The sequence below is a fragment of the Stenella coeruleoalba genome (assembly GCF_951394435.1).
Source record: "Stenella coeruleoalba genome assembly, chromosome: 18".
Classification (NCBI taxonomy): domain Eukaryota; kingdom Metazoa; phylum Chordata; class Mammalia; order Artiodactyla; family Delphinidae; genus Stenella; species Stenella coeruleoalba.
Genome location: NC_137164.1, coordinates 63,022,463 through 63,094,551, shown reverse-complemented (window position 1 = coordinate 63,094,551; position 72,089 = coordinate 63,022,463). Strand labels below are relative to the sequence as shown.

The 72,089-nt window shown below is 37.1% G+C and overlaps 2 protein-coding genes across 8 annotated transcripts; one reads left to right on the top strand and one right to left on the bottom strand.

The window, feature by feature from the left end:
* Positions 1-19,336: 19,336 nt before the first annotated feature.
* Positions 19,337-45,925, bottom strand: GPR180 (G protein-coupled receptor 180). 6 transcript variants are annotated; one of them, XM_079903034.1, is made up of 10 exons: positions 45,687-45,925; positions 43,099-43,257; positions 36,564-36,764; positions 29,664-29,844; positions 29,472-29,521; positions 26,279-26,436; positions 22,919-23,110; positions 20,915-20,992; positions 20,413-20,509; positions 19,751-19,886 (listed from the first exon to the last, which is right to left on the bottom strand). In XM_079903034.1, the coding sequence occupies exons 1-9, from the start codon at positions 45,829-45,831 to the stop codon at positions 20,420-20,422; spliced, it is 1,254 nt and encodes a 417-aa protein (XP_079759160.1). In that variant the 5' UTR covers positions 45,832-45,925; the 3' UTR covers positions 19,751-19,886; positions 20,413-20,419. The 6 variants fall into 6 exon arrangements, with proteins under 6 accessions (XP_079759158.1, XP_079759159.1, XP_079759162.1 ...); XM_079903032.1 differs by lacking the exon at positions 20,413-20,509 and having other exon boundaries at positions 19,337-19,886; XM_079903033.1 differs by lacking the exon at positions 20,413-20,509 and having other exon boundaries at positions 19,337-19,886; positions 36,564-36,761.
* A 3,532-nt stretch (positions 45,926-49,457) lies between these two features.
* TGDS (TDP-glucose 4,6-dehydratase) lies at positions 49,458-67,569 on the top strand. 2 transcript variants are annotated; one of them, XM_079903130.1, is made up of 12 exons: positions 49,458-49,605; positions 51,576-51,642; positions 52,695-52,763; positions 53,973-54,063; positions 57,135-57,277; positions 59,484-59,582; positions 60,544-60,603; positions 61,949-61,992; positions 62,596-62,761; positions 64,189-64,247; positions 65,001-65,098; positions 66,328-67,569. In XM_079903130.1, exons 1-12 carry the CDS (start codon positions 49,520-49,522, stop codon positions 66,396-66,398), a joined length of 1,053 nt encoding a protein of 350 aa, XP_079759256.1. In that variant the 5' UTR covers positions 49,458-49,519; the 3' UTR covers positions 66,399-67,569. The 2 variants fall into 2 exon arrangements, with proteins under 2 accessions (XP_079759256.1, XP_079759257.1); XM_079903131.1 differs by lacking the exon at positions 52,695-52,763.
* Positions 67,570-72,089: the final 4,520 nt, after the last annotated feature.

The following is a 72,089-nucleotide window of genomic DNA, read 5'->3' as shown; positions in this document are numbered from 1 at the left end:
CATGTTTCTATCACCACAGATTAGTTTTGCTTGCTCTAAAACTTCCTATGAATGTGAGCATACTCCTTCACGTATGGCTTTTTCTGTTTAACATAATGTTTTTGTGATTCACTTATGCTGTTGCGTATATCATAGTTCATTCCTTTTTATTGCTGAGTAATATTTTATTACATGAATATAGCACTATTTTTTAATTCATTCCCCTGTTTACAGATATTTGGGTTGTTCCCAGGATTTGGCCATTCTGAACATTCTTATTTAAGTCAAATGACTTGTGGACATATGTTTTTTCCTTCTGGATAAAGACCTAGGAGTGGAATTGCTGGGTCTAGGATCAATGTTCATTTAACCATATAGGAAACAGCCAATAGGGAATTCCCTGGTGGTCCAGTGGTTAGGATTCTGTGCTTTCACTGCCGAGGGCACAGGTTCAATCCCTGGTTGGGGAACTGAGATCCCACAAGCCGCGTTGTGTGGCCAAAATAAATAAATAAATAAGAAACTGCCAATAAATTTTCCAATGTGGGTGTATCAGTTTACACTCGCAACAGCAATGTATATGAGTTTGAGCTGCTCCACAGTCTTACTATTTGGAAACAGCCTTATTAATTTCAGCCATTCTACTGGGTGTGAAGTGGTATTCGGCTTTGATTTGTATTTCTCTGATGATAATGATGTTGAACATATGTCCATGTGCTTATTAATCATTCATATATCTTTTCTGTGTTCAAGATTTTTGCCCATTTTTACAAATTAGGTTGTGCTTTTCTTATTTGATTATAGGGTTTCTTTAGTCTGGATAAAGTCCTTTTTTTGATATATGCATTGTGAATATTTTCTACCAGTCTGTGTCTTACTATTCATTTTTTCATGATATCTTTTGAAAAGCAGAAGTTTTGATTTTGATGAAGACACTGTAAACTTTCTCTAAGCTTCACAAAAAGCTTACTGCTTTTTGTGTCTGAAGAAATTTTTCGCCAACCTGAAAGTCACAAAGTTTTCTTCTAGAAGTTTTGTAATTTTAGTTTTTATATCTTAGTCCTATTATTCCTCTCAAATTAATTTTTTGGGTGTGGTATGAGGTAGGTGGTTCAAGGTTCATTAGTTCATTATTATTTACATACATCTATCCAGTCATTTCAGTACCATCTGTTGCAAAGACTTTCCTTTCCTCATTTAATTGCCTTGATATGTTTGTTGTAAAGCATTTGATTAGGTAAGTGTGGGTCCGCTCTGGACTCTATATTCTGTTCCACTGATCTGTCTGTCTTTACACCAAAACCATATCATCTTGATTATTGTAACTTTATAGTAGGTCTTAAAATCAACTCATGTGAATCCAATTTTGTTCTCATTTTTCAAGAATATTTTGATTACCTCTTTAAAATTATACACTGTTTAATACTAATAAATATAATTTTTGAAAAAAAGTCAGTTTTTTTAAATAAAACATTTCAAAATGGATCTTTTGGCCAACAAAACAATAGCCAACACAGCCCCTCTTTGCTGCGAGGGTCTTGACAAGTCTGTTTAAATAGATTAGCAGTCTTATATCTTGTGTTGACATGTGTACATAAAATCATTCAAGGAGAGATTTCTGCACTCCCGTGTTCACAGCAGCATTATTTACAATAGCCAAGACCAGAAACAACCTGAGTGTTCATCAATAGATGAATGGAGATTTCATATATATACACTTAGAGTATTCAGCCATAAAAAAGAAGGAAATCCTGCTATTCGCAAAACCATGGATGGACCTTGAGGGCATTATGCTAAGTGAAATAAGTCAGACAGAGACAAATACTGTATGATTTCATTTATATGTGGAATCTAAAGCAACAACATGACAACAAAACCAAACTCATAGAAAAAGAGATCAGCTCTGTGGTTACCAGAGGCAGGAGGTGGGGAGAGGCGGGATTGGATATCAAGAGGTACAAACTTCCAGTTTTAAGATACGTAAGTACTGAGGATGTAATGTACAACATGATGACCATTGTTAGCACTGCTATGTGCTATATTTGAAAATTGTTAAGAGAGTACCTCCTATGAGTTCCCATCACAAGGAAAAAATATTTTTTTCTTTTCATTTTCTTTATTTCTTTTTTGTATCTATATGAGATGATGCATGTTAACTAAACTTACTACGGTAACAGTAATCATTTAACAATATATGTAAGTCAAATTATTATGCTGTATACCTTAAACTCATACAGTGCTATATGTCAATTATACCTCATAAACCTGGAAAAAAATCATGCAGGAATGTGTGTGAACAGAACAAACTTTAACTCAAATTTTAGAATTTCATTTAAAACTTTTTTTAAAGAAAATGTTGCGATGACAGAGCGACATGTAAGTGCTACATACTATTCCTGAAGAAAGCATTTTATAGCTCTTACCAATGACATGCCTATTTTTGAGGCCATGCTTAATACTTTTTTTATGGGATGTATTTGCAAAGGGATGAAAACATGCTTAAAAATTACAATTGTTAATAATGAGATGAGTAAATACACTACTTAAAACATAATAACAAAATAAAAGATCCTTATTTTCTTTAACACACCTCAAAAAAGCATAATATTTAATAAAAATGAGGAATAATCTGGTTGATGAGAAAGATGCTATGCTACTAATAAAAATCAGCCTATCTGGCTGATTGACCTAGGAGATTCGAATGCTTTTCTTTCCCCTCCCCACAAGTACAGCACAACAGCATCAGTGAAGGACTCCTCCCCACAAATGCCCTTCCTATTCTTCTCCTGGCTGGGGCTATGAATGTTTTGGCAAGTCTGTGAAAGTATCTTCTGCAAACGTGAGAGGCCCAGGATGTCCATCTTCTATGCAGTATAAAACACTTCACTTGAAGTTTGTTTTAATCAAAAGAAGGGAGTATCATGTGGCAGCTAATAAGCTTTAGAGCCTGACACACTCTCAGTTCTGTCACTTAACTGTGTAACATTGGGTAAATTACTTAATCTATTTGAATGCATTACCTCTTAAGGTTGTTGAGAGGATTACATTAGAGAAAGTACTTGGCCAATGCCTTGAACTCTGTAAGTGATAAGTCACCACTGCTGGTTTCTCTTTTAGATTTTCCCCAGAGTAGATGAAGCAAACACTTACAAAACAAATATGTCCAAATAAGCATATGATTTACAAATTCAGTGCATTTAAAATTACTTAGAAACCACAATCATCATATCCCTGAATACTGGGAATGTGTAACAGTGGAAAGTGCATATTAGACTGGGAACCTGGGCCTAGATTCCAGTCCTGAGTCTGCCTCTATGTGACCATGTGACCTTGAGCAAATTATTTACACCCCCTTGCCCCTGCCCAGAGCCTCTAGATTCCTTATCTGTAAAATGAGGGGATTGTTTTAAGAGAATCTCTAAGACTCCTTTTCAAATCTGTGATTGTAAGATTTGACTAATTAATATAATTGCCACTCTGTTCAGAGTCAAACTAGTCAAATATTTATGATAAAACGTTTCAAATCCCCTCACTCCCCTCTAGCACTTAGGGAAGATGTCAAAGCTATGGCAAAGAGGGAGCCCGAGTCATTTAACTAATTAGAAAGCTTTTGCAGAAGAACGCTTACTAGCAATAAGACTTTACACTTAATATGGCAGAAACAAATGTCTCCAGTGTCACTTCGATTGGTAGGAAGATGTGGCCTCTGATCCTTCTCAGGTTGACCTCCCACAATAATACCTTTATCACTTGGACTAGTACAGCTCTTAACAAATTATCATACAAATCCTTTCTTCACTAATCTCAGTTATAACTTCTACAAATTAGTTGTCCTCATGGTATAGAACATTTGAATATTAAAGTTTAAATCCTGGATGTATTGGAAAATAAAGTCTCCTCATCTTTCTGTATTCTCATTTGAAGAGAAAAATGCCTGTGTTTCGATTCTAAGATGCATCTATGTTTCAAATTTTAAGATCTTGAAATTGAATGCATCTAATAGTCGATGTGTTTGGAAAGCATTGTGTCATAATTTGGTTAGCAGTAATTTGTTTCTTAGTAAAATTAACGGTAAATCTTAAAAACAATGGAATCTTAGATTCAATTACATACAGTAAAATCTCGCCAACTGAATACAGGAACTTGTGTAAGGCGCCAATGTAATAAATGGTCTTCAAAAAGTCTCGTCAATTGTCAACATAAACAATAGGGACCTACTGTATAGCACAGGGAACTATATTCAATATCATGTGATAAACTGTAATGGAAAAGAATCTGAAAAACTGAATCACTTTGCTGTACACCTGAAGCTAACACAACATTGTAAATCAACTACACTTCAATTAAAAAAAATTTTTTTTAATTGTCAATAGGAGAATGGACTGAATGTTGTCTAAAGTTCTTAGTTCCTAATGTCTACAGAAGTCCTACATGAATGCAAGGTCTTAGTATTAAATTGAATCCCTTCTGCAGAATGAGGAAATGTGCCAACACAAGCTAAGATAAAACCATACTGGCCACTATGATTTCCTCATTGGCCAAAGAAATCAGATGCTGAACTCTACAGATTCTTTTTATCAGTCTTCCCCAAACTGTATTTTATTCTCAGAGATAAGTTGATGTTAAAAAGTAAACATTTTGGGGTTTCCCTGGTGGCTGAGTGGTTAAGAATCTGCCTGCCAATGCAGGGGACACAGGTTCGAGCCCTGGTCCGGGAAGATCCCACATGCTGCGGAGCAACTAAGCCCGTGCGCCACAGCTACTGAGCCCGCGTGCCACAACTACTCAGCCTGCATGCTGCAACTACTGAAGCCCACACGCCTAGAGCCCATGCTCCGCAACAAGAGAAGCCATCACAATGAGAAGCCCATGCACCACAATAAAGAGTAGTCCCTGCTCACCACAACTAGAGAAAGCCTGCACGCAGCAATGAAGACCCGATGCAACCAAAAATAAATTAAATAAATAAATTTTTAAAAAGCAAACATTTCATAAACTTAAAATCAGTTATAATTTAAATCATTGTCTATAAAATAAACATGTATTTGTTTATAAAAATATAAGCAGCAAACAGTAAAACTTATGTATGCAAGTGCAATGTCCTCATCTTACAAGCCACCTTCCCATGTCACAGACCTAATCTAATGAAAATTGTCACAGTTGAAACATTTCTCCTATTATACTATGTACTGTTTAAAAAATAATTAAGACTAGAAATTAATCTTTTAAAAAATCTTTTAAAAAATTAAATAAGACTAGAAATTAATCTTTTTAATTTTTCTTATTATAAAGGGTAATACATGCTCCTTGTAGAGAATTTGGAAAATGCAGAAAAGAATAAACTAAATAATTTGAATTCCACCACTCTGAGATAATCATCACTAAGATTTGAATGTATTTTTTCAGCCTTTGGTATAGTTCTATATACATTAGTGTAAAGTTGGATTCAGAGGGTATTGGTATATATGCCACACATGTGTAAAGTTTATGTCAATTTTTTTCACTTACGCTTATTTTATCATGACCATTTTCACATTAGTAAATATTCTTCAAAAACATCTTGGTAAGGTAGATTGGAACAATTTGGAAAAACAAAACATTGGATTCATACCTGACTCTTTAAACAGTGATTGTTGACTCTGTTTGCACACCGTCAATCACCTGCAGAAATTCTAAGAAAAATACAATGTCCAGACCCCACCCTCAGAAAGTCTAAATGAATTAATTAGTCTGGGATGGCATCTAGACACACAAATTTTTTTCTCATGTAATTCTAATGTGTAGCCCTGGATGAGAACTATTGTTTTACATCTAGATAAACTCCAAGTAAATTAAAAAATTGTGAAAAAAAAGAAACCATGTAATTAGTGAATAAAAATGTAACTGTATATATAATCTTAGGGTACTAAAGAACTCTGAAGGCAGAAACATCAAAGGAAAATATTCATATATTTAGCTGCGTGAAAACTTTACATTTCTGAATGCCAAAAAAATCACAAACAAAACGGAAAAGCAAACCACAAACTAGTAAAAATATTTCCAATATGCATTATAGGTAAAGCTCTTAGGAAGTATAAAGGAAAAGATGAAGAACTAAATAGAAAAGGTCAGGTATAGGTAAATCACCCAAGAAAAAAAAAGTCACTACATATATGGAGACAAAAAAGCATTTCCTCTTTAAATGAAAAAAAGCTGATCTTCACTTCAGACTATATTCCTCCTTTCCTGACTCCTCGCCTGCCACTCATAACTCAGGGGCCATACAGTAGCGTTTACATTTATACCCTGAAGCTTTACCTCATTAAAGGAAACCAAACTCTAAGCAAATATATTGAAACTAAAATACGAATACATAAAGAGGAGAGTCACACTGACACATAAAGGTCTCATAAAATCAGATGCAAAGGAACATAACACCGCTTTATTACTGAGTCCAGCTCTGCACAGGTTCAACTCTCAATCAAAGGAAGTCTTTTCAATCTGCTGCAGTGCCTTTACTCTTATTAGAATGCATACTCATTAGTTTCTGATTGCTCCTCTACATAGAACATGCCATTTTTGTACCTCGGTTTCCACACCTCTTGTACAGTATTCATATTTTATCTCTAAAGATTGTAATAAATCACTTCAAATACAATAACCCATTTAAGAATGGATTTTATAGGCTGAGAGGCACACCTTTGGTGATGTGATCGCAATCATCAGATGCTCTGATTCTCCTCAAGCCCGTATTACACGGTGTGTACATAAATGATGCAGCGAGGATAGGAGAGCTGATTATAGGCGAATGAGTCAACTCAACCCGAAGTGTACTTCCTGGTTTCAGGGTGTATCCATAGGAACCCTTTGAAATGTTTTGTTTTATTAATTTGGCTCCTTTCTATTTTTCACTTGTGCCAACACTTTCAAGATAATGCGGTTTAGACATGTCATAGCTGTTGAAAGTCATAGCGTGAGCTTGAGCTGACAGTGGTGTATCATCAAGAACTAGAAACAGCAAAATAACATTATGGTAAAGAGTATGAGAAAAAAGAAGACAAAGGGCAGGAAATATTGCCTTACCGACTTAAAGCAGAGCCCTGGGGGAAGACACCTGGTTCGGAGCACAGTGATTCTTTCAACACTGTGAAGGGGTCCTACTGGATAGAGTGAGAGAGATGGGTTCCCGGAAGCTGAAGAGCAGGCGGTGAAATGTTGCTCTCTGGAAAGGAATTTATATTTAAAAAGGTGAGAGATCTATGACCTTGAAATCTAGATATGGGCCATAATTTGTGATTTTTGATATTGTTCTTAAAGCCTGACTTTACTACATTTAGAATGCTTTCCATCTAGAATTCTCAAATTAAGCTTATGAACCACTCTATATGATTTTAGGAACAATCAAAGATAGAATTTACAGGGGCTTAAAAGGATTGTTAGTTTGGAAATAGTAAACTTTAATAACTATTGAATGCCATTTATTTCTACAGACCCTGATATCTTTACAAAAGGAAGAAAAGAATATTATAGTTTACTAATCTGATAAGGAACTTTGGTCATAGAAATTGGTGTATCTGAGAAGAAACCACTTTCTACTTTAACACCCCCCTCCCCCCCCCAAAATCTTTTACAAACACTCTAACTTCTGGATAAGTCTTAAAAGCTAATCTTCTGAAAGATCTATGAGGCTCACAGGCTAGGCAAGAGATTTTAAAGTTTATTTTGTGTGGGTGTATGTTGGAATGTAGTCACGTGTGAATTAGATAGAATCTTGAATATATTCCAGTCACACCTACTTTCTGTTCTAACCACATATGTACAATTATTTAAAACAAACACTTTCATCTCATGGACATTTAAATATTATCTCTATGAATGAATAGATCAGGAAGAACCTCAGGTTCGCTGAAAGTTTTGCACACAACCTTCAGGTCTATAAATAAAGAACATCGCACTGAGTAGGCACAAGCACCATACATAATCTTTACAACAATCCTATGAGTTAGTAATATTAGAACCCATCTCTCACTTTTGGACACTCCTTACTCTATTCAGTAAGACCCCTTCTCCATGCTAAAGGAATCACTGTTTGCTCCAAAACCAGATTACACATGAGAAAATGACTGAAAAATGGCAGAGCCAGGATTGAAATCAGTCTGCCTTGTTAAAAAGTCCCTGTTCCTTCTAGTAGGTAATACTACCTTCTAAATATGAAAGATTTTGGCACCTTTTACAACCAACCAGCTATACTCTAAAGCATCTAGTGGCAAAAACCCTGAAATATAAGTGATGCATAAAGCAAAAATTCAAAATAATACAACTGATTTTAAATGCACTTTTCAGAACACATGACTCTTGTCTTTCAAAGACATTTACAATAGCCGGGACATGGAAGCAACCTAAGTGTCCATCAACAGATGAATGGATAAAGAAGATGTGGCACATATATATGATGGAATATTACTCAGCCATAAAAAGAAACGAAATTGAGTTATTTGTAGTGAGGTGGATGGACCTAGAGTCTGTCATACAGAGTGAAGTAAGTCAGAAAGAGAACAAATACTGTACGCTAGCACATATATATGGAATCTAAAAAAAAAAAAAAGGTTCTGAAGAACCTAGGCGCAGGACAGGAATAAAGACGCAGACGTAGAGAATGGACTTGAGGACACGGGGAGGGGGAAGGGTAAGCTGGGACGAAGTGAGAGAGTGGCATGGACATATATACACTACCAAATGTAAAATAGATAGCTAGTGGGAAGCAGCCACATAGCACAGGGAGATCAGCTCAGTGCTTTGTGACCACCTGGAGGGGTGGGTTAGGGAGGATGGGAGGGAGACGCAAGAAGGAGGAGATATGGGGATATATGTATACATATAGCTGATTCACTTTGTTATACAGCAGAAACTAACACACTATTGTAAAGCAATTATACTCCAATAAAGATGTTAAAAAAAATAAGAAAAGACATTCTCAAAGAATGAGAGAACCTGAATGTTTTCATTCTCTAAACTGCTAAAGTTTATACCCTATTAACTATCCTAGTTTTTAAAAATCTCATTAGTTTGGGATGGTAAGACTTTCGAAAATATATGGTTCTTCATCAGGAAATCTGATACTACTACTCACTAGTTAATAGAACAATAGAGAAAAATCCTATCATCATATTCTTGGATGCTGAAAGGCATTAGACAACATCCAACATCCATTTTTAAAAACTTATTTTATTCTCTAAATTATGACACAAAATTGATTTTTTTAGTGTGCAGCTTTTTGACTTTCAACACACGCATAGATTGATGTAGCCACAACAACAGTCAAAATACAGAAAAGTTCCAACACCTCCAAAATCTCCTTGGTGTTACCCCTTCATAGTCTTACCCTTCTCCCACCTGTAATTCCTGGCAACCACTGATCTTTTCTCCATGACTATAGTTTTTGTTTATTTGAAAATGCCATCTAAATGGAATCATGTAGTATAAAATCTTTTAAGACTGACTTTTTTATTCAGCATAATGCCTTTGAGACTCATCCAAGTTGTGTGAATTAAGTTTGTTTCTTTTTATTACTGACACTATTCCTTTGCATGGATATATCATACTTTATAAATTCAGGACATGTGGGTTGTTTCCAGTTTTTTATGATTGTGAATAGAGCTGCTATAAACATTTGTGTACAGATTTTTGTGTGAACGTAAGTTTTCACTTCTCTAGGGTTATTACCCAGAGGTAGGATTGCTATGTCATATGGTAATTTATTTAACATTAGAAGCAACTGCAGAACAGTTTTTCTAGAGTGGCTGTGCCATTTTGCATTCCCACCAGCAACACAGGAGAGTTCCAGATGCTCCACACCCCTGGTAGGACTTGGTGTTTTCAGTATTTTTATTTTAGCGTTCTAATAGGGGGTATCTCACCATGATTTTAATTAACATTTCCCTAATGGCTAATTATGTTCAACATCTTTTCATGTGCTCATTTGTCATCTATATATGTTCTCTTGGTGAAGTGCCTGTTCAAGATTTTGGTCCTTTTTTTTTTTGGCTGCATGTGCAGCTTGTGCAATCTTAGTTCCCCAACCATCAGACCCAGGCCCTCTGCAGAGAAAGTGCTGAGTCCTAACCACTGGACCACCAGGGAATTCCCTGGTCCATTTTTTAATTGGGTTGTCTTCACACTGTAGGGTTTTAAGAGCTCTTTACACATTTTTTAATATAGAGCACTTTATTGCATAAGTGATTTAAAATATTTTCTCCCAGACTGTAACTTGTCTATTCATTCTCTTAACTGTGTCTTTTGCAGAACAAAAGTTTTCAATTCTAATGAAGTCAAATTTATCAATATTTTCTTTTGTAGATTGTGCTTTTGGTATGTCAGAACTCTTTGACTAACTTTAAGTCACAAAGATTTCATCCTATGTATTCTATAAAAGTTTTAGTTTTGTAGTCTTACATTTAAATCAATGATTCATTTTGAGTTCATTTTTGTATAAGGTGTGGGGTTTATGTTGAGGTTCATTTATTTTGCATGTGGATGTCCGATAGTTCCAACACTGTTTGTTGGAAGACATTCATTTCTCCACTGAATTGCCTTGGCATCTTTCTCTCTTTCCTCTTATATTTCTCTGGAAGGGACTGTGTAGAATTTGGTATTATTTCTTCTTTAAATGCATGGTAGAATTTACTAGTAAAACCATCTGGGCCTTGAGATTTCTATTTCAGAAGGCTTTTAAACCTTTTAAACAAGAATTCCTTAGTCATTATAGGACAATTTTGGATATTTAGTTCATCTTGAGTAGGTTTTGGTGGTTTGTGGTATTGGAAGAGGTAATCTATCATGAGCCCAGTGAATCCCCGCATATGCCTTTGCTGGATATGTCAAGAATGCAAGGCTCCAAACACTCTCTGTCTGGGTCTTTCTCAGGATTGTGTTTGCAGTGAGAAAGGTGAGGTAACTTCTCCCTCTCAACACAAAGCCAGTTACAAAAGAGAGAAATTCCCCAAGTTCAGAGTTCCTTGGGGGCTACACAAATCCACTGCATGTGTAACATCCATCTAGTCTTACCAGTATTGCCCCCATGGACTTAGAGGTATGTGTAACCAATGCAAAACAGTCTGAAGCTCATGATGCTGTGTTCTGAGTAATAAAGTCCTTTGTCTCTGACCTAGGAGTCTGATGTGTTCTGCAGTCTCCATGAAGCAGTAACAGGTTAACTAGTTAGGTAGTAAGTAGGGTAAAATCTCAGACCCTTCATAGTTCTTTACATATGGTTTTCAAGAAATGATTATTTAAACTAAATTGTCATAGTAATGTTACCAGAGGTTTTGTTTTTGGTTTTGTTTTGCAGTATTTCCTTGTTAGTCTGTAAATGTCTGCCGAGTCTGATATCTCCTCTTTTTTTCCTGATAACAGTAATTTGTGTCTCTTATTTTCTTTGTCAATTTTATTAGCAGTTTATCAATTTTACTGATTTTTTTCAAAGAAGCAGTTTTGGTTTTATTGATTTTCTTCATGGTTTTTTGGTGTTCAAGTTCATTGATATCTGTTCTTATATTATTTCCTTCCTTTTGATAGCTTTAGGGTTATTTTTCACTTCTTTATTTTCTTCAGTTGGAAGCTGAGATTATTAAGACTTCTTCTTTTCTATACAAGCATTATTTTTTAAGTTTTCTTTGTGTCTTTTCATGCTTGATAGCTCCTTTCTTTTTTTAATTTATTTAATTTTATTTATTTACTTTTATTATTTATTTTGGTTGCGCCGGGTCTTAGTTGCAGCAGGTGGGCTCCTTAGTCATGGCTCACAGGCTCCTTAGTTGTGGCTCACTGGCTCCTTAGTTGTGGCATATGTGCTCCTTAGATGTGGCATGTGAACTCTTAGTTGCAGCATGCATGTGGGATCTAGTTCCCTGACCAGGGATTGAACCCACGTCCCCTGCACTGGAAGGCGGATTCTTAACCGCTGCGCCACCAGGGAAGTCCCTATACAAGCATTTGGTGCTATAAACTTCCTTCTAAGAAATACTTTTGCTTCCTCCCACAAATTTTCATATGCTGTATTTTCATTTTCTGTCAATTCAAAATATATTTGGTAAGCCATGGTTCATTTAAAAAGTGTTTGGTTTTCAAGTGTTTGTAGATTTCCCAGTTATCTTTCTGCTCCTGATTATGATCAGAGAGCATATTTTGTATAAATTCAATTCTTTTAGACTTGTTATGGTTTATGACCCAGGACATAGTCTATCATTTTTTTTTCAGTCTATTTTAATGAATGGTCCATGTGCACCTGAAACGAATGTATATTTTTCTGCTGTTGCGTTGAGTGATCTGTAACTATCAACTAGATCTGGTTGATTGGTGGTGGTGTTCAATTCTATATTCTAGCTGATTTTTTTTTTTTTTTTTTTTGTGGTACGCGGGCCTCTCACTGTTGTGGCCTCTCCCGTTGCGGAGCACAGGCTCCGGACGCGCAGGCTCAGCGGCCATGGCTCACGGGCCCAGCCGCTCCGCGGCATGTGAGATCTTCCCGGACCAGGGCACGAACCCACGTCCCCTGCATCGGCAGGCGGACTCCCAACTACTGCGCCACCAGGGAAGCCCTCTAGCTGATTTTTTACTAGTTCTGTTGATCACTAAGAGAACCCAGGTCTCCAACTATAATTATGAGTTTGTCTATTTCTTCTTTCAGTTCTGTCAGTTTTTGATGTATGTATTTTGAAGATCTATTGTTTGATGTATACATTTAGGATCTCAATGTTGTCTTAGTGAATTGTCCCTTTTATCTTTTAATCCTTTCTTTATCCATGGTAATTTTCATTACTCTGAAGTCTATTTTGATCTTAATATAGTCATTCCAGCTTTTAGTTGATTATTGTCTGCATGTGTATATCTTTCCCATTATTTTATTTCAACTTACTTATATCATTATATTTGAAGTGAGCTTCTTACAGATAGCATATAGTTGGGACATTCAAAAAAATCTATTCTGACAATCTCTGTCTTTTAACTGGTGATTTAGAACACTTACAGTTAACGTAATTATCGATGTGTTTGGATATAGGTCTATCATTCTGTTGTTTTCTGCTTTTCTAGTTTTCTCTGTTTTTAATTCCTTTGTTTCCCCTTTCCTTTTTTTCTTTTCTTTTTTGAACCTTTTTTATTATTCCATTTTAATTTTCCTGTTGCATTTTCAAAAAAATATATATAGTTTGTTTTTTTCTTACTTCTTATTCTAGGGATTACAGTATAAATATTTAACTTTTCAAAGTCTACTTGGAACCACTTCATGTGGAATGTAGAACTCTTACCACCATGTTACCAAAACTAATTAACCTTGTTCTGGAAATACTAGCAATAAGGAGTAAAAATGAGAGGTATAAAAGGGAAGAAGAGAAGTTAAATGGTCATGATTTGCAGATGACATGACTGTTTATCTAGAAAGTACAAAAGAACCAACTAGAAAGTTATTACAACTGTTAGGAGATTTCTGTTGGGTGACTGAAAGCAAAATTAAAATACAGAAACCAACAGTCTTCACATGTAAAACAACAGCCATATACAACATATAATGAAAGAAAACATTAAAATATCTTAGGTATTATCAAGAAATGTATAAGTTCTATATAAAGAAGTCTTTAAAAAGTGATTGACAAACACACACTCATATTAAAAAAATAGAAAGGTATTTCATACCAGTTTCATGAATCACTATGGAAGCAACCACAGTTCAGACAGTTGATGACATGCTTGGCTAAGGAGCCAAAAGGACAAGCTACCATCTGTGAAATTAACATCCAACATGTTAAGGAAGTCAAATCCCTAAGTTGATATGGAAATTTAATACATCTCACTAAAAACAGTAAACAGGATTTGTTTTTCTTTTTAAAAAAACAGAAAAAAAAGGATTCTAAAGCTCATATGAAAAAATTGGCAAGAATAATTTTAAAAATTATGAAAAAGGAGAGTATTAACAGGAAATTATCCCTATCAGACAGTAAGGCATATTTTAAAGCTATAATAATTAAAAGTGTGGTATTAGACCATGAATCAACAGTTTATTGAAAAGGCTTAAAAGTCCCCAAATAGATTAGCTACAAATCAATAAATAAAAGGTGGATTATACAATATATGATGTTGCAATAAGGGGGCAACCATCTCAAAAAAATTAAGTTGTATCCCTAGTTCACATTTTACAGCAAAGCTAATTCCAGGTGGATCAAAACTTTAAACATATTTAAAAAAAAAAGACTGTTAGAAGAAAATATGAGGGGTTTAAACATAATCTCCAAGAGGTAAGGTTTTTCTACCTATGACACAGGTAAAACACAGTGGCCATTAAAAAAAAAAAACTTTTAATTCTACCTGTATTTTAAAAATCTGTAAGCTCAACTGAGCTTCAGTGTGCAGAGTCTTTGTTTCACTACATGGGCATGATAGAGTCTCTCACTGACCACAGGGTTGAACTTAATCCCCATCCCCTTTTCCCTCCCCAGAGGTCAGGCTGATATCACTGTGATTCAAAGCCCCAACCCTCTAATCATATGTTTGGTCTTTCTGGTGTGGTCAGCTTTCATACTGAGTCATCTCATTAGCATAAACTATCAGTTTCCACCATGAATAACAAAGACACTTCCAGCACTCTGAAAATTCCAATGATTTAGATCCTAGAAAGTGGGATTGAGGGTGGGGGCCGAGCAGGACAGTCTGGGAGTAGGGGAAGAGGGCCAGGCAAATTTTTTATTCCAAGAGTTAAGAGGCTACCTGTAATAGCAAAAGGCTGGAAACCAAGTCTAGTAACAGAGGACTGATTAAAAAAATTAAGATTCATTCATATAATGGAATTCTAAGCAATCGATGAAAAGATGGGGCAACTCAGTAGTTAGGGATACAAAATAAACTGCTGAATGTGCAAAACAACCTGTATGGGATGCTCCAATCTGTGTTTCACATATGTTTATATATACATGGGGCCATCTCTAGAAAAATATACAAGAAACTGGTAACAGAGGTTGAATCCAGGGGAGGGAAATAAGTGGCTGCAAGGACTTGCTTTTTTACCCTTTTTAACCTTCTAATTTTTGTACGATCAATGACATATATTACCAATTTAACAAGAATAAAACATTAACAATGTATTTGAACATTTCTCTGAGGGTACTGAACATAATTTATAATTTAATCTTTGAATACTAAGGGCTATTGTCATGAGCTATATTGCACAATAAAGCTCTAAGTGTCTGTCGAGGCACACAGGGCTGTTTTCACCCATACTAAATGACCCCAGGCTGCTGTGATTTGAGTGTTAGGGTCATTTTTAGTTTTTCTTTCTCCCAGCTGCTTCTGACTACTGTCAACGTTCCTTCCTCTAGCTAACTTAAGCGTCTTTTAAATTGGTGCTTTTAGTGCGGTAGGCTAAAATGCCAGTCACATGGTCCCAATACGGTCTATTTAAAACAAAGGGAAACTGGCTCTTTGACAACTTGAGGAATCCTCTTAAAATTGATGAGTTTTAGAGGTTAGACTTTATTTAACAACTACTTGACCACTCAAGATTTTTACACATTCTCAGTTCCATATAACTTAATAAAGAACAGCAAGGCATTACTGAAGTCACTATATAGGAGGTAATGCTAAATACATGTCTGAAACTTTTCCAGAATTGCTTTTATCCATTCATTCAAAAGTATTTTTGAGCATCTAGTGTGCACCAGAGAATGTGCTAGGTGCTAGGGATACAGCAATGAACAATACAGACCATGGCCAAACTCCCTCAGAATTTACATTCTAGTTGGGGAGAGAGGCAAGAGGCAAAGATAAAGCGGTACTATAAAGAGAAAAGAAAATACTGTAATAGAGTGATTAGGATGGGGTGCAGCATTAGACAGGATGGTGTATCTGTAGGGTCTGTTCAGAAAAGGAAAACCACTAGGCTCTCTCTCCCTCTCACACACACACACACACTCCATTTTTAATATATAAAATAAGGCATTTATTATAGGGATTCTAGGGGGCTATTCCTTTTGTGTCTGGCAAGTGAGAGGGAAGATGAATGTGAAGTGGGGAAAGCAAAGATGCACTGGGACCTGCCAGGATGAGCAAAACCCATGGGAATTGGGTGGAACTCATGAGAATGGACTGCAAGTCTCCAACCTCGATAGTCGGGTTGTCCTGCACAACCCAGCACCCTTTGTCATAGAGTAATACACACATCTGGCCCAGGAGTCAGAGAAGCTGAAGGAGGTGACCCAGTAGGAGCTGATGTTCTGTGGACCTGGCTGCTGGCCCACACACCAAGAAGATGAACCAGCAGATAAGCAATAACCTGGGTGAGCAGCAACAGTGCGTGCCTTGCTTGGACCTTTCAGTTTTAAAAACAATCTGGATCTGGCTACTTTACTTCAGCCCACCAAATCTTACTCCAAACATCTCTTTGACCCATGCTATTCTGGAATTATGCAGAGGTAATTCTGAGCAACATATCTCCAGCTTAGCTACATTGGCCTCATATAAATCCACCACCGATGGTCAGAGGTCTCCGAAAGATATCTGAGCTGACAACTTGAAGGATGAGGATTCAACCATACAACCACATCAAGATTTGGAAGAGAATATTCCGGGCAGAAGAAATAGCTAGTGCAAAGGCTCTGAGGCAGTGATATAAATGAGGTATTTTTGGATGATGAGACTGGGGCATAGTGAGAGGGACAGTGGTATGAAATGAGATCAGAGATAGAGGGAGGGACCACATCACGTGGGGCCTTGTAGAACATGGTAATGAGCATGAGTCATTCTTTTCTAAGTGCAACGAGAAGCAAGTGGAGAGTTTTTAATAAGACAGCAGTAGTTTGATCTGATTTACATTTCTAAACTATTTTAAAATAATTTCAAACATAAAAGGCACCAGGTTAGCACAAAGAACTCCATCATCCGGGTGATTACCCTTTGCTTTGTGGAGACTGGGCTGTAGCGGGCAGGACCACCCCTTCCACAACTCCAAGCTTCTTGCTCTTCTATGTAACTGTCACTCCTAGAGCACAATGTGCGTGATGCCCTTGGAGTTGTGCAGAGAAGGCACCCAAGTGTGGAAACAGCAATATTACAGAACTACTGCACAAGTTCAGTTTTCAGATCTCATTGGAAAACCAATCTCATTATTTTAGTCTCAATTCATAAATACATGTTGGAACAAAAATTGCTATTACCTCTTCAGATCTAGTCTCAAATTTATTGGCTATATCAATCACTTCTCAAAAACAAAGAACCTTAAAGATTTGACACCACTGAACCTATTTAAAGTGAACGTGTCACAAATAATTCCAGATTTCCAAAGAATTTCCAGAGAATATGCATAACTGCCTAAAGGAAACATGGTGAAGGGGCCAATGTTTATGCTGATGTATAGATTCTAGTCTCCTTATGTTAGAATTGGTCTTGGACTTGTATATCTCCCATTTTCATCAAACATGGCTTATTTTACTTGAGATCATGAAAATTTTTCCTAAAGCAAGCTCTTCTGCCTGGATTATCTCTCCCTGCTAGCAATACTATCTGGCTGAAAGCCAAGTGTTCAAATATTGAGGGTACAGATATTCAAGCTCACTTCTGATTTTCAGCACAATTGCAGGTTTAATGTTAAAAACCAACAGCTAAAATTAACTATGGATAGCCATTCATTCTCACTAAAATTCAACACAACATCTAATAGGTGCTAATTAAATCATGAGGGTAAAGTAGAAAAGTGAAGGAAAGTCAGGTGACTATGGGGAACCATTTATCCTCTCTCTTATACTCAGTTAAAGGGGAGTGTGGTTACAGCACTAGACCTAGAACCTTTATTCACAACTGCCTTATATATTTACTAACTGTTTTTCTTCATTTAACAGTGGCTCTTAAATAACAAAATAAATTATCAGCAAGTTCAACCATAACTTAAAAAATAGAGTAAAAAAACCCCTGTTCGCGCCTCATAAATGCAAGCACAGCAATATATTTCATATATGTTGATTACAGTTTCCATGTTCTTTGTGTAAATAACACAAAGATTATTCTCTTCCCACTGTTGCAAGTTCACAAAATTTATGAAAAGGCTTCACTCTTTTTCCCCAGCTCAGTTAACTGTACTTCAGTTGAACACAACAGACAATAACTGGGGTTATTAGTGAGATGTGGTAAAAGCAAAGGTCATGACCACTCAGAACAACACCTAAACCTAAGATATACCTCAGATTTTCTAGTCTCATCCTGTAGCTCTCATTTATTAAATAATTTACAAAGAACTGTTGAGGATTTAATGAGCAGGCTGAACTCTGTCATTCTGCCATTTTGCTAGTCATGAACACACGTATTTTCCCTTTAAAATGAAGCAGAATACTATTCATTTCCAATGAGACTAGATGTAAGGGAAAAACAGACAACATCAAAGAGATTTTTAAGTTGTGCTATGTTGCTTTAACTGTTTAATTTTAAAAAGGTTAATTACCAGATCAGTGTACCATCTCTTGCTTAAAAACATAATACCTTTGCAAGTAGATAAAAAAATATCTTTAAAATAAGCCAGAGGTAAAAATGTAAAGGCCTGAATGACTTGAGAAACAGAAACAGAATAATTTCTGATCAGTGACTATTAATGGGCATAGTCATTTTATACAGCAGGTAACAACAACAATTCAGCACTTTTTTAAACAGGCACTTGATAGAGTGTATACTCAATACTGGGGCATCATATGCAAAAATATGGCTTTATTACAAAGGATTCAAGATGGCAACTACTTAGAATCCAGTGCCAACACGGATTATAACAAATCCAGTGAGTATTTTGTTTTTCAATTATTCATAGAAAATTTAATCCTGATTAAGTATCCTTGGGCAGGAATTCATGGGTAGTTGATGACTGAAACCAGCATTTATGTGAAATGCTTCTGTTAATTTAATCTGTGTATACAGCTTAATTATGATTGGGGATTCAGTGTAAGAGAAATGAATTATATCAGGATTAAAACTTTAGTACCATATCACAGAGTACTTTCTCCTTCTTTCTTTTTCAACATGTAAACCAGCTTGTCCCTTCACCTAAGTGCTCAGATTTTAAAACCCTTTGTAAAACCAATGCAATGTATCTAAGTTTTTCATAAACTATCTGTCAAAAACGCTTTGCTAATCAAGCTAAAACCTAGCTAGAGCTAAAATAGAAGAAAATGGAGAATAACCCCACCCACAAATAAACAAAAGCTTATTCACTTAACTATGAATATATTTTATACTGATTTTCTGAAGTAACTTCATTTTCAATTTCTTTAACTCCAATACAAAATGCATTTTCCTTAAAGCATAAAAAGAAGCAGTTTTTAACCAGTGTATTACACTGATTTCATAACTGGACTTGGTTTAGACATGTATAAGCAAGTAATCATTTAACTTATTACTTTTTATAAGACTATCAAACCTGAGTTAATTATTGATATAAGATGAGGCATTATAAGTGGTGAATTTCTTACCAAAATATCATATAATTCTTTTCATCTTTATTTCCATATGGAAATTGCATAAATGACCTTATAACAACACTCTTTCTTGAAAGTTTATTAAGTATATCTCAAAACATTTATTACCTTTTTTTCAGTTTGGTACTGCTTAAATGCAGTCGTATAAATAACATGCTCTGCTTTCTTTGTTCAATTTTTCATACCAAAAGTATGAAAAGAAAAGTCACTGTATTTGAATCCTTATTGCACTCTGGTAAATAAATTTACTTTTCCTCTAAAGAAAATCAAGTATCAGAAGTGAGGGCGACTTTTGTGTCCAGATGATATGGTCAGTGGCAGTGTTACTGAGGAAAGTGAAGAAACTTCCCAGTAAAGACTGTGGGATAGAAAGAGTCTGTAGAGAATCACCATGGAAACAGACTGGCAAAGGATAACGCCTACTGTAATGACCTGAAAAGAAAAGAAAGAGAATGCTTTACTGCATGCAAAAACAGAAATTATATTCATTTTATCATGGACCTATAAATACTTTACACATATATAAACTTATATATATGTTATATAAATATATATAAATAAAAAACTGTATCTGTCCCATCTTTACTGTGTGTACATTTTGTAAAAGAAATTTTCAATAGGAAAATGAGACTAATGTTCAACTATAATTGTTCAAAAGTAAAATTCCTTTAACAGTTAGTTTATAGATGTCAAAATAAGACACAAAAGAATAATTTGCTAAACCATCTTCTCAGGGTGCATGCACTAAAGAAAGTAATAGGAAAAATCAGACTCCTGGCTAATCTAGTAATAGGAATAATATTCCTAATCTAGGAATAGGAATAATAATCTAGTAATAGGAATAAAGCATGCCCCTACCTGAATGCTGGAGAGTGCTCTAAAAGCCCTTTCCGAAATTCTCAAGTCACTTCTCTATTTTTGTAGACTACCTTCCTATCTATTTACCCTTTGTAAATACCTCAGGTTCAAGAAACATTTGTGTGTTCAACCGCACACTGCATTGCTTGTAAAGGGCTCCTGGCAGAACTCCACTTCGAAATGATGGAGTAATTCACCTAAGAAGGTAGGTATCAATACAACCAAAACGTGGCATACTTGAGCATGGCATTCCAGTCTGCAGGCTGTTAAAGCAACTAGACTGACTTTTAGAAAGCTGTCTTGATTTTTAACATTATGTAGCAAAAAATTTTAATCATTTTTTCTTAACTACAAAGATGAGTTATAAATTTTATAATTTAATTTATAAAACAGTATTATGAAATTGGCTAAGAATAACAAAAGCTATTTTCCATCATTCTGCTTATAAACTAAATTTAAATACTCACTGGTTCAATATTTTGTTTCAAAGTTTTATTTTAAAGAATCCAAGAAACCGCTGAATGGATAAACAGGCCTTTCCTACTTTAATAATTTCCCAATAAAGACTACAAAAAACTATTTTGATCATGTATATTATTTACCTTATCTCTTTGGTAGTCATTAAAAATGATAGAAATGCATGCAAGACCTGGATGGCACAAAAACCACAAGATACAGCCCTGAAACAAATGAAAAATAAGTCAAGTAAGCGCAGCTATGCTTTGTTTTCAGAATGTACCAGGCAAATAACATTACCAGCATATTTAGGAGGTCATGATTGATCTCAATTGGCCTGTACAGTAGAACTTGCAATAAAATGTAGAAATATATCTGCTATTGTTGTGACAATGATATTCTGTTTCTAATCAAATGGGTGTTTTTGGAGTATTTAAAATCTTACATCTTCCTCATACATATATTTTGAGGTTTTGATATATAAGTAACAAATCTGAGAAAAACAAGGTACAAATGTGTAATATTTCTATAAAAAACAAATAAGAATATACATTCATATTTGCATATAGATACACAAAGAAATTCTGTAAGAATACACAAAAAACTGACTAGCAGCGGTTACCTGTTTGAGATTTAGTACAAAAGACACAGAATTAGGCGAGTAGGAATGGGAAACTTTTTAACACTATACTTTTCAAATATATATGTTCTATTTATCCTAGAACATGGCAACTTATCCTTTTCCAAAATTAAATTTGAAATAAAATAATAAGTTAATACTAGTAGCTGTTGAAATGCTTGGTATATTGAGGTTATAAGAAAAAAAAACAAGATATAGAAAAATGTGTTCACAATGCTACTATTTGTATAAAAGTGAAGGGAAATATAAATATATATATATTTTTGAATTTTATTTATTTTTTTATACAGCAGGTTCTTATTAGTTATCCATTTATACATATTAGTGTATATAGTAATATATTTTAAATTCTCTAAAAAATAAATTAGGAATTAATAACAGTGATTATATGAGGAGGTGATAACTGCATAGATGGGAGAGAAGAAACACGTTTGCTGCTTTTTAAATACTTTTGGATGTTTGAACCTATTCAAATAGTTATATTAAAACATATAAAAATTAAAGTTTAAGAAAAAAATTTTGTACTGTTTTAAACATAGAAGAAAAGAAGAAATTTAGTTTTTAAATACCTGAGGTATATACTAACTTTTGAAACAATAAGCACTACTGTCTCTGGGAAGAATTCCAAAGTGAAATGGCATATCCTTGCCTGTTTGGTACTCAGAGGCCTGACATGGGTTCCTAGGGCTGCAGCAGCAGCTTTAAAATGCTCCACATCTGGAATAAAGAAGGAATTTGGCCCTCCTCCGTCTCAGCCTCGTTCTACTGAGACTGTCAACTAGGGTGGGCTGACCAAACTGCTTATCAGAATGGTGCTTTGAGTTGCCAAGATGATGGGTTACGGATTCTCTCAATCTGACCAAAAAAATATAACTTTCTAGGAAGGAAGGCTTCTGTAACGTTACTGACTCAACCTGTCTCCTGATCTTTTCCTTTATTAAATGGGTACAGAAAAAAAATCCATTTGCCTTTAGATCTCACTAGCATAAGAAGGACACAACAAGGGGGAATGAAGTAAACATGATCTCATATGGATGACATGAAATGGCTGAAACATAGTATGTACTCAGCCTCCTGGCTCCCTCTGCTTATGCTGAAGGACGGCTCTTCATAGTTTGTTATAAAACATTGCATAATTCTGGGAGTAACAGTTCATAGTCCATTAATGACTGTTTTTTGAGACATGCAAACCGTATCCTAATTTTTTTATTAAAAAAATTCTGATACTACAGAAAAAATGTAAAATCCCTATTGATAAAGAAATTATAGTACAGGCAAAACGGACCTGCCAAAGATTACATGGAAACTACTGTTTCATGAGTTCTGCAAAATGGGGATAATATCATCTATATCTCATAAGTTATGAAGATTAAATGATTTGAAGCACATAGAGTACCTGGCACGTAATAAAACCTTACTAAATATTAGCATATGGTGGCTCCTTAACTTCCCAAGTAAAGCAAAATGAAGTTGATAATGTGAAGAAGTCATTTTCTAACCAAACCCATACTTTGGCAAAAGTGATATAGAACTCCCTCTTGAGTGTACTTCTTTCCACTGTGATGATCTGGTAGAGTCCACAGCCTAATGACAACGCTAGGCAAATTCTTAAAACAATTAGAAGGATCCCTGCTAAGTTGTGGTGTGAATGGTGGCTGTGAGGACTGGTATCTTCAAACTGTTCCCAAAGTAGCAAAATACTCTGTAAAAACAATATTTAGAGAAAAAAGTCATGTCTACTTACAGTAAGGTACTTTTTTCAACTCTTTTCTATATCCCCTTAACCAGTATATAAACATTCCTAAGAGGCTCTAAGATTTATCAGACTATATAAGGTGTTGATTAATAAAGCACAAGCAGTTTTTCCTTCACTGATACCCTCAGCTGGAGAAAAGGGATTGTAATCGAACGAGACCACATGCAAGAGATAAAAAATGCTACTGTTACCAGGATTCAAGTAAGACAGCTCTAATGATGAAAATAAGTCGAAAAGATGAAGAGAATAAACATAAAACTTTCTTCTAAATCTCTTTCTTACTTCAACACCTTATTAGGAATCAAACCGTTCTGCATTCAAGCCCATTATCTCAGGATAAACTTCCAAATATCTCAGTATCTTTTGTAATCCAGAAATTAACAAGTCAGAATTGTTGATTTCAGACCTCATTCTTTTCCCACGGTAACTTCCCTGGGTAAAGGAGAGGAGATTTTCAATGTCCAACATAGCATCCAGGGCACAGTTACTTATCCTTATTTGTCTGTTCACCTTTTTTACCATATTGTTACTATCCCAGTGTAAAGCTCGCAAGTTCTTCATTAAGCTGTTCTGTTTACTGCTATTCAGTAGAAATCAGTGCCCACATTGCCTCCACCTTTACCAAACAGCAATCACTTCAATTATGATAATTTTCACCATCACACGTGTCAGTAGCCCTCTGTGCTCCCTTCATTTGCCAACTCAGCCTTCAGAATTGGGTCTTCAGTGGCTTCCAAAGAATTTAGGTCGAAACTCCATTATTAAATCCAATTTTAGGCTTTATGGGGTTTACCAGCAACCACTTCCTTTCCTCATTCTCAAATCTTCCACCCTAATTTTACTCCAGCTACCATTCTTGCTAGGTGAACTCTTTTCTCATCTTGCACACATAAATTTCCTTCTTGAAACAAAAATTAGATCTTTATTACAGAAATTCATTCCTCTACGCCAAATTATACCCGTCTGATTCCTTAACTTGCATTTCTAAACGTAACTCTTTACAACAAAGAAGTGCTATTATAGAACTACCATTTCCTGCTATGTGAGGTAATGGATATGTTAACTGGCTTGATTGTGGTGAACATTTCATAATGTATAAATATATCAAAACATCAAGTTGTATACCTTAAATCTATACAATTTCTATTTTTCAATTATAACCCAATAAAGCAAAAAAACCCCCCAAACTACTATTTCCCATGATTCACATTTTTACATATTCATACTCCCATATTTCCACATACGTATGCTAACGCAGGACCTGTGGAATACACTGTACACATTTACATGATCTCTTGTTGCCTGTCTCGTCCCCCTAGTCTGGCTGCTGTTGAGAGTCAGGGCCATGTCTAATACATTCTTCACAAATGCTCACATAAACTCTAGGGTAGTGTTATAATGTCAATTTGTATTTGTTTATGATAATGAATTTAAATTGCAATGAAATAATGAAAATTCAATTTTTAAAACAGTTATTGAGAAATGAGAATTTAACCTGATATTAACACTACTCTCCATAAATCCTGGATCAAAAACATTAAGTTGGCAGAACTTACCCTTACTTTAATCACCCCTAATTCAGTTCTTTCTCACTAGCCCTCCCATCCTGGCATTATCTCCTTTTTAAATATCAATATCTGTGATATGGTCTCTTTCTAAATCAATCATGTAAATTCAATAAACCTTCACTCAGCACCTAAGGTACTAAAATAAGTACTAGAGGTAGATGGGCACAGGCCTTACCCTTCACTAGTGAGTTTTTCAATTTATTTAATGCATTAAAACTTAGATTATGATGTCCTTTACAGAGCCCAGATGTATATTTCATTTTCATCTATAGCTGATGGTCACAAACTCAATACAAATTTTTATGTTTATAGCTTTCTTCTTAATTTTTATAAATCCATTGTACGTAGGCATATGGAGATCCTAGAATAATGTCTATAGGTCACTATAGAGAAAAACAAAAAAAAGGCATAGAGGACTCTTCTAAAAGACCAAGTTTGTTTTTACATTTGTTTTCAAAAACAAGATCCTATTCTTTTTTATTCTATGTTTTGTTTTTTCTTTACTCTGATATTCACTTGAATTCTTTCATGTATAAAGTAGATTCTGGCCAATGAATGAATCTCAAATTCATTAACTGACTCATTTAATATTGAGTACTTACTAAGTGTTAGAAAATATGAAAGAAAGCTCTTAATTAGGAAATGAGAATCTAACTGAATATTAAATATACTGCACTGAAATAATCTGATAGGAAGCTCAGATTCAGGTAAATTACAATGAAATTCTACAATATACATATATCAGCACTCAGAAAATTAACAGGTTATTTATCTATCACTCTTTTTTTTTTTTTTTTTTTTTTTGCGGTACGCGGGCCTCTCACTGTTGTGGCCTCTCCCGTTGCGGAGCACAAGCTCCAGACGCGCAGGCCGAGCGGCCATGGCTCACGGGCCTAGCTGCTCTGCGGCATGTGGGATCTTCCCAGACCGGGGCATGAACCCGCGTCCCCTGCATCGGCAGGCGGACTTTCAACCACTGCGCCACCAGGGAAGCCCTCTATCACTCTTTTTTTTTTTTTCCCATTTTTTAAAAATTGAAGTATAGGTGATTTACAATGTTGTGTTAGTTTCTGATGTACAATAAAGTAATTCAGTTACACATATATATACATATTCTTTTTCAGATTCTTTTCCATTATGGTTTATTAGACGATATTGAATATAGTTCCCAGTGCTATACAGTAGGACCCTGTTTATCTATTTTATATATAGTAGTGTGCATCTGCTAATCCCAAACTCCTAATTTATCCCTCCTTCTCCCTCTTTCCCCTTTGGTAACCATAAATTTGTTTTCTATGTCTGAGAGTCTGTTTCTGTTTTGTAGATAAATTCATTTGTGTCATATTTTAGATTCTACATATAACTGATATCATATGGTATTTGTCTTTCTCTTTCTCACTTACTTCATATATGATCTATCACTCTTTAAATTCATAGTTTAAAATGACACAAATTCCTCATGGGTCCCAGGTTTCTTGACATGAGATATGTTCAAATTTGCATTTCTCAATATTGCAAAGCAGAAACATTTAGTATCACTACTAACCTGTGTTATGACAATGAAGACAGCAATGCCAGTGGACGCAGGAGTAGAATCCCACTGGAGAGGTCTGCTCTGAGACTTCTTCATTCTGACTATTGTCCAACCCATGCATAGACTCAGAAGTAAGTATAACATTTGAATTTGGGAAGCGATGTCAAAAACTAATGGGAAATGAAAAGCAAAGTCAACTGAGTTTTCACAATACAAAGAATTTTATCCTTTTTTTTTTGGTCACACTGCACAGCTTGCGGGATCTTAGTTCCCCGACCAGGGACTGAACCTGTGTCCTCAGCAGTAAAAGCATGGAGTCCTAACCACTGAACCACCATGGAATTCCCAAATTTTATCCTTTTTGCATTGAGAATATAATTATTTTATTAACCACAAAAGACAGGCATTTTAAAAAAGAAACTGATGAAATTCAATAAGAGATATTCATGTATAATAATTCTAAAGAATTAAAATTTTGCCATTAAATTTGTAAACTTTCTGAAAATAGTTAAAACAATGGCAATACTCCTATTTTTAAAAATATATATGTGTCCATATCATATCTTTATTAAGGCCAACTTTAAATCTCTTTGTGTTTCTTATTCTTCTTAGATTTTCTAATTACAATCTATAACTCACTGCTTATGAAAAGAAACAAATTTTAAATATAACTTCTGCAATGTGGAGAATACTTCTGGGTTGTTAATTTTTTTTGGTGGCTGACCTATAATATGAAGAGTATTTTCTAAACCTATCAATAAGAAATAGCATGACAATAAAACGCAGAGCTGCTGTAACATCCAATTATGTTGGCCCTAGTGTCAAGAGTCCTGAAGACGAATGAAGCGCTCCATGCATTAGTGTGATGTGCCACCCGGTGGCCATCGCTTACACTGCAGGGGAAGCTGGCTGTGGTAGAAAAGACGCAACGAAACCGCCTGCACCCAGTTCAGTGTGACAAGAAAATAACAAGCAATAATACTTCAACTGCCATGTGTATTCATTTTAGAAGTTCTATTTACTGATTTTTTAAAAAATTATTACTTTTCCATCGGAGTGTATTTTGATGTGGATTTTGGGATAAACATGTGATCACAATTCAATAAAATAAAACTTTCTTCAAATTGCCATTTATAACTTTGATGTCTATGACTTTTATTTCTTTTATATAAAGATATTCTTAGAGAAACAGATAAAACTAGCTGTAGTATCAAACTTATATTAAAAGTTACAAGCCAAAAACTTATTAATAATAGACCTTTTCAGCTTTATTTTGCCATATTTTTCTCCAGCTCTGCCACCCAAATTAAAACCAGATACTTTACATTTATGCTTACATACTTGTAATAGCGAATTCTAATACTGAACTGTCACTACACTTTAATGATATAAAGTGTCATGGCCTTTCAGAACAAGCACAATTTTCTTACACCATAGATTTTAAATGACTGTGATGCTAATTATTTTTATTAAACATTTCACAAATACATATTCAGTTATTTAAAGAAGTTAGCCAAAGGAATATCCCTAGATAAGTTGCTAATTAGCAAAAACAAATACTGGGGAGGAGGGAACACTGGCTCATTTCTTTACATACTAAATAATGCACATATTGATATAATACCATAACTGTGAGGGTAGGTAGACACTGCTTATCTGTTCTTGAAAAATAACTAATGTAGATAAAATACACAGATGACACAAAAACCCCATTCTGTGGAATTTGATTAAAAATCTTCATTAACCAAACCTGTTGTCAGAACTACCAAAAATGATCAACATTGATTTATTGCAGTTTTTTTAAAAAGACTTTTGCTTTTAACTTACCATGAAGATGCCAGACAGCCTAAAACACTGTTTTGAATACAGTAGACACTCACAAAACTTCAAAAGTCCTTGATTTTAGTAACAGCTTTGCTACTGATGGGTCTCTGTGTGCTTTGCCTCTTTGGACCACAATTTCTTCATCTAAAATGCATAAGCTAAATTATTTCTATGCTCTGTCCAGCTTTAAAACTCTAGGATTCTCTTAAACATCCTGAGTCATCTAAGAGAAAACAGGGGTTGAAACCAGGGTTCTAGTAATGTCAAAAAAGGAGAAGCAACTCTTGTTCATGCCCAAGAGGTAAACAGTATCCATCCTCTTCACAAGGAAAAGGAAAGGTTCTAGAAGTTTTAGAATCTTAAAATAGGCAGCAAGATCAGGATAAGTGGGTCCTGAGATGTTTATGGAGATTACCATAAGATACCCTATTAAAGAGTGAGGAGACTAGAAGAGAAATATGGAAATATAAGGAAAGTAAATCCTAGAATGTCTTCGTTTTCAGAATCTGCTTTTTTAGAGCAAATCTTAACTTGTTTTTCAGGATTGAGAATGGCATATGACCTGATGTCCCTCTAAAGTTCCCTTTAAAAAGTCATGATTATAGGAACTTTTAGTTTTTCACCATCATATTTAACTGAAAAACTACTTCACAAAAGTTCCTCTTATAAATTAAAGAACAAAGCTGAGAGGTCAGCTCAATTACAGGTATACTCTATGGCTCTGGGTTAGAAATAGAGACAAAAGAGTCACAAAAGGGATGAAAAAGAGAAAAAAAACCTTTAGCTTTGTGGTCAGAAAATTGGGGTCTAAATCTTGGCTCTACCATTCACTAGCTGACTGACATTTGGGAATGTACTTCCTGTCACTGAGCCCAGATTCTTTATCTGCAAAATAGGGATAAGCATATCTACTTCACTGAGTTTTTATTGAGGACAAAAATGAGAGAATGTGGGAATCTCCTGGTGGTCCAGTGATTAAGACTTGGCCTTTCCAATGCAGGGGGTGCGGGTTTGATCCCTGGTCGGGGAGCTAGGATCCCGCATGCTTTGCAGCCAAAAAACCAAAACATAAAACAGAAGCAATATCGTGACAAATTCAATAAAGACTTTAAAAATGGTCCACATGAAAAAAAAAAAGAGAGAATGCATATAAATATGCTCTAAAGACAATGAAGAGCTCTACACATTACCTATGACTAAGAAGAAACTAAATAGGATATGTGGAAACTAAATGTATAACCTTGTTTCCAGTTGAGCTGAATCTAACCAACCTTGGATAAAAAAACTGTATTATGACAAAAAGTAATTGACAAAAAAGGAAAACATACAAGAAGCAGACAGCAAGTTTATGTTTTAAAAAAACGCTCAGTAAGATACTCACATTCTGCCAAACTTCCCATAAAAGGTACCCCTATTCCATCTTTGGAGTAACTGAAGAATTGAAGAGGAGAATATTAGCATCAATTACAAGTGTGAAAAAAATCATTCATAATCAAAGCAAGCATAATTTTGGTGGACTAATTAGGATTAATTAGACGTAATGATGAACACAGTTTTAATGGTTTTGAGTTACCTGGAGAAATGAATGTAATTAGCAAAAGCTGAACCAGCTTGTAACAGCAATGCAGTTGTCAGAACCTTTAAAACCACGTGCATGGGTCCTCCTTTCTTAATAGCCTGCCACAATGATTGCGCATAAATGCAAGCAATCACAAAGTACACTAGGACTAGGAGGAAAAAGAACTCATGTAACCCTGTGAAGAGAAGAAAGGAACAAGCCAGTTATAGTGTTGGGTTGCTTTCAAACCTTCCCATCAGTATATTTCCAGAACTTGCTTTTTAACTGAAGTCATAGCATTTACTTTTGTGAAAGAAAAAAAAGGAAGACTGTTGAAACAAATAATTTTCTACTTTAGGATACAGTTTTAACTAAAAGAACGCAGATTAAACTGAAGGCAATCTATAAGAAATCATATTGGTCAGGGAATAAGCCCAAAGACTAACCACAAGATCATAGTTTTGGTCGAAACAGTAAATTAAAACAATGATTTCAGCATTCAGTTAGATATGCTTTTTTACCCCCCAAAGTGGATTTCTTTTATAAGACGTTTAAAAATAGATTTAGTCAGTCAATAAGAGTTTTATATACCCTGACAATGATTCTCAAAGTGTGAGCCCTGTGCCAGCAGCACCATCAGTAGGGAAGTAGTTAGAAAGGCAGATTCTTGGGACTCAACCCATATCTACTGAATCAGAGATTCTGGGAGTGGGACCCAGCATTCTGGTTTTAATAAGTCCTTCAGTGATTCTGATACAGCTAAAGCCTAAGAACGAAGCCCTGGAATGTATCATAACCTTAAATTCCCATTTGGACAAAGCGTCAAAATACCTGTCACGACCAGGCCTCCTTCTGAAGTAAATGGCATTCAGCTCTGTCAAAGAGGAAAACCTATGGAGACCATGGGACTCCACTCCACAGGTGACTGAAACTGAAACACCTGACCAAGTGGCTACCAATCCAAAGACTAGTCACTGGCCAGCAGCATCACTTGGTTCTCAGATACGAAGCCAGTCATGTTCTCTTGGGACATCAAACCACAAAACATAGAAAGGATGAGGCAAGAGAAACTGGAGTTGAAAAGAGTTGATGATGGAGCAGGCCAAAGGAGTCAAACCAGGCCATGATGAAACCAAAATTCTGGGCAAGCAGAAATTTTGAATGAGCAGAGGGAGCTGGTTGGTAGAGACAAGAACAGAGCATAGGAATGTGCAGATTTTATATTAAAAATGGTCCCAGTCATTAAGCAGCCTCCAGTTTCTACCAGCAGCTTTTCAGTAGTCTTCACACATCCTCAAGATAAACACCCCTTTTTCTGTGTTACCTGGAATCTTTTGACTGTGTCTTCATTTTTCGGAAATTTCAGAAAATTTTATAACGAACCAGGGGCCAGCTTTGAGTTTAATGGCTTACATTTACTTGGTTACATCTAAACCTAGTCCCTAATATTAGGGCTTTTATATTCTATCTAAATAACACTGGATATCGTGACAGTGGCTGTAGCTGTCTCCATTGAATCTGTGTATGAACGTCTAAACTGTACTCACTTCCATTCCAACTGTGACCCCTGAATCTGCTCTGGCTTCCCATGTGGGATAAACTCCAAACAACAGGCAGAGAAGGGAATATTTACATTGTATGGAAAATAATTTTAGAAAAGTAATCCAGAAGATGCAAACAGTAGGAAAAATACTCAATAAACAGTTCAATCTCAATCATGTTTTTGGCGTTGTTAGGAGAAAGAGAGAGAGAGAGAAAAAGAAGTATTTCAGCCACTGGGTGTCTCTCTTGCTCTACGTACATAAATGTTGATGGTCCACTTCTCTAGTCTAGGTGAGAAAGTATGTTTAGACTTCAGGAAGAGAATATCAAAGAACAGAATGGGCATATTTTCTTTTAAAATTCCTGAAACAGAGGCGTATTCTAGCTTTAGAAATAATGGGACAATAAACCTGGGATTGTTATAGTAATGGAACAAGGCAGAAAATAAGCTAAACATATTATAACTGTGTGTCAGTAAAAGTATGCTATCCTGTGTTCTGAATCTGTTTTTACCTTTTCTTCTTAGTATAAAGAATTAAATATGGCATTCTATTTAAATTTTTATTTATTTATAATACTTTACAAAATATTCATTACAAGATAAGGTTTCAGACGCTATTAGCTTAGAAATGCACCATGAAAAGAAAATCCCAGACTATTTATTTTTTTTTTTTATTTTTTTTTACTTAATGTACCAACCTTTAATATTTTCTGTAGCATTGCCAACAATAAAATATCTCAAACGCATCAAAAAGAAAAAGTGTTTTCTACAACAAAGACGGTTGTTTCTAATGACCTGGTACTCTTTTGTAGGATTGAAATCAATGTTTTCTATATATTTTTTTTTTTAACATCTTTATTGGGGTATAATTGCTTTACAATGGTGTGTTAGTTTCTGCTTTATACAGACTATTTATTGAGAACCAGAATAATATAGGAGGAAGGGACTTTTGAAAATAAGACACATGTCACTAGCAAAAAATGTTTTAGGATTATTCAAGATTAAATGTATCTTCCATAAAAAGCTAACACGGTAACCAAAAAATTATTTCATTGAGATAATATATTAAATAACTTGAACTAGGACATTTGTCCTACACTTTGCTCATTGCATTTTGCATAAATTATTCCTACCTTTACCCTGATACTTTAAAGATAAAACTCTGGGTCTGCACTCAAGTGTTCTTTTAAATAAACCACCTCTAGGGAAAAAAGTCTGTTTTTTTTTTTTCTCTTCAATCAACTTTACTTTTGTTCTGCCACCATCCTTCACAGGAAAGTAATCTACGTTCACCTTGAAATTAAAATCTAATTTTAAAACAGGTGGAGGGCTTCCCTGGTGGCGCAGTGGTTGAGAGTCCGCCTGCCAATGCAGGGGACACGGGTTCGTGCCCCAGTCCGGGAAGATCCCACATGCCACGGAGTGGCTGGGCCCGTGAGCCATGGCCGCTGAGCCTGCACGTCTGGAGCCTGTGCTCCGCAACGGGAGAGGCCACAACAGTGAGAGGCCTGCGTATCACAAAAAAAAAAACAACACAAAAAAAAAACAGGTGGATACTAGGTATTAAAACTTACATATACACAAAAGAAGAAAAACACTCTTAAATGAGCATGCAGTAGGTGACAAACACTTATGTTATAAGGGAATGAGCAGATTTTAAGGCAAACTTAACTGGAAGCACTGGCAAAATTCAGTAGGAAGAAAACTTCCAGGACAGCTTTAAAAAAATTCAGTTCTGGCTAAATGATGGGAGATGGGAGAAAATAGGGTAAGAAAAGGAGAGAGTCAATGGGTCATGAGGCAGCCCCTGGAACACTCTCGCCTACCTGTGATGCTTGTTGTCTCAGAACCCCAATGGCCATCCTACCTTCAAGGGTCTCAAGATAAATCCTGATTAGTCTAAACCAATTAGAGAAATTCCAATATTCCCCTTTCCCAAAGAGGTAAACCTAACCCTTTACTTCGACATGTTGGTTTACCCTTATCACCTTTCTGATACCTTCACTTACATTTCTCTTATGATGTTAGACAACAAGGTCACGTGTCGAGTTCTGGCCAATGAAATAAGGGAGCTTCTGGGAAAGGTTTCCTTGCTCTTAAAAAAGAGACATTGAATTTTGCAATTGCCTAGATGTACGGCCCAGACTGCTGCAGTTAACTTTGAATATGAGGGAGCTGACAAAGCTGACAGTCAGAGGATAACAGAGTAGGATAATGTTAAATAAACTACCCTGAAGAAGCCTCAGAAATTATTGTCATGTAAGAGAATTAATTTCCTTATTGTCTATACCACTTGCATTAGAGTTTTCTGTTACTTTAAGTTACAGAGCCAAAGGTAAGATCCAACCCATTATCTTTCAGGATAACGGAGGAGAAAAGGGAACAAGAGAAAATAATAAACATATCTGGAATCTTCAGAACAGTGAGATGGCAGGTGTGACAGAGCCTGTAATACCATTCCAATGAAAACCAGTCTACTTTAGACAATAATGCTTTAATTCTCAGGATTCTGAGTACTTCTTCTTTTGGTCTCTACCAATCACAAATACAGTTAACAAGGATTCTAAGTTTTTAAGAGGTAGTTTTATTTTATTCTACCTTGAAGCATGATATTCCTATGTAGTATTTTGTCAAGTAGCATCAAACTTGCCTTAGTCTACATTCAAAAAAAACCCCTCCAAAACAAAAAAACCTAAGTCTGTAAAATACAGGACTAACTAAAGTCTCGTAGATATAAAATACATAGTTGGTTTGAAAGAAAACAAACTGTAAGATTTAACCAGAGTAGCATATAACATTAATTGTAGCTTTCTGCACCAGGTTATTCTAATTCAAACCTCTAAGATACATGCTTTAGCAGTCAATTCTCAGTAAAAAGCATAGCAAATCAATTTTCTCTACTTAGGGCAGAAAATTAGTCAAATGAGGAAAAGTTTCTAAAATGAACTAACTGGGAATTATTCCCTGGAAACAAATTCTATACCTGAGGCTACAGAATAGGAAGAATCCCTCTTAAGGCTCTATGTTGAAACCAGCACATTACCAAAACAATGTGGAATATGGACTTTTAGCTAAGTGGTTCTGCACATTAGAATCAACTCCAGAGCTTTGACCAACTACAAGTGCCTAGCTTCCACTCCAAAACCAAGTCTCTCTCTCAGTCTCTGGGGGTGGACATCTGTACTTTTTCCAAAGCTCTCCACATGCATACACAGTGACAGGTTGAGAACCACCGATTTAGACTTCAATGTAGAATTAATCATATTTTAAGGCATTTAAATAATAAAATGATGTGATCCTTGGAAATTATGCCAGACATCTAGCAATGAATACTTTTGAGTACTTATGGCACTTTTTAATAATCAATCCCTACAGATTAGCCTTGCACAGAATCCCATGCTTAATGAAAATCCATGTTATAGTGAAATTTCTTCCCTCATTTAATACTCTTGGTGACATGACCAAAGTAACTTTCCCCATTCTAGTATAAGAAAGACAGATTTTAGACATACTATAAGTATCAAATCAAAATCAGTCACAGGAGAAGACAGGTCAAAAGGAGTCAGGACTAAGAACTGAGTCAGAATGGTTAGTGGGAACCCTAAAGAAAAAGCTAGCCATAATTCAGGGTGTTGAAAAAAACACTAGAAGACATGGGCAAGGTTCAGGATGAGCCAGGGTAAGGATGACTGACATTCAGTACTCCAAGCACCACACAGGGCACAAATGTCATTGCCTTATGGCCTACGGTCTAAGTTCAGATATCAAACTGGGAATGCGGAAAGAGTCCAGAAATGAGAGCCTAATAAGGAGGCAAGAAAAAGAATATCAGGATCCAGTGAGTCTCATGGATCCATACAATAAACAAAACCACCTCGAGCCTCCACTCTCCTGCCTGAAGGCAGGAGGGGGAAGGGCTACCAGATGTGGACTCCACTAGAGGCAGTAGGGTTTGCATGTACAGCGACTACAGAAGAGCATTACTTCCTGCTGAAGCCTGACCAGTCCTAAAGATAAGTGTCATATGAAATAATGAAGCCTTATAGTTAAAAGAAACCTTAAAAGCAAGTTAATCCAACCACCCATCCAATGCTATCACTAGACCTGGGTTTCATCAATACCTTTCCAAACTATGTAAAATAAATGTCAATATCTCTTACTAAGATAAAAGAAATGGTAGGACAGAATTAACTTTCAATAATGATCTACATTGATCCAAAATAGTATCAAGTGAAATTTAACCTTTACATTCATTTGCACTCAAAAACAATTATGTCATTTCCTTCACAGTAAAGACTTTTAGAATGAATTATTTTTAAATGTTTAGGACTCCATTCTGTCACTATGTAAGTATTTTCTCAAACTAAAGGATATTTTTAAAAAAGTTTCTTTCTTCATACATTAAGTCACTTGTGACTTATTGTTTATAACACAAGCTCCTTGAGTTGCTTTTCTAGCTGTGGCAATTTACACTTTGAGCTTAACAACTGGTTTAGTCTAATGTGGCCTCAACTCCTGGCCTACCTCCACCCACTCACCTTGATGGCAAATGTAATGCAATGGGATTGAACTTTTCTCTAAGCAGACTAACTCTTCCAAGTGGGTAATGAACTCATGAAGAGGTAAACACCTAACCCTTTTTTTGACAGATGGCCTAGAGATTTTAGTTTTCATTCTGACATGTTAATTTACAAATCCATAATATTTTATAGCATGTCCACCATTAATCACAAGAAGTCATTCATTTCTGTTTGGGCTAGGAATTCACTTCAGTAGGGCAGAACATAAAATTTTGTCAACCTAAAATTTTGATGAAATATTTTATGGGAGTAGATTTAATTTTGGAAAGTTTTATCAATTTTGATCATTTCAAAAATGGTTGCAATCTCCAATAAAGGCAACCCCTAAATATGTTCAAACAACCTAGTAAAGGACAGCTATACAAAGTAGTGGAGTTTCTATCTCACTTAATCACTGGGTTACTAATTTAGACTGCTCAGTTTCTTAACATTTTTCTGTTTATAAAAATAAAGCTAGCTTATCATAAAAACAAAAAGATTTAGAATGTAGAAACTGAAAATTATCCATAATTCTACCACCCAAAATATGGAAACAATCTGTTACTATTCTTGTACTTCTGTTTATTCTCCGCATTTTTTAACACACTTGAAACCACACAATACAAAATTTCCAGTTCTGCTTTAAAACTTAATAGTACAGCTGTTACAGTTCTACAAGATTTATTTAACCATTTGTCTACTGTTGGACACAAGCTGTTTTTAATTTTCAGTATTCTAAAAACATAACATGAAGGTACTTGTGCATAAATCTTTTTCTGTATTTAGGACATATATTTAAATACATATTCTTACCAGATTCTCCAGCACTGAAATGATCAAATGGATTCCCTTCAGCATCCGGGTTTAGTAACATCATTTCAAATGGGATATCTTCCACCTGAGAATTCTCATTGTCCTCTTTGCACGTATACTTGTCTGCATAGAACACGTGCCACATTTGTGGATATGGAATCTGAGACACTGTCAGATTATGTTCAGTCTGATTCATGGCTACTTTAAAGAGAAAAAAAATAGCACTTTCAAAGCAAAATTCTCAAATGTATTCATTGTTTTAGTCACATAATCAATTTGAAATGAGAATTCTTTTGTTTAGTTCTTATTGTCTCAGTAGTCCAAGCCCTGATGTAGTATTGGAATAAGTTCTGTAAGTCATAAAGCAGGTAAAAATAATGTATTTTAACCAACCAAAGGAATCACTATAAAAGTTCTATGAGATACCACAAATGACTAGAATAGTTTCACTGAAACTCTGAATTTCAATTTTAAGTATTTTCAAAGTTTTCAAGTGAGTTAGCAACACTAAAACTTTTTTTGTTGTGGTGGTAAAATGTACACAATACAGAAGTTACCATTTTAACCATTTTTAAGTGTACAGTTCTGTATTAAGTATATGCACAATGCTGTGTAGCCATCACAGTAACATTTCTGAAAATTACTTGAGTTAAATTTAAAATGGAGCATTCAACTTTGGAAATTATTATATCTAAAAACTATGACTGACAAACACCTTCAAAAGATTTCCCAAAATCTCTTCCTGATTTGTTATTCTTTAAAAAGGTACTAAAAGTCGAAAAATAGAAGTTACAGGAATATGAGTTGTCATACTGGGTCACATCTATACAGTGTGTTGGGCTGGGGTGGGAACTCATGAATGTTGGCCTCACACAGACCTGTGCTTGCATCCTGGTTCCAATCCTTACCTTCTATATGACTTTGGGCAAGTTACATAAGCAATGACACTCACTTTCTTCATCTGTAAAATGAAGATAATACAGCAAAGAGCTGATGCAAGGACTAAGTTATATGAGTCACTTAACATGGTATCTGTCATATAGTAGTTGCTAAATAAAGGTTAATTGTCCTTTTCCTTTCTTTAAAATATGGTGATTATACCAATAAGTGGTTCTCAATCCAGGGTAATGCTACTCCTCTGCAGGGCATTTGAAAATGCGTAGGGACAGTTCTGTCGTCACAGCAATTGTTCTCAACTTCAAGATACCTGAAGCAGGGCTGTGCTAAACCTCATACAATCCAAGCTTACGTGACAAAGACCCGTTCTGCCCAAAATGCCAGTAGCACCCCCTTTGAGAAACACTAAATGATGTCTAAGATCCCTTCTCAATCTAAAACTATGATTCTGACCTAAGAGAAACTCACTACTACCCTGAATGTTGTAGGAAAGTGGCGTCTCAAACACTATGTGTAATAAAGACAATGGAAGAGTCAGAGAAGCAAGTCTTACGAATCATATTCATTACTTAACCTCTCTAAATTTCTTTCTTCAGTAGTAAACTTAAGATACTTGCCCTATCTGACTCAGAGTTCTTGTGAGGAGCAAATGAGACAGTATATGAAAGTCCTGTGTGGAGAGTCTGATTCTCTATAAAGTAGGGTATTCTTAAAATATATGATTATGTTGGGTGCAATTCCTAAGTCTAGATTGCCCCCACTGCATGCCAGTCAGTCTTGATCTTTTCCTCAACTGAAAAAATGAAACTTTCTAATAAATAAAATACATTTCTTGAGATAACTGGAAATTTGTATATGGAAGAGATTTTAGAGGTTATTATGAAATTATTCATTTTCTTAGATGCAGTAATGGTATTGTTATGGTAATGGTTATGGAGAAGAATGTCCTTACTCTTATAAGATGTATGCTGAAATACGGTGAACTGCTCAAGGCACCCATAGCTTATTTTCATTTCAGTTAAAAACGAAAATCACACACATACAAACATAAAGCAAATATAACAAAATATTATTGATAAAATTATTAAATCTAAGCCAAGGATATACAGATGTTGGCTGTACTATGCTTTCAACTTGTATGTATAATTGAAAATTTTCCTAATAAAAAGTTGGAGAAATATTATTTATACATTGTCTTTATAAATGAGATACAGATTTATCTTGTCAGAATTCAAATTTTGAGGACTTAAACTTTACATTTGGGAATTTCATTAATAGTAGTTAAACTGGACAAGATGATTTTGTTAAGAATACCACAGCATTGTTTTTTTGGATAGCTTAATTTAGCTGACATTTATACTGTTTTTCTTACTGCACAGCTTCTAGAAAAAAGTAGCAAAGACTCTAGTTTCTCTAGTTTCTGTTAAATTGATGACCTTTAATAAGAATTCAATAGCAGCTCAGAAATAAGGCTTTTGAAATGTGCAGCTCAAAATTATGTAATCTGGACTTCATTATATAAAGGCTTTGCTGTGTTGAGGTTTTATCACTTGTACTTTTTCTCTTAGATAAAACAATATAAAAATTTAATCATTATATTTTCACCAATACACTTTTTGATGTTTCATTTTAAATTATGTAGATCTACAACAAATAAAAACAAAAGTGTGCTTCATAAAGTGATATTGGCCTCAGTTTTTGTCTTGCTGCCTTTTTCAGTACGCCTAGGAAATAAGCCTCTTGACAAAACTGCATGTTCATTGTTTTTGAAACAAAAGACTACAGCACAGCACGCTTACTGTATGCTGATGTAATGAGTACCTCAAATATTAACAAAACTTGAATTGCAGAGAATGGTGTTGAAAGGCTAATCGCCCAAAAATATTATAGAGGAAATGAATACTGTTAACAAAATTACCCAGAATAATAAAATACTAACACCTTTAAGCGATTTATACAATACACCAAATGTACAAGAGGAAATATATGCATATGATGTAAAAAGATAATACTGAAAATGTTTTATACACAAAGTTACATTTAATTCTTATAATCTGACAGCAAATTTTTTTGCATATAAACTCATCATTTTCTGTGCATTTAAATATCTTCTTTGTTTGCTTTAAAAACCTACAAAATAGTTTTTATCATTTAAAAAAATCTGATGTTTTATGAATTACTGAAAGAGAAAAAAGCAAAAAGTAAGACTGAAAAATAATTTCTCAAATATTAATTTGGGAGAATGTATAATCACAAGCAACATTCAACACTGAGATTTTTCAAATCTACTAATCTTTTCATAGCTTACAGCAGCAATAAGGTTTTACACAGGAGTTAGGCATAGTTAATGGGCTCATCACCAAGTAGGTGAAAGGCTATTAATTCTTAAAAGTCTCATTAATGGTCAGGAAATGAGAATTATTTCTATAAGGAATTATTTTCAAATACGTGATACTACTACACTGTCATGAATTTAAGGATATGCTTTTTGTTTCAATGCATCAAAGCTTCTAAATGACAATATACTATAAATATGAAAATAATATATAAAAGTTGGAGAATACAGATTTTGTCAAGACTTGGCTTTTGTTAAGGGAAAAAGAACTGATTACATATGTAGAAACTGATATATATGTCATTAGTACTCAATTTATTTCAGACCTCCAAATTTAACAAAAAATCTTCATTCCTCAAAAATTCCAGTTTCCTGAGATCTTCCGTTCCAACAATTCCAAAGAATACCCTTGCACTTAAGATTAGGGAAGAGGAAGGAAAAACAGAAAAAGAAACAACAGCAAGAGGTTTTATAAATTATAGCTCTCTACATATGCAACTCCACCTAAAGAGTCATAATTAGAATCACAGCATTTTAGGACTTTTAGGAAGCTTAGAGAAAACTAGTCCAACTTCCTTGTTATACAGATAGGTGAAGTGCAGCTCAAAGATAACAAGATCTTACTACAAGTTACTAGCAGTGATTCTCAAGTTTAGCTGTCGTTGCAATGCAGCAAGTCTCTCTATATACGTAAGTTCTGTGACTGAAGGTATTTGACTGATAAAAAAAAAATTATGTTTTTGCAAGCGTATATAGTATATGGTATAATATTGATCATGTAATATAAGAAAACAAATTGATTCCTATAGCTCAAAGCTTTAAACTGTCTGATAAGTTACTATTTCATTTAATTTCACTTTATTTTATTTGGCTGTGCCGGGTCTTAGTTGCGGCACTTGGGATCTTCCTTGACGCATGTGGGATCTTTAGTTGCTGTGTGCAGGCTTCTATCTAGTTGTGGCCTGTGGGTTTTCTTTCTCTAGTTGTGGTGCGCAGCCTCAAGAGCACGTGGGCTCTGTAGTTGAGGCACGCGAGCCTCTAGTTGAGGCGCTCAGGCTCGGTAGTTGTGGTGTGCGGGCTTAGTTGCCCCGCAGCATGTGGGATCTTAGTTCCCCGACAAGGGATCGAACCCACGTCCCCTGCATTGGAAAGTGGATTCTTTACCACTGGACCACCAGGGAAGTCCCTGATAAGTTTTTAATAGAGAAAGAAAAAGACTTTGAGGTGCGAAGTACAAAGCAAATGACCTACTAACGAAAAACCCCTCAAGCACTAAGTTCCATGACAATTCATCCTACAAATACTAAGTCAATGCTTAACTGAGCACTAGTGTATCATAAATTCTCACTCATAGTACCATGTAACTAACATTCATAGTCCTTATCACAATAGCAGTTTCACACTTATTCACAGTGAACTTATTTATACCCTCAGCAGCCTTAAGGACTGTGAGAGTGTCAGTATTTTGGTCCCTTGATGTATCACTAGTGCCTAGCATAGTACTGGAAGTGCTGTGAATGAATGAATGAATGAATGAATAGACCAAAAGAGCCCTGCTGCTCTCACTGATTGATTTTATAACAAATAAATAAAATGTAAACTTGTAACTAAAATAAATGCTGTGGAGGAGAACAACAGGCTCTAAAAACTCAAGTGTTAGTGGATGGACGAGCCAAAGAGGAGAAGGAAGAAAAAGCAGAGGAAAAGCCTGTGCAAAGGCCCAGGGTGGCAATCAAAGAACACCTGCGCTACAAATAAAATGAGGCCCAACGGGGCAGTGCTGTGAGATGAAGCTGGGGTCGGGGGTAAGTAACAGCCAGACTCGGACGGCTCTGCTGATCAGATTAAGGAGGGCCGCCTTTGTCCCAGAGCAGTAGGAACCCACGGAAGTACTGAAGGTCCTGGTGAGGATGCCAATGTGACATGATCAAACCTGCCATTCAGAAAAATCACTCTGATTCCAGAGGGGGACCGGCATAGCTGCAGTGGCCAGGTAGGAGCTACTGCAATAGTACAGGCGAGAGATTACGGCAGCCTGGAATAACATGGTGGGGTTAGAGATGAAGAAAAGTAGATGAAATCAAGAGATACTGAGAGGTAACTTACGAAACAAGAAGGGGATAACTGGAAACAGAAGGCTAGAACATTTTATACATATGTGCAACACCTAGATGATTAAATTGGGGTAGAAAGGAAAAGAGAATTGATAATGAGCATTTGTATGAATTTCCCAGATAAGTTCTAAAATTCAGGGTTAAGGTAAATAACTTTATGTAACTGTCTTTGATATCTGAATCCAGTCATTCAGGCTTCTTCAGCATACTGTCAATGTCATCTCACAAACCTAGACAAAAGATCCCCACAACGGGTGGCAATGAGTGGGGACTTGTACTCTTATCCCTACTCAGGTTATGAGGGAACCAGACAGCTGCTAAGACTAAGACTGGATGTTTAGAAATGGCAGTGCTTTACTGACTAGACTGAAAGAAGAGTCAGAGACTCGTCATTACGCAGAACATGGTAGGGGAAATACAGGGGGGAAAGGGGAGAGGGATAATTCCTATTTTTTTCTCATGGATGTCTCATATTCCTAATTAACAACCAGTTAACTTCCAAGGGGTAAAATGGGTAGCATGGCATATGCTCTTCATCTCTATATTAAAAAGATCTGCACTCACTCTGGATGGCAAACACCCTAATGCATGGGACAGTGTTGATGAGAATGGAACAGCTCAAGAATTCAGGCAACTAGAAAAATAAAAGTAGAGCCTCTCCAGAGGCAAACCTAGAGGTTTATAAATGATGTGGGGCTGGTATATTCTAAAATGACACATTATGTCACCATATGACTTGGTCCCGAGTCCCAATAACATGTTGCAAAACAGCATCACTTGGGCTAAATTATACAATTAACTGAGATAATGCAAGCTTAGTGTTTAGCTCAGTGCTACCAGACAATAAGCATTCAACAAATGTTATCATTCACTCCATGCTGCCACTTGGTCAAAATATATCTGCCATATTGGTATGAATTATGTGACCTGTGAGAAGTCTGAATGTAGGAACGTACACCTTTATAAATTATCTGGATATTTTTTCAAATATTTTGAATAAGAGGGGAAAAAGGCATTCTATCTTTTGATCAAGGAAAAGATTAGTTTCCTTAAACTTTAGCTTAAAATGTACTCAACAGAGTGTGATATGTGCTGTGCCATGAAACATCTAGATATGTAAATACTATACTCCCGACATTAAGGAAGAAAAATATATACATAACGATCAAAGAACAAAGGATATACTCACTTGTCAACTGAGCTTTGGATAATTTTTCACTACAACTATAACCGTGACCGCTTTCCTGCAGCTTTAGCCATTCCTGGGCTTGGAACAGGTAGAGTTTAGCTTCCTTTCCAATGGCTACTGCTATGTCATTGATTCTGACACAGAGAAGAGCATGGTCACCTGGACATTAGAACAAAAATTATCAACTAGTTTGGTCTTGTATGGGACTGAGACGGTAGGACAATTCAATACCTCTATGTATCAAAATGGGAATTAAAAGAGCACAGTTTTTCTGAAATCTCATTTTAGCTAGGTAGGTCACATTAGAATGACCATCCCATTCAGATGCAAGTCAAGAGATTATTCACATTAATTATCCAAAACAATGTGTGGTGTTTCCTTATACTTCAGCTGATAACGCATGGTTTTTCACTGAATAAACAGCCACTTCTGTATGTAGATATTCACTGTGATAGAATTTTGCCTCATTTTACAACCACTCCACATCTTTAACACTTGCCTATAAACTATCCATAGAAATTTCCTGCCAAAATTTCTTTTGTTTTTTAATATAACATGGCTGTTAATATTTAATTATTTTTTAATATAAAAAACATAAACATCCTATAGCAAGAAAGGTTAAATAAATGAGTTTTGGGGTAGACCTGATACAAAATTTGACATCTGTGACTTTTACAAAGGAATTTTCAGAACAATGTATGTTGTAAGACAACTATAGAATGAGCCTTGTTGCACACAGCAACTACATTTAAGGCCCAGGAGAGAAACAGCAAAAAGTAGTTGCCTCTAGGGAAAGGGACTCTGGGTGAGGAGAAGGGAAACAGGGCTGTTTTTTCATCTGAAGATCTTTTTATTCTCCTGTTTCTGTTGTTTTTACTATTATCACTTTGACTAAACATTTTAAATAAATTTAAAGTTATAGTGTGTATCAAAAACCGTCTAAGTCTCTGATATAAACTAATTACGTTATAAATTATCAACAGCCTTAAAAGTGACTCTAAGGCCCTATTAACATCTTAAATCACATTCTGAATTAGAGTTCATATTTCAGTACTGTATGGTCTTAGTATTATTATTTTCCTGAATTCGAATTCACTGAAAATTGGTAATAGTAAAATACACACACCCAAAAGATAGAAAGTGTGTATGTTAATATACTTGGAACACTCTATTCCTCAAGCTTACCTGAGAAATCTGGATTTACGACATGTTTCTCCTCTATGTTTATCAGGTAATCACCATGAAATATCAGGGTTGTCTAAACCTGTCTGGGAGTCACAAGTAACAAGCCGCGTCACAGCTTCCATACATGCCAGATTTTCTGGTAGTGTCCAGACTGTACCATTTATTGTAGTGACATTACTATCACTGTCAATAGTCAAAGTATAGTTACAGCCAGTTGATTAAGTAACTGAAAATGTTACCTAAAAAAATAATAAAACCCTCGAGTTTCTTCTTCATTCACCCAAGGTCTACTCCACAATAGATTTTGTTAAATGGATTGCATCTCCTTTTCTCAGTTATTTTTAAAACTTCAGATTAAAAATAATAAAGTTTCCCTTCCCTTCACACCAACAATTCTGTAATTCAATACTTTCAATTTCTTTCCCAACCAATTAGCTTCCTGTTTTTATTATCTTCTTCTAAGAATCCTCTCTAGGACAGTATTGTGATCTTGCATCTTTTAATGCTAAAGACTCTATGAATCAAGGATCCTAACCTCATCAAAGCAAATAATTATTTGAGATACAGTAGTAGTCAAATTAAGTAGTATATACCAAGAAAAACGTCCAAATTTTGAGAGTGCAAATAAATAGGGCAAAAATTAGAAGGAATGCAGATTCATTCATTGAAGAATTATGGATTTTTGAGGGAGACCAGAAGGGAAGAATCGAATGCAATCTCATTCAGAAGGGCCACAGAGGATACAAATTATGAAGCTTCCAAGATACACTTGCACGCATTTCTGTAAAGTTAATTCTAGCCCTCGTGGTCCACAGTAAAGCTACTCCTTTCGTAGGGAGGTAACCAAACTGTCCCAGCAATTGTGACAACTAGATTATCAGGTGTTTTGGGGGAGGGGTGGGTGATTCCAAAACCTCTCTGCTGCAAGTAGGTTTTAGCAAACTGATCTTAAGACAAAAAGAACAAAACCCAGGAAATCTAAGTTCTGGGACTTCACGAATTACGGTGCCTTAGTGTATACAATCAGGCTGAGAACGGAGCGAGCAAAGGATGCTTCTTTAAGCGAAGGATCTCGAAACTGGCAGCAGGAGAGTCATCAGCACATTCGTTAGGACAGGGAGGAAAGGGGAAACGGTCTTTTAGGTGCAGAACACAGCCACCAACCGGGGGAGGTGCTTACAAGGATCTGGGGAGCAGCAACACAGGGGCTGGCCATAAACGCATCCCACGATTCCGGGAAGCTGCGATGGGGGCGGCTGCCGGCCACGGGGGAAGCGCAGGTGAGCAGGGTGAAGTCCCCAGCCTCGCCGCCGCCGGCTCCCGGCTCCCCACGCGAGGCGGGGAGGGAGGGGCCGCGGGATGGGCCCACGAGCCTTCATCCCTCTCCCCGCCCCCGCACCTACCGTGGAACTCGAAGTGCCCGATGCTCTGGCCTTGAGCGTCTCGGGCCGCGGCGCTGCTGAAGCTGCCTCGCAGCGTCTTACCCTGGCTGCCGGGTGGCCACCAGCAGCAAGTGAAGGCCACCGCCAGCAGCCGCAGCCCCCCCATCCCCGCCTCCTGCTCGGCACTCACACCCCTGCCCCTAACCGCCTGTGGCCGCGGCCCCACGTCTACAGCTTGAGATGGGGAGGTGAGGGGAGAGGGACCGGCGTCGCGGGCCCGCCCCCGGGGCCTAATAGCCAATGAGGGGGCCCCTCCACCACGAGCCAAGGATACCCACCAATCAGAGGCTGAAATGGGCGGGACTGCAGATCTGCAAGTCCCATCACTCCCCGGCCTTTTGGCTAGTTCCCGCCTTTTTTATGGAGACTCAGGAGGATGTTGCTTCAGGTTACGGAAAAATTATTGCCCTCCTCTCCTCCGCGCGCGTGGTGCCATTGCGCATGCGCGGGCGCGCGGAACGGGCCCGAAAGGTTTCCAGGGATGTGTGGGATACGAAAAGGACTAAGAAACACACAACAGCAATGCTTCTGGTGGGGCGAGGAATACTCCAGCAAAGAAAGCCCTACGTGCCCATGTAACGTACTGGACGTTTCCAATTTAATGTCTCAAAAGCACCTAACTGCCCCTGTCCATTTAATGCCTGGCCTCTCGGCACCTTCAACCGACTTTTTCCTCCTAGGTTTCCTGTCTTCTTGAGCTATGCCATCATCCAACAGGCCAGATGAAAATTATAGCGACACCCCCCCCCCCCTTACCACCACCCCTCATACCTCTACATCCAATCAATTCAATGAAACAAGTTTATTAGCGCCTCTTCTGGACGGTTAGGTTAGGAAGTGCCAGCCACTATTCTACGCAGGCCACCATCTTACCATTATTTACTTGGCCTATGGCAACTAACCTGGCAACAGTCAATTTTCCCGAAGTGGTTACACACAGTCTATCTCTAGCCTAGTACCACAGAAAGCTTTGGGAAGCGCAGTATGACTGTATCGCTTTCCTTCAAAGTCTCTCAGTTGTCTTAGGACATAACCCAAACTCTTCAGAATATGACTTTCAAGTCTCTCGAATTTGTATCTCTCAACAGTTGATGTCCATCCTTACTGAGCCACTGTCAGTTTGCTAAGCACACTCCAAGTTCTCCCCTCTGGGCCTATAGCACTTGCAGATTCCTCCTGCTGGAATACTTCACATATTCTACCATTCAGCCTCCACTTCATCTCCTTTTCCTACTTTACTTTCCCAAGGCACGGTAAGAAGCCTTTCTCAAACCCTCACATCTGTGTTAGATACCCCTGGTACCAGAATCCCTTACTGCCCTACCAGGGCAGTTACCACACTATTTTGTAAATGTCTATTGATTTATCTGAATCCCTTACTATATGGTAAGCTCCAGCTGGTTAGAGACTATGTCTGTCTTGATGAGAGTAGAAGCTCAAAAATCATTTCATGAATAAATGTATATAAATTATTTTCATTTGACAACAAGCTTTTATTACATATAATCAAGTTCTCACAACAGACCTCATCATTTAGAAAAAGAAATCTTGAGGGAACATTTCATATATACCCAGCATTTTCTATATCTCTGGATGACCAGGAATAAACTGGAGATATTAATATATGAGATTTTTATTTATTAAAATATTTTATTTATTTTTAATTATAAAAGTAATTCATGCAGCTTAGAAAAAAATTCACAGTCAAAAAAGTACGGGGAAAAAAAAGTATGAAGTAAAAATTGAAGTCCTCATTTCCTTCTTTCCCTGCTCATACGGATACCCAAAGGTAACTCCTTGTTAATAGTTTAGGGTGGATCCTTTAAGATGTGCATTTACAAATTATGTGGTGTTTGCAAACCAAGGACAGGAATAAAATTGGTCCTGAAAAAAGTCTGAACATTGGCCTTGAATACTGTCAATATTTCTTCTTCTCTTTCTTCTCTTCATAATCAATTTTGTTTTTCTCTCTCACTGAAGACAGGCTTCTTCTCTTTTTTTTTTTTTTTTTTTTTTTTGCGGTACGCGGGCCTCTCACTGTTGTGGCCTCTCCCGCTGCGAAGCACAGGCTCCGGACACACAGGCCCAGCGGCCATGGCGCACGGGCCCAGTCGCTCCGCGGCATGTGGGATCTTGCCGGACCGGGGCACAGAACCCGCGTCCCCTGCATCGGCAGGCGGACTCTCAACCACTGCGCCACCAGGGAAGCCCCCAAAACAGGCTTCTTGATTTCCCGTTTCATTTGAATGAGTATAGCTACCAACAAGTTGCAAATGTTTATAGGTCCTCAGAGTTCAAGAAGAGCAACCACATCACACTATGCTAAAACCTCAGTCCAATTCCAAATCCCAGGAAGAGGATTCAGTTAGCCTATGGTGAGTCAGATGCACATCCTGTGGTCTGCCTGGGTGGGTCAACTTGGGGAGATGATAAAGGGTAGGGAAGTCTGGTCAGATAGAACAGTAAGTATTCACTACAATATATTTTGGTCCTCATTCCATGTTGGTACATTATTTTTAAAGGCTATATATCAGCCCATTGCATTGAAGAAGTGAGACAATACTAGTAGGCATTTAGATTGTATCCAGTTTTTCATTATAGCAATGAACATATTTATGTTTTTCTGCAATTATCTATATTATACATCATGAAATTTGGGGATCATAGACTGGTGTGTACATTTGAACTTTTCATTGTTACCACTTGGCCCCCCAAAATGGTTGTAACAAATGACACATCCACATATACTGGGTATTCCCATTCTTCTTAGACTTCACCAGCACATTATGTGGAAAACAAAAACAAAAAACCAAGATATTTATTCATCTGAATAAACAGTATTTACTGATGGTTTATTCTGTACCTGGCCTGGTCCTGAAGCCTTGGGATTATAGCAGGAAACAAAACAAAGGCCCTACCTTCATGGAACAGTAACAATGAGCAATTCAACATAAATGTTGAAGATGGCTATGGAGAAAAATAAAGAGGGGTAAAGTGGCTCGGCAGGGCTCGGGTACAGCTTGCTATTTTAACTGGAGTGATCAAGGAGGGACTCTCCACTAGGGTGGCATTCAAGCTGATACCTGAGGGTAAAAACTAGGCAGACATCTGAGGAAAGTGCACCCAAGCCCAAGAGAAGAAGCATGCCTGGGAAATGCAAGGAAGACCAAAGCAGGGCAGGGAGGCTGAGGCAGGGTGGGCAGTAGGGAAAGAACAGTAGGAAAGGATCTAAGGATAGGATCTAGGGAACATCTTTACCACGACTGCAAGCGGCCCGCACTGTCTGTAAATGGTGCCGACGAGAAAGTAAAAGGCCATTTTGCAATTCCAACCTCCCATCTCCACAGTTTGCAAGAAGAGAACTAAGAGAACTGGAGTTCTCAGCTCAACCGGTGAGTAATCTGTGGAGATCGCTGTAGTTCAAGAATGAAAAGAAGGTAATCATTCCTAACTCCGACCACATGTGTAGCTAAGTAAAGCCTAATCCACGGTGGTGTCATTTGCCCCGGAACCTTTAAGACCCTACTTTCCCAGCTACGCCGGTCACTCCAATCCTCCGAGGTGTTGGCAGAGAAGAGCTGCGCCTGCGCAGTGGCGCTGCGCGGACCGCACACCCGGAGGCCCCGCCCAGCCGTCAGTGGGCGGGGACAAGTCAGCCCGAGCTCCGGAAGCGACCGCTGCCTGCCCCGTTAACGTGTCGGGGGAGGGAGACGCGTCGCAAAAAGTCGTAGTGGAACTTCCCTACGATCTACAAACGTGGCGTTTTACGGTTCCAGTCCCTGCTGAGCTGGGAGATGTTGGCTGCGGGACGGGCCGAGCCCTTGCGTCCTCCCAACGGCTTTGCGAAGCGGGTCCTGGTGACCGGGGGTGCTGGTTTCATGTAGGTAACGGCGCCGCTGGCAGAGTAGTGGCTCCCCAGAAACCCCAACCTTTCCCTGCGCCTCTGCTTGCCCTTGGCAATTTGGGATCAGCTTCGGGGATCTGATTGACAGGGGGAGGGTCTTAACGCACGACTAGGATCATCCCACTTTCTCTCCACTTCCCGGCCTGCGAAGACGTGCGTGGCTCCTTTGAAACGACGTCTTTTAAACGCCTCCCAAACTAAGCAGAAGTGCTGTGGTACTGTCCACCTTTCTATCTGGCCCGAGAGGTACCTGTCACTCTTCTGAGTGCGCCCCCTTTGCAGTAAGCTTCTCACCAACTGCCTCAACCCGAGCCAAGGGCCCACGATACACAGGCCTTGGACATATAGGCTCCATGAACCGGTTTTGGGATTATGATAAGGGTTTCATTTATTCAGCAGACTTAAAAAAGTCCTCTGTCGGTGTTTTGACCTGTACTAGTCGTTTGAAGCCTCTTTCCCTCTCACACCCATATTTAATCAGCAAGTCTTCTCTCACTCCTTCCGAAGAGACCACTTCTCACCCTCCTCCCCTGTTCTACCCTAGCCCCTGTTAATGTCTGCTTTTGCCTAGACTGCTACTGTAGCCTCCTGATTGGTCACACTGCTTCTACTCTTGTTCCCTTAAAGCCTGTTCTCACGCACAAGTCAGTGTTTATTAAGTAAATAAGTGCGTAATTTCATTCCAAAGATTCCTGTCGGACTTAGAATAAAATGTAAACTCTTTACCATGTCTGGAAGACGCTCAGGTGTCAAAGCTCAAACCGGATCCCCTGTCCTTCCACCTCTTGCTTTTCTGAGCCTCTTGCAGTTCCTGGAACCCAGGAGGCTAGTTTCCCCTATTTTGAGGCCTTTGCACTTGCTTCCTCTTTGCTTAGGCTGTTTGCATCTCTCAGTTCAGATGTTTACGCAGAGGTCACCTCCTCCCAGCCTTAGCTGAGCACCCTATCTAAAATAGCCCCTCTCCCAACTAACACACTTATCACTACCTGAAACTATATTGCGTATTTGTGTTTACTTGCTTATTGCCTGCATCCCAACCCTAGGATGTAAACCGAGTGAGGGCAGAGACTGTGGTTCCCTCAACTCCTGGAAGAATGCTTCCCTCCCCCATTAGTATATCAGATCACCTCTTCCAATCTGACAGTGGTTTGGAGGAGGGTACCAGGCAAGTTTCACTTAATGAAAAGGGGAGCGTGGGCATAAAAGGGTGGAACAGTGCTGGTCCAGGAAAGGTACGTCCTAGAAAGTTCTGTGAAAGGGCTGTCAAGTACAAACTCTGAATTCATAATTTGTTCCTAGGAGCCCAATGTTTTGGTGTATATGATAAAAATCTGGTGGATCATCTCACTGAGAGATGCCTCTGGCTCCATTTCAGGGTCCTCTAAAACCCTCTGTGCCACTAACTTCAGGATGGTTTCAGCAGTTCTTAGCCTTGGAAACCTAGGTTTACCACTTTACACCACCAAATTCTTATACCAAGAAATAGCAATTGCAATAGGCTTCTGTGAACATGGACAACTCCTATGCTCATAACAGCTTAATTTTTACATAGTTTATACCTGCAGTCTCTGAAAAGGTACATTGTCATTTAAGTCCATCTGCAGTGAACACCACCCATTGTATTCATGATACTGCTTTACTACCACGCTCAAAGTATGCATGGACAGCATCATTTGGTTAATTATTTTCTTATACCCAGGACCAGTAAATTCTCTCTTCACCGTAGTGTAAAGGGAGTGTAAGACTTTGTATATCAGTACTGTTGAGAAGATTAATGAAAAGTGTGGATGTGTATATATTCAGCATAGTTACATCATTTCTGTTATCTTGCAGCAATTTGAAGGTATCTTTGAATAGTTTCCTAATATTCAACAACTTAGGATAACGTTTGAGAATTTAAGGAAAAGGTTAAATTCTCTGCTAACAAGATACGCTTTTCTCTATAGTGCATCACATGTGATTGTCTCCTTAGTAGAAGATTATCCAAACTATATGATCATAAATCTAGACAAGGTAAGTTTTATAAAAATGAGCTCTGTGTTTAAAAAAAAAAAAAGAGCCCTGTGTGCTGATACTTATTTATATTTTAAAAAAGTATTAGAATCCTGTCCTGCTGATATCTTAGTTTTTTATTTAGTCATTTTAGCAGCTTAGGAGCCTATATAGTCATGTGTTCATACAGTTTTAGATCTTACATAAAGTCTTGAAACTTTTGAATTTGTTATGATAGCCCATAACGTAAAGGTTTTAAGTACAGTATTTTTACTAAAAGAAAATCTTCACTCTGAATTCAGTATTTAGTGTAATCTTGTGATTGTTAACCTTTTTTGGCATTGAGATACTCTGATTATTTTATTATATGATTTTATAACTGCCACCTCCTGAAAATTATATATTTATTTTAAAAACTAAAGTGCATGTAAATTAATTTCGTTTTGAGAATTTTTCTGTAATAATTGGAAGTTCCCTGGAGATTCTGAAAGCCATGATTGGTAATCACTGTGTTGTTGACTTTGAACACAAGATACAATTAGTTACCTTAATTTTATAAAACGTAATAGTAAAAAATATATAGAGACAAAAAATAATCTGTAAGTCTTAATAATTTTTGCCTGCCATAATATCATGGACAGTAATTTTTTCCTCCATCTGTATACACTGATTTACCAACGGTTAACTCAGGAAGAAGCATAATGAGTTACAATATGTGTAACACAGGTGTAATTGTATTCAATCACTAATTCCTTTTCAGTAAGGAATGGTGAACTCTTACAGCCCCCAGTGACTGAAGGCAAATCTGGGCAGGAAAATTTTTTAAAGGAGAGGCTTATAAAAATTAATTTTTTTGTATTTTGAAAAGGTAAAAAATTACATATTTTTGTTCGTTTTTTTTTTTACTTTTAAGCTATCAGAAACTTCTAAAAACACTGAGAGCAAACACTTTAAGAAGACACGTTTTTGTGTTATGATCAGAAATCTATAGTATTTTAAATAAATTGATATTTTATAGGAAAAGCTGTTATCACTTTTTGTGTTGTTTTTCCCCCATCCTTACTTATTTTAAGCTGGATTACTGTGCAAGCCTGAAGAATCTTGAAACCATTTCTAATAAACAAAATTACAAATTTATACAGGTATGGAAGTATTCTTATAGTTATATAATTATTTTATACTGTGCCTCTTTAGTCATTTAGACATTATATCTTTCTACTTTGTAAACTTGTGTAATATGGGCTTGGAAGCATGCTTATTAAAGACCTTTTTAATTTCCAGTAGTACCATGTGCTATAGAGAATATTACTTGTAGATTGATACTGCATATAAAGCTACATGTTATTTTTGGTGCCTTGGCAGATCTATGAGTAGCTGACTGAAATTCCATGGTGTGTGATTTTTAGGTCCTCAACTAGCCTTCTTCATAAGGCCTTGCTGGTATTTAAAGAGATTGGTAATAAAGTAGGGTATTACGCGGGCCAGTCAGTAGTCAAAAACCCCACCATACAAGCCCATGGTAGTCCAAAGTATAAACCAAGCAGCCAGGTCACGGTACGCGGGCCTCTCACTGTTGTGGCCTCTCCCGTTGCGGAGCACAGGCTCAGCGAGCATGGCCCACGGGCCCAGCCGCTCCGCGGCATGTGGGATCTTCCCGGACCGGGGCACAAACCCATGTCCCCTGCATCGGCAGGCGGACTCTCAACCACTGCGCCACCAGGGAAGCCCTGATTTATGTTTTTTAAAGTGATTCTATAAACTCTCTTTTTAACCACAAATCTTAAAGAATATACTAAGCAAACATTTCATAATTTTTTTCTTCTATTTCAAAGTGTCTCCTTTAGTCACTGAAGAATTGTTGAGAATACGTATTTTTAGAACTAAACGTACATATAACATTAAAAATACTTATAAGTTTACTTAGTTGTGGTGAAATCCATCATTCCAGTTGTTATACTTACTTTGAATATATTTCAATAGTGGTTATCTCAAACTTTTAAAAGTATGTTTAAATTTTTTCCTGTTAACATAGTTACCTTAGGTTGGCAAGAATGTTAAGAAAAAAAGCTGGCACAGTCCACAGAAGTAGTTGGTGCTCAAAAAAATACTGTTTTAGACAATTATTTGCAAAAACATATTTTGAATTGAATATCTGGTATCCTAGGATGCTGAAGAAATACCTCATTATTGTATTTGACCCCTCAGTTGAATTTTCAAGGTATTCTCTTTTATACCTGGGGGAGGGGATTAATTTTTTTTCTTATCATGTTTTTGTTCATGAAGTAAAATGGTTATTGTGGTTGGGAGTGCTCAATGAAACTTAGATTTTTCATGTTTGTTTTTTTATATAGGGTGACATATGTGATTCTCACTTCGTGAAACTACTTTTTGAAACAGAGAAAATAGACATAGTACTACATTTTGCTGCACAAACACATGTAGGTAAGCATTGTTTAATGATGGGCAGATGTTTGTTTCCAGTGGCTAACTAGCCAAAATCAAGGTCCAATAATGGGGTTGAACAAGTAGGTACTTAATGTATGTGAAAGGACATATACCATGTTTTACCAGAAAAGCCCATAGTCACTCTGTCATCTAGATACTTGGTGCTATTCAGATCCCTTGTGTTAGCGTAGGGTAAAATGTAACCTTGAATGTTATCTTAAAACTGAGTTTAGCCAAATCCAGAATTAGTGATTACTTCTGGGGAAATGGGCCTTCAGCTATATTTTTATGTTGTTTTTCTTAAGGTGGGTGGTAGATACACAGTTGAACATTATATTGTTATCTGTACTGTTTTGTCCTAAGATATCTTCTAATAATTTGTATAACATTTTATATTGTGAAATGTAATATATATTCAGAAGAATTTAGAAGTAAGGTTAAATGAATAATGATAATGTGAATACTCATGTAGCCATCACCTAAACAAAAGAATGTTGCTGAACCCTCTTTAGTAGTAGTATTACTACTGCCTTATTACCTGATTTTTAAGTTATAATTTCCCTTGGTGTTCTCTGCAGTTTTACTGTTTCTGTATTTATCTCTAAACAGTATAGGTTAGTTTGCCTGTTTTTAGATTTTATAAAAATGCATATATAAAATAACATGAAGGGTTTTTGGTCTTGCTTTTTCATCCTTGGAGATTCATCCATGCAGTTGGGTGTAGGTGTAATTCGTTCCTTGTCAGTGACATACAATGTTCCATTCTAAGTATATACCACAATTCCTGTGTCTGTTTTACTCTTGATGGACATTTGGATTGTTTGCACATTGGAGCAATTTTGAACAATAGTACCATGAGCATTCTTACACATGCATCTTGGTACACATAAATACACATTTCTCTCAATATATAACTGGAATTGTAAGATCTGCACACTTCAACATGGAGATAATTTCCAGCTGTATTCCAAAGCAGTTATACCAGTTTCTTCTCCTGCAGGAGTATATGAGGCCTTCTAGATTATTCTAGATCTCACCAAAGCTTAGTTGTGTCAGTCTTTTCCATTTTTGTCAATCTCAGTAGTGTGTAGAGTGGCATCTGATTGTGCTTTTAATTTGTATTTCCCTGATTACTGATGAAGCTGTGTGCTTTTTATATGTTTATTAATAATTTCAGTTTCTTCTTTTGTGAAATGCTGTTGAAATCTTTTGCCCATTTTAAAATTTTTAAATCAGTTCTCATTGATTTGTTGGAATATATATATATGTGTGTGTATATATATATGTGTGTGTGTGTGTGTGTGTGTGTGTGTATATACACACACACTGGATACTAGTCCTTTGTTATGTGTATTATATATATATCTTCTCCCACTCTGTGGCTTATTTTTTCATCTTTTTGCTAGTGTGTTTTGATGAACAGATGTTCTTATATAAATTCTCAGTGAATTTATATATCTTTTATGGTATGCTGAATGCTTTTTGGGTCTTAAGAAATCCTCTTTTACCTCAAGGTCATGAAGATATTCTTCTGTGTTATCTTTGAAAAGCTTTATAGTTTTGCCTTTCACATTTAGATTTGTAATCCATCTGAAACTCATTTTTATATGCAGTATTAGATAAGAGTCCAATTTCATTTTTTTCTATTTGAATGCCAATTGGACCTCTACCACTTATGGGAAAGTTCACCAGTTTCCACTGCTCTGTCATGTATCAAGCATCTATATGAGTATCTGTTTCTCAACTCCCCATTGGTCTTATCTGTCTGTGCCTGTGCTGATCACACAGTATATTGACTAATGTAGTGTTTTCATATCTGGTAGAACAAATCCTTTTACTTGGTTAATGATAAAGTGGTTTTCCTTCCAACAATTTATGAGGTGCTTACCAGTACTTCCTGTTGTCAATCTTTGGTGCTTTTATTATATTTTTCCCTGATTATGAATGATGTTAAAAACCTTTGCATTTGTTTACTGGATTATCCTCCTCCCTTTCCTCTTTGTATATCTCTTTGGAAGGTTTCTGTGTAAGTCTGTTTACCATTTTCAAGTGGGTTGTCAGTTTTTTCCTTACAGATTTTTATAAGTCCTTTATATATTCTGAATTCAAACCTTTTCCACTACCTTTTTTCCAATCTGTGATTTGCCTTTTCCCTTCCTTTCTATTTTATTTTATCTCATCTCATCTCACCCCCCCTCAACTCACGTCACGTCACCTCACCTCACCTCAGCTGCATTGTGCGATCTGGGTTCCCCAACCAGGGATTGAACCCAGGCCTTTGGCAGTGAGAGTGCTAAGTCCTAACCAGCAGACTGCCAGGAATTTCCCTGCCTTTTCACTTTCTTAATGATATCTTTTGATGATTTGAAATTCTTCATTTCAGTGTAGTCCAGTTTATCAGCCTTTTCCTTTATGGTCAGTGCTCTTTGCGTTCTGTGTTAGAACTCTTTTCCTACCTCCAAGGTCATGCAGATATTCTCTTATATTCTCTTCATAAAAGTTATTGTTTTGCCTTCTACATTCAGATATTTTCCCCATATGAATATCAGTTTGACCCAGCACCATTTATTGAAAGAATCAACCTTTCCCCATTGCCACCTTTGTTGGAGACCAAGTACCCATATATGCATGGTTCTGTTTCTGGGCTCCTGTTCTGTTCCATTGGTCTTTGTCTATCCTTATGCCATGACCACACTGTAATTACTGTAACTTTATAATAATTCTTGATACCAGCAAAGCAAACCCTCCTACCTTTTAGTTCCAAAATTTTTTAAAATTTAAGAGCATTTTAAATTTTAGATGTATCATTTCTTTTTTGAATTAAAAAAAAGTATTTCCTGCAATATAGCACTGATAGTTTTCTAGGTTCTAAGAATTCACATGTACTATGTAATTTGTGTTTAAAGAAATCATAAGTAGCAATGCACCTTATGTTATTTTTAACACCATTGCAGTTGTGGTGAATGAAGAAACGTGAATAGAGCTTTCCTTAAGCCTGAGTCTACTGTTTAATATTTGCTTTGTCCCTTGAGTGGAATTCTTCTAGCTTTTTCTTCTTTTTTTTTTAGATCTTTCATTTGTCCGTGCCTTTGAGTTTACATATGTTAATGTTTATGGCACTCACGTTTTGCTAAGTGCTGCTCATGAAGCCAGAGTGGAGAAATTTATTTATGTCAGCACAGATGAGGTCTATGGAGGCAGTCTTGATAAGGTGAGCTTAGAAAATGACTGTTTCAGACTTCCCTGGTGGCGCAGTGGTTAGGAGTCCGCCTGCCAATGTAGGGGACATAGGTTCGAGCCCTGGTCCGGCAAGATCCCACATGCCGCAGAGCAGCTAAGCCCGTGTGCCACAACTACTGAGCCCATGCGCCACAACTACTTTTTTTTTTAAATAACTTTTAATATTTATTTATTTATTTATTTATGGCTGCATTGGGTCTTTGTTGCTGCACATGGACTTTCTCTAGTTGTGGCGAGCGGGGGCTACTGTTCATTGCGGTGCGCAGGCTTCTCATTGCAGTGGCTTTTCTTGTTGTAGAGCACGGGCTCTAGGCGCGTGGGCGTCAGTAGTTGCAGCACGTGGGCTCAGTAGTTGTGGCTCACGGACTCTAGAGCACAGGCTCAGTAACTGCAGAGCATGGACTTAGTTGCTCCGCAGCATGTGGGATCTTCCCAGACCAGGGCTCAAACCCATGTCCCCTGCATTGGCAGGAGGATTCTTAACCACTGAGCCACTAGGGAAGCCCAGTGCCACAACTACTGAAGCCTGCGCACCTAGAGCCCTTGCTCTGCAACAAGAGAAGCCACCGCAATGAGATGCCTGCGCACCACAATGAAGAGTAGCCCCCGCTCACCGCAACTAGAGAAAGCCCGCGCGCAGCAACAAAGACCCAACGCAGCCAAAAATAAATTAAATAAATAAAACAGATATTATAAAAAGAAAATGACTGTTTCACCTACTTACCCCATACCACCATACAAACCTGTCTTATGAAAGCCTACTCTGGACTTTTTTCATCTTCTGATTATACACACTTACGGGATTCCCCAGAATATTATTCCGTTGTGTCTTCTGTTCAAATCAAATAGTACCACCCCAAATGGGGAACGACAGCCTAGTCTGGTACAGATTTATATATGTAATTTGACCGACATATTTTGCAAGCGAGCAGCAGCTTTTCCCTGATCACCCAGTCTTACATCATGAATGTCATTCCCATGGGCCAAAGCATGTGTAAATTACGCTGCAGCATAAGGCCTGTCTCCCTTCTCTTCCACTCAGCAAAGCATATTGTACTGTCAAGGAGTGAGTGTGAAATTGTTGTAGAAACTGGAATCTGTTCTCCTTTGTTAATCATTTGTAAACATTATACTTTTTATGCAAAGAGAGGCTCCATTCTCCAGTCTGTATTTTTCATAGTCAGTGTTTACAATGACCTCATTTTGTTTTGTTTTATTTTTTAAATGCATTTATTTACCAAAACATGTACATAGTGGGAAAAAAACCAAGTAGTTTGAAAAGACTTATAATGAGTAAAAGCAGACCCTGACCACTTCTCCTCAGTGCCCAATCCCACTTCTGAGGAACAACCATTTGCAAACTCTCTTTGCAGTTTTTATCAGGTAAGCTTGTACTCCTGTCAGCCTACATCAGATCTGACACAGTAGCCAGAATGCTTTTAAAAATATAAGTCAGATCATGATATTACTGTCATCAAAACCCATCAGTGTTTTGACAGTGGCCTTCAAGGTTCCACATGCTCTGGCCTCTGGCTTTCAGACCTCGTCTCACATTTCTCTTCCCTCACACTAGCCTCCTTGTAGTTCCATTAGACACAGTCTGTCTCAGGGCCTTTGCACTTGCTGTTCTGTCTGCCTGCCTTACAGGGTTGTTATGAACTTTAAAGAAGTTACTGCATGTAAAGTGCTTAGAAAAATGCCAGGCACATAGTTGGGTTTCAATAAATTTTTTTTTTTTTTTTTGGCTGCGTTGGGTCTTTGTTGCTCTGCGGGCTTTCTCTAGTTGCGGCGAGTGGGGGCTACTCTTCCTTGCGGTACGTGGGCTTCTCACTGCGATGGCTTCTCTTGTTGCGGAGCGTGGGCTCTAGGTGCGCAGGCCTCAGTAGTTGCGGCGCGTGCGCTCAGTAGTTGTGGCTCGCGGGATCTAGAGCGCAGGCTCAGTAGTCATGGCGCACTGGCTTAGTTGCTCCACGACATGTGGGATCTTCCTGGACCAGGGATCGAACCCGTATCCCCTGCATTGGCAGGATTCTTAACCACTGCACCACCAGGGACGTCCTCAATAAATGTTTTTTAAATGTACTGATTTACATTTCAAGTTTGTAATATGTTCTCCGATTTTTCTACTTAGAAAGTATACCTTATACTTATTTTTTAATATGTCTTTTTAAAATTAGGAATTTGATGAATCTTCTCCCAAACAACCTACAAATCCTTATGCATCATCTAAAGCAGCTGCTGAGTGTTTTGTACAGTCTTACTGGGAACGATACAGGGTAAGAACTGACCTCAGAAACTCTAGAATCATTTTTCTTTGGACTTAGGTGTTAAAACTCCAAGTTAGCATTAGCAACATTTCATTTTTAGGATGGCAGACATAGATTAAGAAAAGTTATATATTAAGGAATTTTAAAAACTGATTTCCAATATTGTGTGGACAAAGCAGGGACCTGCTTCTTATCCAGTTCATCATTTAAAGGAATAATTTATGTATATATTTTTTTCTGCTTCACTAATAGGTAGAGTGTTACAGCTAGAGTGAAAAGCCCTGTTGTAATGTCCTGATTCCCAGGAGTCCTCTGAGTGAAGGAAGACAGTGGGAGGGCAGATTCCCTTACCAGCCACTGCTCCTCTCGGCCCCTCATGAAAGGGAGATAGATTTACCCCAGTGGCTGTGTCAGTGTCCGTGCAGGAGCCTTGCCCACTATGAATCATCAGCTGGAACCCCTGCACTTGGCTTCCCACTGATCTTCCAGAGTTATTAGGGACTGGGTCAGAAAGGCGAACCAAGGGATTGCTTCAGCTTCTCTAGCCTTTTGTGTTCCAGTAGCACTGGTCTTTTCCCTCCACGGATGCTCTTTTTATTTGTAAGGGTTGGTCCAACAGAGAAAGCCAACTTGAAGTTTAACATCTCAGTGGTCTCTGAAAGAATCAGGTAGAAATGTCCTTAATTTCCTGCTATCAGACCTACAAACCCACCTCCATCTGTATTCATCCTTCCCTTGTCTCAGTGAAGACACTATTCCTCTTCTTCCTTTTGGAACCTCTGCCTGTATCTGCATCCCGTCCTCTCCTGTCTTTTCAGGAACCTTACATTAGAAAAAAAATCCCTTTGCTTCTGTCCTTAAGGTGCGTGGAATTATTCAGTCAAAAGTGCCCATATGTTAAAACTGCTTATCTTTAGATAATCATTATTATTGGACCCTTCCATTACCTTAATGTCGAACTCTCTTTAAGTTTCCAGTTGTCATCACACGAAGCAGTAATGTTTATGGACCACATCAATATCCAGAAAAGGTACATTTTACTTTTGAATTCCTGATGTGTTCTAGTGATTGTAACTTCTCATTATTTAAAATAATCCCTCTTCAGTTATTTGTCCAAAGAATTTATGTTGCAATTAACCGTAATTATAAATACTTCATAGGCCACATACAAATCTCATCATGTTTAGAGTTTGAAAACTTGAGTTTAAGTCTCAACTTGATACTCACCAGCTGGGATGACCTTAGGTCCTTTGAGCATTGTCTTTAAATCGACGGGTAATGATAATACTTAGGAAGGATTTTGAAGAGTCCAGTGAGATGATGTGTGTGAAAATGCCTTGTACTTTGCAGGATTCTAAAACACTATAGAGTACTCCCATCACTACTGTCACACCAGTGAAGACTCCTTCCTAGTATGCAGTCAGACCATATGTCAGGCTGTACAGAAACGTAGACACTAGTTAGAGAGTGATGCAGGAAGCTTGTACATAAACTTGTCTTAAAGGCAGCCGATTAGCTGTTCCCCAACTCCTCTGTATTGTTGCAGGCCTGAATGTCATCCAGAAAGTAGTTTAGCAAATAAAGAAATGTAGTTAAAAGGCGGAAAATGTGTGTGGTTGATTCTGTATCATTAAGCCCAATGTTAAGTAACTACTAGTCTCACTGCCTAAATTTACTTATTTATTTATTTATTAAAATTTGTATTGGAGTATAGTTGATTTACAATGTTGTGTCAGTTTCAGGTGTACAGCAGAGTGAATCAGTTATACATATATTTCACTGCCTAAATTTAGAGCTGGGTTTTCTCACTTCTTAGCCGCTGGTTGCCTTGATCTGTCTGCCCAAAGGAAAGGGCCAGATCGTGATCTGCTGATATTAATATATATTTGGCTTAATTTTTTAACACTTATTATAAATTTAATAATTTCTTATCTCACCATGTTTGACACAAATTTTCTTTGAATCCAGTGGCACTGGAATTACTTTTTATTAATTTCACAAGCACTTATTGAATAAGTACTGTATGTAAAGTAAAAAGTATATGATTCCTGCTCGTATGAAATCAACACAGAAGTGAGCTTGCAGTGACAGAAAACTGTTCAGGAAGATTTCTTCTGAACTTTTTCACTATTTATATCATTTTATCTTCATTTTTATCTAGCAAATAACTCGTATTTGTGAAATAGGAAATGATCTTACAGTTCTTTTACTTATCAAAATTATAAGAAGTGTTTCTTGAACTCCTGATAAGAATTAGAATTTGCCCATAAGTGTATTTCTTAACAATAATAATCTTTTAATCTTACGATGAGTTCAGGTTTATATTAATGAATGAATTTCCAAAGTCTGAAATGATAATTTAAATATTCTTTTAGGTTATTCCAAAATTTATATCTTTACTTCAACACAACAGGAAATGGTATGTTATTTACCTTTGTACCCATGTTTTTCTGGTATGCTAGAGTATTTAGTGTCAGTGTTTCTTGAAAATCATAAAGTGTTAGAGTTGGAGGCCTTGGGATTTAATGTCCCAACAAACTTAAGAATTCCTTCTACAGTCAGTGTAATAGTTTAAAAAATAATTATAAAGTATAATTCATCTTTATAATTTGATTACTAAGATAATTTTAATTCTTAAATAATCCATCCTAAAACTTTGAGTTATAGCATTAAAATTTGTCATCTATCTTTATATAATTTTACTTTTTCAAAAGATTTAACTGAACTGTAGATAGTCTTCAAAGTGAACTTAAGGTATAAAATTGATGAATAAATATTTCTGCAGGGGTCACTTACATGTTTGCCGCTTTCCTAGTGAGCACCCACAGTGGGTTTGGAGGTCAGTTAAGAATTATGGATAAAATCTGGAAGTCATGAGAATTTGTATTTTCAGTAAGAGATGTCTAGGATCTTCATGGGAATTGCCTTCTCTGTAATTGTACCCAATCATTGCCTTACCCTGGTTTGGGAGAGCTTACTTTTTTTTTACACTTTATGATTCCCTTTCATTTCACCTTTTTAGCTGCATTCATGGATCAGGGCTTCAAACAAGAAACTTCCTTTATGCTACTGATGTAGTAGAAGCATTTCTCACTGTCCTCAAAAAGGGAAAACCCGGTGAAATTTATAACATTGGAACCAATTTTGAAATGTCAGTTCTCCAGCTTGCCAAAGAACTAATACAACTGGTATGTATATATTATAAAAGGGTAGTATTTTCAAAATTGTCACTAAATTAGTGGCAGTAATCACTAATTTTGTCAAAATCAACAATTTACACCTTTGAAAAGTGAACCGGTAAAAAAAGGAACTTCATAATTCCATATGTATGCAGAGATGTGTCATTATTTGAAACTGCATCACTCATTTAGTCGCAGCTTTTCAGGAAAACAATTCCACAACGTTAAATGTGCATACCCATTGTAAGACATATTCAGTTTCAGAAAATCGAATGTTAAATTGTGTGTCCTAGAATCAAGGAACATTGATATATAGATAATAGTTATGAGTGTTTTTATGTACTAGTGAGCATCGATTATAAATCTCAGGATTCAGTAAAAAGAGCGACTGAATGAATGGAAAAAACTTGTTTTCCTTTACACCACTCACAGAACACTCTGTCCTCCAAACGTGTGAGTTTTCCACGCCCAGCAATTCTCAGACACCAGCTCGGTGTCCTACTATTTAACTCAGTTCTGACATTATCTATCTGGAGATGGTGTCAGATCCCACAGGTTAAGGGCTCAGTCTCACAAGGCTGCCCTCACTTCACATGTCAACCCCAAGACCTGGCTGTCACCTGTGCTTTTGATCAACGAGGTATATAAGTCTGAGGTAATTTGCTACAGGGCCTCACAGAACTTAGGAAAACAGTTTACCCACTAGATTACCAGTTTATTACAAAGGATGGAGGAGATGCATAGGGCAAGATCTGAGGGAAAGGGTGTGGAGCTTCCTGCCCTCTCCGGGTGTGCCGCCTTCCCAGCACCTCCGTGTGTTCAGCAGCCTGGAAGCTCTCCTCTTGGGTTTTTATGGAGGCTTCATTAAGTAGCCATGATTGATTGAATCATGGCCACTGATGATTAGTTCCACTTCTGGTCCCCTTCCCCTCCCTGGAGGTGGGGGCAGGGAGGCTGAGTTCCATCTCTCCAATCACGTGGTTGGTTCCCTTGGCAAGCAGTCTTCATCCTTAGGTGCTTTCCAAAAATCACGTATTAACCTGAACTCTGGTGTGGTTGAAAGGAACTTATGAACAGCAAAAGACACCTTTATCTCTCGTCACCAGGAAATTCCAAAGGTTTTAGGAACTCTGTGCCAGGAGCAGGGATAAACACCAAATATATATTTCTTATTTTAAATCACAGTATCACACTGAGTAATAACCAAAAGCCAAAAAAATTCATTTTCTCCTATAGTTTATATAATGTGTATTCTCTCTGAGCTTCAGATGGAATTCAGGTTATAAAGTATGGAAAGTGTTAATAAAATGCTATTCGTCTTAGCTGTCTTCCCCACTTGGAGGAGGTTGTTTTTCTTGTCTTTTGAATCAGTTGTTGAATACCATTTTCTGGTCTCACTTTATAATTTGACTCGAAGGTCTTCTCCATTTTGACAGATCAAAGAGACCAATTCAGAGTCTGAAATGGAAAACTGGGTTGATTATGTTAATGATAGGTGAGTAACAAGTTAAAATATTGGGGAAAGGTTGTGAAATCTTAGGTACTTATAAGATTTTAAAATGTATGGACTTAGCCAGAAAAGTTTACCTTTTTTGAGTTTTCTGCTAGAATGTTTTTTCCTGATAATAAATGTCATAACAATAAACTGTAGCATTATTATTAGCTGTGTGACTTAAAGAAAGTGATTGACCCTTTCCAAGTCTGAGATTTCCTTGAGTGTGAAATAGGGATAATAATATCTTGCCTATGGAAGTATTTTAAAATTTAATTTATAATGTGTATAAACTACCAGACCCAGGGCATGGAACATGAATCCTAACAAGTTTATGTGTATTTATTCATTCATTCATCAAACATTTAGATATGAGACATTGCATTCATACCTAGATTGTGGTTGAAATGAGAAAAGGGTAAGCCACAGAGAGGGTTAGGCTTCTGGGTTATAGAGGATTTTTAACATATACTTTATTTTACAAATATATAAGTGTGTCAGCAGGGAGAATTTTTTGAGAGAAAATTTGAATTATGGACACACATTATTTCTCTCAATATTTAAATTTGTAAATAGGGAATTTCCTGGTGGTCCAGTGGTTAGGACTCCACGCTTTCACTGCCGAGGGCCTGAGTTCAATCCCTAGTCTGGGAACGAACATCCCTCAAGCCATGCAGCAGGGCCAAAAATAAATAAATAAATACATTTGTAAATTTACATCCACAGTATCATTTTAAATCTGTTTTGTTTTCCAAGACCTACCAATGACATGAGATATCCAATGAAATCAGAAAAAATACATGGCTTAGGATGGAGACCTAAAGTGCCGTGGAAAGAAGGAATAAAGAAAACAAGTATGTTATGAGTTGATTGTTTGCGGGAGGGGGAGAATCAGAAAAACTTTAAGGCACAGTAATTTATGTTAGGACGCTACGGACAGTGTCGCGGTGAATCACTTTCACTTTTCAAATTTTTACATTTAATGTATTTCTAACGTTAGTAATTAAGTATCCTGAATTTCATAGGCTAACTTCTGAGTAGGCTTCCTCTGTCTTACTAGCATTTGTCAGATGCCTGTTTCATTGATTCTCAGATGCACATTTTTCACATCCTTGAGAGGTATGTGTTTTACAATCACTAGTGTCTTATTATTTCACCTTTTTTTCTTTCTTACTAATATGTAAAGTAACGGTCCATCTTAAGATCAGGCATCTGAGGTTTGGTGAAATAGAGACAGCTGCCATCTTTGAGCGTCTTGAGTCTTTTTATACTGAAACAAATAGGAAGCAAATTTAGTATGTGCAGAAATAGCCACTAAAATAAGTGTATATATAGTCTGTGCATATATGTTAAATTCTGTTTAGAAATGTACTCAAGAGAAAAGATACCCAAGTGTAGGAAAAAGTCTCAGTTCAGAGCTTGACATATAAAATATTTGTGTTGAATTTGAAAAAGCAAATTCAGGGACTTCCCTGGTGGTCCAGTGGTTAGGACTCCGTGCTTTCACTGCTGTGGGCCCCGGTCAGGAAACTAAGATTTTGTAAGCTGCGCACACAGCGCAGCCAAAAAAAAAAAAAAAAAAAGCAAATTCAAAGATAATTTATTATTTTTCAACTAAAAAAACTTTATTAATAGGATAGCAACATAAAATAATTTTACATATTAACAAAAGGAAGTTGACATCATCTCACTGTGCCTATCATGCAGTATTGTGATGTTTACATGAACAAAATACTACACTGTTTTTCCTATGACTTTAAAACCAGTACAAGTGATTTATCTCCCTTTCCCCCTGAATTCCCTAAAATTCGAATGTTTTAATACTTGTACCAGCAAATTCAGTATTGAAGGACTTTTGAAGTTAAAAAGAAAAAAATTGTTGATTTTTAAATCTACGTTTTCAGGTGATGAAATATCTTCTGATTAACATCATTGGTTAGTTCAAAATCAAATTGTTTTCGTCATTAGGCAATCCTTGCCTACACATTAGCTGATGGGCAAGGCTTTTCTTACTTAGCAGGAACTCAGTAAATATTGGTTAACTGATGTTTAGTTTTTTATTTTTGTCTTTTTGTTTTATCAGTTGAGTGGTACAGAGAGAATTTTCACAACTGGAAGAATGCAGAAAAGGCATTAGAACCCTTTCCAGTATAACCACCGTTTGTATAGTCGGGACAGTTTTCAGAGAAAGAAGAAACTTATCCTACCTCAACAAATGATATGAAATCAAGCGACCAAATGAAGTGTCCTCTTTTCATTTGGAATTAGATTATGACTTTTTGTATAAAATTCAAATGTAAAATGCCTCAGTCTTTAGAAGAGGTTCAGTATTAGCATAGGATGTAAATATCAAAATTCTCTCAGAAACCTTTTCTCCTAAAAATTAGGAACCAGTAAGCATAGAAAGACTCTTCTGTAGGTGTGGGCCAGGAAGGAGGAATCTCCTGGTTCTGAGAACAAGGACAGGTAATAGCTCTGGGCAGATGACAGCCTTCGCTGGCATTGAACTCAGCTTCCCATCCTTTCCCACTGCCTAGACAGTCTCTGAAGTTTTTTAGGCAGTACAGGATGAGCCTTTTGCCCTAATTTATCTTTTTAAGGTCTGATGTGCTACAATTGCTTTAAAAATGGAACAAATGGAAGCATATCTAGCACTTTTTATTTGATAATTTTGTACAATTAAGTTAAATATTTTTTGAAAGAAGGATGTCATTTTTATATTTTCAAAATTGGTCATTGAACTATGTAAGTAATCTTGTATCAGAGAAATTTTATCATGTATTTACTGTTTAAAATGATTTTATTTATAAAATTATCGATACTTTATTAATGTATTATGTGGCCTTTTTAAAAGTAATGTATGTTTTTGTTTTGCTGTAAAAAATTTTTTTAAATACTTGATTACCATGTATTTTTAGTTCCTCTCTTGCCTAAAGACTTTAAGATGATTTGAAAAGGTAACTGATTGGATATTACATTCAGAAAAGGGAAAGGGTCAAAGACTATGCCCAGCTTTCTGGCCTCAGTGTGTGACTGGTGCCTTGTTTTCTCTGTGGAGTAGGAAGCAAGGTTATTAACTCAGAGGTGGTTGAAGGAGGGCCATAGGAGTGGCATAAGGGCCTGGGAAAAGTGTAGTAAGCAGATTGAAAATTAGTAAGGGGATTTGCCAAACAGGAGTGAAACACAAACTGAGGCCGAACACTGTAATTGCAGAATTCTGCTATGTGTCGAAATAGATTGAGCCAGAGCTGGGCTCAGTGTGAGGCCCAGGGACTAGAGTTGAGTGAGATCGACTGAAATGATGGTCCCCTGGTCTTAGCTGTGTAGGGAAGAAATGCTTCTTGGAGGTAGTCTGTAGCTCTAGAGAAAATGGAGAGGGGAGAGGGCCGAAGGGAGAGGGGGTACGATCTCAGGGAGGCAACTGTAGGAAGTTACAGGCAGAAAATGGGACCAACTGAGAGCAAATAGTCTTTGGTGGAGTTTGGTCATTGAGGGTAGCTGACAAAATAAAAACACTTGTTCTGTGTCATTTGTTCTTGCACATATTTTTGTGATCCTTCAGGCAGTGAAAATACTGTGTATGATAATATGATGATGCCCATATGTCAATTTATATTTATCCAAACCCACAGAATGTATATATAACACCAAGAGTGAACCCTAAGATAAGCTGTGTCCTTGGGGTGATTATGGTATGTCAATTTGGATTCATCCTTGGTTAAAAAAAAAAAAAGCACCGTTCTGGTGAATGATGTTGATAATGAGGGAGACTATGCATATGTAGGGACAAGGGAGCACATGAGAAATCTCTGTACCTCCCTCTCAATTTTGTGATAAACCTAAAACTCTAAAAAAATTGTCTTAAAATTAAAAAAAAAAAAAAGAACAACCTTAGAAAAGAAATCAGCTAAGTTGAAAACTTTTGGTCTCCAAGAGCCCTCTGAAAGCTGCCCTTTCCTCCCTGCTCTATACTCAACTTGCCGCCATCTGCTTCCATTCCGCCTCCGCTGCAAGAGTTATCCCTGTAGTTGCCAGCCTCAGAAACCCTCCTGAGAAATGTCATCTACTCTCATCGCTTTAATTACCATCTTTTTTTTTTCTTTTTCCAATTTCAATTCCTTATCTCTATGCCAGGATCTCTTTTCTGAGCTTCTGATCTCCAGTTTGAAATGAGTTTGATAGGGCCTCTAAAATTTAAACATAGAATTACCATATGATCCAGCAATTCTCCTCCTAGGTATATATCCCAAAGAATTGAAAGCCGTATCTCAAACAGGTATACTTGTACACCAATGTTCATTGCAGCATTATTCACAACAGCCAGGTGGAAAGTACCCGTATGTACATCTACAGATGAATGGATAAATAAGATGTAGTCTATACAAACAGTGGAATAGTATGATTCCACTTGTATGAAGAACCTAGAGTAGGCAAATTCATAGACACAGGAAGGATAATAGAGGTTTACCAGGGCCTGGGGGAGAGGGGCAAAGTGGGGAGTTATTGTTTAATGGGTACAGACTTTCTGTTTGGGATGATGAAAAAGTTCTGAAAGTGGATAATGGTGATGGTTGCACAACACTGAATGCACTTAATGCCACAGAATTGTACACTTAAAAATAGTTAACATGGTACATTTTTAATGTATATTTTAGCATAATAATTTTTAAAAATGTGTACCTAGACCAACAGCATTTTTATCAGTTGCTAGAGCTGCAAGTTCCTGGACTCCATCCCAGACTTAACAGAATCAGAAACTTTGGGGAGAGGGCCCAGTGATTCTGATGCACGCTAATGTTTGAGAACCCTGCTCTATAATATGGGGAGATGAAGCCAGAGAGAAATGTGGTGGCCCAGTCATGGATGGCCTTGTCTGCCATGAAAAAAGTGCTTGGACCTCATTCTGCCAGCAAAGAGTTATTTGGGGATCTTAAGGAAGAAATCGACATCGTTAGATTTGTGAGATTTATCTAATTCCTATTTTCAAAACTAATAACGTGCTCATTACAGAACACTTGGAAAATTAAATCAATAAAAAACGCACACCAGCCGTTGTCTACCACTGGAGGATAACCCCTGCTGATGTTCAGATGTATGTTCTTCATTTCATTCCTTGGAACACATGTATACATTTGAAAAAACCAAAATGGGATCTTAACGGACGTACTGTTTGGGAGCCTGCTCTTTTTCACTAAGCAGTGTATCAGGAACATGTTTACATATTATGAGATCTTTTGCCATTTTTTTTTGACTGCAGAATTTTACGTGTTTGATAGCTCATTCTGGCAACAGTATGAAAGATAAATTTAAAGGAAGGCAAGATTGAACTCCTGCAGGGATCCAAGTTATGAAGTTATTGCAGTCAATCAGGCTGGTGATGATAAGGCCGGAAGCACAGCACTGCAAACAGGTAGCATCGGTGACAGACGTGGGAACTCTTCAGATTAAAAAAACTCGTTGATTGATGATACGTGGGAGGTGCACTTTCTTGGGGGGTATTTTAAGGTTTTGAATATCGAATTGGAAAGAGTGGAGAATGGTAAATCACATTTGGGAGATGGTGAGCTTTAGGGATCTGTGGGATATCCAAATGGAAGTATTTAGCAAACAAACTCATGAATCTGATGTTCAGATTGGTGGGCAGGGTTTGAGATCTACAGATACATATTTGGGAGTTAAATGGCAATTAAAACCCTAAGAGGGGTTTAAATCACCCGAAAGAGAACATACAAAATGACAAAGTTGATGGTGGGCGGCGTGATTCATAGGCAAGCCATGAGAAATACCAGGGTTTTAATTGCAGGCAAGGAAGCCAGGGAGGAGATTAAGAGGAAATCGTTTTTAAAAAATAAATAAAAATAGAGGAGTAGAAGAGAACAGGAGGAAATAACACCACAGAAGCCAGTGGGACAGACATATAATAACAAGCAGGTGTCCAGTTGAAGTTCAGTAAGGCAAAGACTTGAAAAGCACCCACTTGCTCCAGCCACGCTGCAGGCAAATTTTCTAGGGTCGTTTTAGTGGAGTGTGGGGTGAGGGAGAGGGAGAGCATCTGGATAATAAAGAATTGAGTAGTGATTAGGATGGAGGAATGGAGAAATGGAATTCAGACCAGTCTCTGCCCTCTATTTGCTTAAAAGCAAATACATAAAGTTGTAAAGATGTCCCCTCTTCCCTCCCTACCAGGAAGGACAGAAGTTAATCCCCAGAGACAACTGTACACCCTGATCAGCCCACAAATGGCACCAGAGGAATCTATGTAACAAACTTTACTAACCAGTTTGTTTTTTTACATTTATTTTTGGCTGTGTTGGGTCTTCGTTGCTGCACGTGGGCTTTCTTTAGTTGCTGTGAGCGGGGGCTACTCTTCACTGCAGTGCACGGGCCTCTCATTGCAGTGGTTTCTCTTGTTGCAGAGCATGGGCCCTAGGCACGCGGGCTTCAGTAGTTGCGGCACGCGAACTCAGTAGTTGTGGCTCACGGGCTTAGTTGCTCCGCAGCATGTGGGATCTTCCCAGACCAGGGCTCAAACCCGTGTCCCCTGCACTGGCAGGTGGATTCTTAACCACTGTGCCACCGGGGAAGTCCACTAACCCGTCTTATCTATTAAGATAAGTTCCCCTTATCCATTAGTTTCCCTATCTATATATTTACCTTCCCACAATTTGCTACCCTAGAAATTTGGTGTTTTTCTTTTGTCTTGTTACTTCTCTACAAATTTATTGTTCTTTTGTAAGATACAAGCTCCAGTTCCAACCACCTTTTTGAGTTACTCATCACTGGGTACTTCCATGAGTATATGCAATGCACAGGTTAATAAACTTCTGTTTGCTTTTCTCTTGTTAATCTGTCCTTTGTTAGAATAATTTTCCATCCAGGGAACCTAAAATAATGGGTAAAGGGAAAACAGATTTTTTCCCCCTCTACATCCCCAAAATTCTCTTGATAGGTTGTTTTTTCTTTGTTTTGTTTTGTTTTGTTTTCCCTGTACCAGGCTCCAGTAAAGGTCCACACATTACTTTTGGTTATGTCTTTTTAGCCTCTTAAATATAGGGCTCTATCCCCATCTTTTTGATTTTGTTTTTCACAACATTGGTATGTTAAAGACAGCAGGTCAGATGTCTTAGAGAATGTCTCATACTCTAGATTTGTCTAGTTATTTTTTCATGGTGTCATCTAACTTATTTCACCATTTTCTGAATTTCTTATAAACTGGAAGTTAGGTCTACCTAGAAGCCTGAGTAGTTTCAGGGCAAACAGTTTTTGGCAAGAAGCCTTCGTAGGTGATTCCATGCACGTTGTATTATAGGACTAGGAGGCCCATAAAAACTGGCTGAAGGACTTCTATTTATACTGACGTATAAATGATTGCTAGCAGGCCCTTTTCTGAACCCAGAGTTTTATCAGGAGACAGTGAATTGAAAGCAATTAGGCCTCAAGATTCTCAGAGTAACATTGGCATAAGATTTCTTCCTGTGCTGGGGGAATGGGCCAGGTTAGTGTAAGTAGCAAGATTCCGCATTAAGGTCAAGAAGACCATTTGCCTCAAAACCCAACATCCCCAAAGTGCATGTGGACCATAGATTTAAAAGAACTGCCGTATTTCAATAAAGCTGGTCGAATATAGGGACAAGCATGGTGCATTGTGACAGCCCTGGCCTGGGGGCTCAGAACAGGGTTCTGGTCCCACCTCTGTCACCAAATGACTGTGTAACACTGGGAATCATTAGCCGCTCTGGGCTTTTATTGACTCACACATAGGATAGAGGCTGCTGTCCCAGGTGATCAAAATGAGGTCATTTTGTAACTATTACATAAGCACCGATGTGATTGCATGGCAGTGTT

Coding starts and splice junctions, on each gene's coding strand:
- GPR180 (XM_079903032.1), bottom strand. CDS start 45,831: ATGGGGGGGCTGCGGCTGCTGGCGGTGGCCTTCACTTGCTGCTGGTGG. Junction 43,258..45,686: donor CGGGCACTTCGAGTTCCACG/GTAGGTGCGGGG, acceptor TCTAATGTCCAG/GTGACCATGCTCTTCTCTGT. Junction 29,845..36,563: donor TTTCAGTGCTGGAGAATCTG/GTAAGAATATGT, acceptor TTCTCTTCACAG/GGTTACATGAGTTCTTTTTC.
- TGDS (XM_079903130.1), top strand. CDS start 49,520: ATGTTGGCTGCGGGACGGGCCGAGCCCTTGCGTCCTCCCAACGGCTTT. Junction 49,606..51,575: donor ACCGGGGGTGCTGGTTTCAT/GTAGGTAACGGC, acceptor TTTTCTCTATAG/TGCATCACATGTGATTGTCT. Junction 65,099..66,327: donor AGAAGGAATAAAGAAAACAA/GTATGTTATGAG, acceptor TTGTTTTATCAG/TTGAGTGGTACAGAGAGAAT.